The following is a 72,089-nucleotide window of genomic DNA, read 5'->3' as shown; positions in this document are numbered from 1 at the left end:
TTTATGTATTGAAATAAGGAAACATGGATAATCTGTTTTGATGATTAGAACAGACTTGTTCCAACAAATCACGATGCTTTTAAATCAAGATGTTTTTACTGGATCCTGTTCTTTTTTGTTGTTGCTGTTTGTAAGGGAGTGTCTGGAAATCAGATATGGTTGCTGTTTGCAGCTATGAGGATTGGGTTTGTAGCCGCTACTGACATTATAGGAAACAGAATAAGGAGTTTTGTTAGGAAGAATGAATCCAGCTAGCTAGCACTGTAGCTAGCAATAATTATATACATGTAGTGATAGTACACACATAACTGAAATGGATGTTTTTTAATGATGTGCTAGCAAATCAACTAAACCTTTTAACGGATTTTGTTGTGGATGAGTTGATATAAATGGGGATATCTTGAAGTAAAAGAAAGTAGAATCAGCTCATAGAAAGGGGTATGAAGTATTTTCCCGTAGAGGGACATCTTTTTAGTCTTTTTCTCTTTACCTTCTCTACCCCCTGCCCACACACACACACAAAAAAGTATTTCTAGAGGAAAGAAATAATATTTAGATGAGTGTAAAAATACTCCAAATATCACAGGTGAAGAGGAAAAATAACTGAGTAAATGACACAGAAACTAACCATCAGAAAGCCATTGCAAGCAGCACAAAGAGAAAAACAATGAGTTTAGTTGCACAGAAAGAAAGAATTCTGAGAGGAAAAAAGCAAGCCAAAGAGGCATGATAGTATAATGAGTAATAGAAAGTAAGGACACTGGAGGAAAAAAACAGGTGACAATTAATGCTAGAGAGAGGAGACTGAGTTGAAAAAAGCAGCAGAACACCCAGATGGAAGCCAATCCATGAGCTCATTTTAGAGCATCTCACTCCTTTGGTCACAGTAACTCTCCTCCTTTGTGCAACTTCTCTGCAAATACCTGAAATACAAGGTAGCTATGACCTGCCAGGCCCTCTTGTTAAGAGGTTATCAAAATAGATATTTATGAGACAAGCAAATTTCACCTAGATGCTAAAGTTCCTAATATCAAAATCCCATTATTTTTGGACATAGTTAAAAAGCAGAGAGGGAGCCCACCTGTTCCTATAAGGGTCAGTGAAGCTATTCACATCACTTATGCCACGTCACAGAAATATATAGCTAGACAAACATTTTTAGTTAAAAATATTTTAAATATTTTCATAAAAGCATCATAGAAAGGTAGTAAGGAAGAGCCAAGCCAAAAGTGAAAACAAGAACCCAGACTGAGAGGCAAACATTAAAGCCACTTTTGCCCTGAGAGCATTTGCTGATAATCTAAAATTAAACTCCTAGTTTTCTCCATTTTGTGAGGTGAGAGCAACATAACTTAGAATTCAGAACCAACATAAGATATATTTTAGCAGATTGAGATTTGAGCATCTCTACTCCAAGCTGGGATTCCCTAAAGGTTGTGCCATCAAGGTTAAGGAGAACAGAAAGTAAGGCAGTTATTACATGGGGAATTTGATCCCAGGCTTAACTTTCTTGGATCAGGGAATTTCAAAACTTAAACTTGGTTTAAGTAGTTACTGACTAGTAATGCGCTCCGGTGCTTGACAGAACCAAATGATATCTCCTTTGGAGGAAGCTGTCTACATAATACGTCACAAGTCAATCTTGCAATTTTTCACATGCAATATTGAACATATATTCAACAATAGGAAAAACAGGAAACTGGATTCTGTAAGTTCAAACGAGAACAAAAATGAAAGAGAATTAGAACCAAAGAGACTTGAAAAACTAGAATTATCAAATGCAGATGATAAAGCAACAATGCATATAAAGAAATGAATGTATTTGTTTGGAAGTCTTCAAATTTTAATTAATACATAACTATTATGAGAGCTCTTTTAACAAATTTAAGTTGCAAGGAAAAAAATAAATCAAAAAGAAATTAATTATTCCTAAAATATATAAAGTAGTATGTGTTAATATATGTGCATTACAATGATTTAAAATGCAATCCTATTCCTGGACAAATACTGACACAATATCTTTAGACAAATTAATTAGGAAAAAAAAGCTTTAAAATCAACAGGTTTTACTTGTGATATGGGAGGGTTGTTGACAAGATGTCTATACAATTGAGTATATATAGCAGTGAGAATGAAAGAATGATCTAAATTTCTATTAATAAAGATTGATAATTGGTCAGACATTTATTGCTTAAAGTCAAAATTCTAGCAATCATTTTCTAAGGCTACCTTGTTGAATTTTCTAAGGCTCACCTTCAAAAAGTGCTTAAGTGGGAACTATGGATAGATATAGGGATAATTTTGGAATAAATATAACACAACCTTAATTAAGCATGTAGAGACCCTCTAATTAGACAATGGATCTGTCTACATGTAATGATAATTCTGTCTAGAGTCATGATTCTTAAACTTTGAGACAGGATCCCACTCTGACACTCAGGATGGAGTACAGTGGCATGATCATGGCTCACTGCAACCTTAGCCTCCAAAGCTCAATTGACCCTCCTGTCTTAGCCTCCTGAGTACCTGGGACCACAGTGTGCACCACCACGCTTGGCCAAATTTTTTTATTATTTGTAGAGATGGAGGTCTCACCATGTTTCCCAGGCTGGTCTTGAATTCTTCCTTATGCAATCCCCCAACATTGGCCTCTCAAAGTGCTGAGATTACAGGTGTGAACCACTGCGCCCAGTCTTTCTTATACTTTAATGTGTATATGAATCACCTGTGTATCTTGTTAAACTACAGATTCTAATTCATTAGGTCTGGGGTAAGCCTGAGAGTCTACATTTTCTAACAAGCTTCAGGTGACGCTGATACTGGTGATTTTGACTAACAAGCAATGGTTCTTCACCTTTAGTCTTCATTAGAATCACCTGGAGGCTTATGAATTACATTTCTGGTCCCCACCCACAGAGTTTTTCATTCAGTGGCTCTAAGTTGGAGCCTGAGTTTTCTCATTTCTAAAAATAAATAAATAAATAAATAAATAAATAAATAAATAAATAAATAAATCCCTGGTAATGCTAATACTGCTGGTCCAGGTGCTGGATTTTGAGATCCACCAATTTGTTGTATAGGATTTGAATTAGGCAATAGAAAATGCCAATAACACAGAACGAAATAGCTTTGTTCATCATCCAAGGCTCAGGCCAATCAAGCTTCACTGGCGAAAGTACCACAAGGAGCCTGGGCTAATAAGTTCTGCCAGATATCTCGACTACTAATTAGCTCTAGGGATAGCAAACATTCCATTGATATGCTGGGAACATTAGCTTCCTGAGCCTAGTCAGAAAAAAGGTTTGAAGTTCAGGAATTAAACATAACTCTATTGGTATTATTTCATATGTACAAAAAACTTATAACCAACTGGTAGTCATTTTTACAGAAAAGGAGGGCCAGAGATGTTGCTTGAGATCACACAGCCCGTGGCACAATTAAAATCAGCAAGTCCTCTACTACGATTGTGTAAAATGAAATATTCCACAGTACATGGTGATTCCACCCAAATCTTTTCTCCTTAAAGCAGATGTTCCTTGAAGTGTCAGGTTACACTATACGTTTGGGGAGGAGAATTCACTCAATTCTTTTCTGAAAGTAATTAGGCAGAAGATCAGGAATTATTTACTGCCAAGGTATTTAATACACCTCTAATAACAGAAAAAAAAATGAGGGGCAGGAAACTGGCTTTTATTGAGCAGCTATAATTTTCAGACCCTGTGCTACATACTCTCTCCAACATATTTATGTTTGATCCTCATAACACAGTTTCAGGATGAAGACCTTGGACCTCAAAATTAAAGTCACTATTCCAAAGTCAAACACCTAAGAAAAAGAAGTGTTATTTATTCCGTCTCTAAGGAATAGGACCCAATGTGCCATGCTCTTGGCAAGCAGAACATTGGAGGAGGTAATGAAATGGCCCCTGGGTAGAGAAGTAGTCCAGTGATTTAGAAGAAAGACTAAAGATTGATTGAGTCCATTTCCTCTACAGGACATATGCAAAATCAGCCCCACCCCTATATTGCACCTAGACACATATATTCCATCACTAAATTGTTTTATAAGGATGTACCCTAGAAATGCTGTACCAGAAATGGACAAAGCTGAAATTATCTTTCCTCGAAAACTGATTTCTTCACTTGTAGGCCTTATTTTAGAAAATGGCAACATCATTTTAAGCAATGCTGAACCCTGGGAGTCATCTTGACTCTTCCTTTTCCAAAACCACTACATCCACATCTGTCACTAATACCTTTCAACTCTACCTTCTCACGATATCTTAAAACATCTATTCCTCTCCATCTTACTTCCCTTACCAGAATTTAAAAGTAATTAACTACCTTTTATCTTCACTATGAGAATATTTTCCTAACTGACCTTCTGTGGTATCAAAATATTTTCCTAAAAGTCACATGATCTGCCCACCCCCCAGCCCTTCCACCCAGGATCCTCCAAACAAACACCCTACATAATATATTCACCCTACCATGGTCCCGTTCCTTTTCTTCAGCCTTGATTCTCTACTGTCCACCAAGTTCACTGAATTATATTAGTTTCCTGAACACAAAATGCTATTTCACACATTTTTGTCATGGCCAACCTGTCTGAAGGAGCACAAAATGTAGTTTATAGGTCCTAGATAAACAGCCTGTTATCCTCTGGAATAAAAAAAAAAAAATTAATCAGATGCAATGTCAAACTTACTTGACAGATTTCTTAAGAAAACTTTTAGACTCCTGAATGCCACAAACTACAGTCACGAATCCAAGCAGACGTTCTCTGAGTGTTCCTTTTAATTTTTCTTTCACCTAATCAGAATACCTAATCAGAAAGGTTATCTACAGCGTGCCATCAGTGCTGGAAGGGGTAGCAGGGTTTCAATAGCTCAAAAGGTCCTCCAAACCTGTCAGGGTAAAAAATAAACACAAACCAAGTGCCTACTTTGGGCCAGACACTCTTAATGCCTAAAATCTAAAGGAGTACTTACCAAAGTTTCATGTGCATAGGAATCGCCTTCAGTCTTTCTAGGGTAGGGCTGAAGTTCTGAATTTTACTGCACTTAAAAGTGATATTATTGGTGTCTGTCCACAGAGCACAATTTCAGTAGCAAGGCTCTAGTCTGTTACAACACATCCTGCTGACATGGCATTGGACTTGAAATCCCCACAATTATTATTTCTTTGTAATACCCTGAGCAAAAGTTGGTCTGCAGCTGGTGGCATATTACGCGTGTTTAGACATATACTACCTATTCAGGCACCCCATAGGGACTACAGCAGCCATGAATGGGATACAAACACTTAGATTGAAGGAAATGAGGTGATAGGATGGCAAATTTTGCCCATAGAGAAAGTAAGGAGGCTACAGATGCCTCTTGGTGGCAGTCTGAAGAATGCAAGGAAAAAAGGATGAGAAACACCAGTGACAAACATCTTCATGGTCATCATAACTATCATTTTGTGAGTATCTGTTATATGCCCAGGCATGCACTTTTAAGATAGGCTTTGACTAAAACATATATGAATCATTTTCCTTTTCTTCTTCTATTTTGGCACAGAAAATATTTAGTATGTTGTAGTATATGTAATGAACAAAAATTTTTCTTTGTCTTTTGAAGCTGAGACATAGGCCTAAATATTGTTTTGTTTCAGAAATGACCTTCATCCACTGACCTGAGTCTAAGCATGAAATGCTGCTTCTCCAACTTGCTGGTTCATGTCTTCCTGGAGCAGATGGGTTGGCTATTTTTGCCCAAGGGTTAGGAGACTTTGATCCCAAGAAAACATGCACTTAAGGCATTTTATTTGTGCTCTGACTGGCCTGAAGCTGAGTCCCCTAGGGATGCTGTGCTGCATTCCTCATTTCCAGTGAAACAGATTAACTGAGATGTTTGTGCCCCAATCTAACAAAGATTGTCTTAGAGATGAATACAATCCTGTCCATGCTAATATATATATATATATAAAATATATATAAAAATATAGTATATAATATATATAATATATAGTATGTTATATATATAATATATAGTATGTTTCATATATATATATATATGTGTGACATGCCCAATATCTTTGTTAACAGTTTCCAGAAAACTTCTTAGAAATTCAAAGTCAGTGGCAGTTATAGAGCCCTAGGAGAAGGCAATAAACTAACCTAGTGGCCAGAGTATCTTCCAAATGTGTTTCCTGTCCCTTCAGCTACTAAACAAATATTTAACAGGATCTGAGGCTGAACAAGACACTGAATCTATATCTGCATACTCATTTACACATGTATAATCACGAAGGCTACATATGCAACAATATATGACATATCAAATTTTCTACATAGTACATTTTGTATTAAAAGGCATAAAAATAGTCATTAAAATTGGATTCTCCAAAAACTACAAGATAAAAACTAGCCTTTGAAGTCTGTGTTACAAGGCTCTTCACCATTTTATTCTGGCTTCCCTGTCACAACTCATCTCCTGACATGCATACTGGCCCCTCTTATAATGCTAAACTCCTGTAATATTGAACTATCTGTTGTTTTATGAGTGTTTCAGGCAATTTTATACCTTTGTCATTTTTGCGTGACCTATTCCTTCTGCCTTTCTCCATATATATATATATATATATATATATATATATATATACTTTTTTTTTTTTTTGTAGTAAACTCCTATTCATCCTTCTAAGCCCAGGTTAAATATCACTTCCTCCTGGCCATCTGCTTCTTTTCCTGAATCAATCCATATTTGATCATGGTGCTATACTTTGTATGTTCATTTCTTATTATACTTATTACACAACGTATTATAGCTATTTGTTTATATGTCTGTCTCCTCTACAACTATGGGTAATTTATTTCTTTTCATCTTTATAACTTTAGTACCTAATACAGTATGAAAAAATGCTTGTGAAATTTAAATTAAATTGAAGAACCTAGAAGAAACTGCAGTAGAATCTAGTTTAGAATGGAACTAGAATCTAGTTTGGAATGGAATCTAGTTTAGAATGGAACGTTTTAGAATGGAAAGATATTTTAACAATCATGTAGTTCAGGGGTCAAATTATACAGATATGAAAACGAAAGCCTGGGGAGGTTTGTTGACTCTGCTAAAACTCATAACTGGTTAATGGCATAGCCTAAATTATAATTTGGTTCTAGGCCATCCCAGTGTTGCCACAAGTTGTTTTTCTTTCTTTTTGTTTCTTTGTTTGTTTGTTTGTTTCAGAGATGAGATCTCATTCTATTTCCCAAGCTGGAGTACAGCAGCATGATCATAGTTCACTGCATTCTCTAACTCCTGGGCTGAAGTGATCTGCCTGCCTCAGCCTCCCAAGTAACCAGATCTACAGGCACACACTGCCACATCTGGCTAATATGTTTATTTCTTACAGAGATCGGGTTTCACTATGTTGACCAGGCTGGTCTCAAGCTCCTGGCCTCAAATGTCTCTCTCCTCAGCCTCTCAAAGTGTTGCGATTGCAGGCGTGAACCACTGTGCCCAGTTCACAAGTACTTTTTGAACATGTAAAACAAATGCTGGACTATCTTGTATGAACCTGTCTAATATCATGCCACACATTTTCATGGATTTGGTGCTATTATAGTATCTTTCCTTATGTAAGCAATAAGCATAATTCCATTATGTCTGTGTTTTCGCCATGTGACAAGAAGGTGGTAACAATAATTTTAGTTTTATCTTGAATAAATTATGCCATGGAACATTCTATTGTACACTATGCCTCCGTTTCACTTAAAGTGGTCAAATTCATAAACCCAAGGATATATTCATTATGGAAAAGACTTCTCCTCTCTTATTCAATGCTGTATGATTTTTCTATTCTATCAATTATAGGATGACAGAGAAATTGGCCACATACTAATTCCTCAATTGTAGGAGTCCATAGTAATATCCCACTCACAGTCATTAACTCAGCATAGGCAGGGTGGGAGACATGGGTTATACTGAAGGGCCAGAGTCAGTAAGGTTTTCTCTTTCCCTAAAGAATTAGGTGCACAGAAGTAAAAGGAAAGGAAAGACTTTGACAATACACTTCCACCTGTTCTTCACCCACCTTAAGTTGAAGCAACTTGGAACAATGATAAGGCACAACGGGCTGAAATCTATGGAACTAGAAAACTAGTTCCGAGTCCTACAGTCTCTAGTCATGTACATGAGGTGACTCCCTGATTTTCCAATTTTTTCACTTATCAAATAGAAAGTTTGAACACTAATAATTCAAACACAAGGCAGCATATGGAAGAGGTATTATGCTAAGCACTTGGTGGGCATTACTTTATTTAAAAGTAATAAACACTTGTTTATTGACTATTATTTGCTTGTTCATATTATTTTCTTCATTTTACATAGGTATGCTGAAGATGTGTTAGAGATATGGTTCAAGTCCAGGCTTGTCTAAGTCCAAAACCCACCTTCTTAACTACCTTTTGATACGTTCTCTAAAAGTGTATGATCTAATAAAACTTGAAAATCAGCCTGAATGTATATGGAGTGACATAACAAATAAACTCATTGGTATTCTGTGTTCTGGGGAGGTAGTCACCCCTTCCACTCAGTACACTAGTTTCATACAAATTAGATCAAACATGCTAAATACCATACAGGAATATGCATAGCCCAAAACTCTGCTCAACAGCATCTGGCTACCTCTGAGAGAAAGAAGTGAGCTTTCGGTCTCTAGCAGTAAGTCTTGTACTGTGCAAGTGTAATCTTAAATTATACATTTTACCTTCTGTAAATCCCAATTTTGTTTCAAAAATCAAGACAATCTACATCATTCCACTCTGTTACAAAGAGGAAAGGATAAACACATATATGTGTAATCAAAGCCCATCCCCATACATTGATGTGGCATTTAAATGAATAAGCACAGAGACAGAAGGGACAGTAGCAGTCATTGAGCCTAAGCTTTAGAAGAAAAATGGACAACCCAAGGTTGGCTTAAGTTTTAAATATTTATACAACAATCAGTTGCTGCTTCTTTTCTAGATGTCTCCTTTGATCAAATTATAGATGTTGCTTGGTTACATTTTAGATACAAAAGGAAGGGAGGAGGAGGACAAAACCTGAATTGGTAGCTGATAATCCTTTTCTCTGTTTTTGCCTAGATTTCCAGCTTCTGTGTAACCTTGGTTAAACCGTGTCTTTTCTTAGGACCTCATTTTCATTTGCAAAATGAGGAGGTTAGACCAAATTGTTTCTGAAGTCTTTTCCATTTGTACTAAAAGTAGATGCTACCTTTATGTGTCAAATAAGTGCACTGCTAAGTGTGTGATTACTGAAGACTGCTTACATGCAGTGATCTATTGAGTCATTGATTGATTCATTCATTCATTCAGCAAATACTTATTGAGAGCCTACTGTGTGCCAGAAACTGATATATATGTTAGAATACATGAAAGAACAAAACAGACAAGTTATACTTCACTTCATGTGACTGCTGCCTTTACTTTCAAGCAATTCACAGGAAAAAAATCCATGTGCACTACTTTAGAGGAGTCAAAATGAGATGCAACCCAAAGAGTCTGGAACATTCTTTTTTGGCACAGTGCTTTTAAGTATACTGCTCCTCAACCTTCTTTAATGCTATAATAAGAGTGTTAGGCTGTAATGTGTACCTTTGTCAGTAACAAAACTTTGTTTTCCAACTCCAAATACTATGTCAGTAGTATTTGTCAGCATAACTGGCACCCATTGCCTTGTTTGTAATGGCTTCCTTGTTCACTGGCTGGCCCTGGGGTTATCTCTACCAGAGTCACCATATGTCCTTCATTTGCCCACTGTTGCAAAGGTTTTCCTGAAACTTTAGCAGTGCTCCCTTAAAATGTTCTGTTATTACCAATTTGTATCACAGGAAAAAACATCATTCACGTTAGGGGATAGGGCACAGGATGGCCAACTAGATGCAGTCAGGAAGCACCACTCCCACTAAGAGAGACCAAATTATTGAGTAAAACTTCATAATTTGGGCAGATATTTGGAGAGAAACACTAAGAGTGGATGGAGAGGCAACGCTGAAGACTAGGTTGAAGAGGGAGGAAGGTGAGAACCCTGTATGGGGTGTCCACATGTCAGGGTTAGTTCCTGGCCCCAAATGGCTCCTGGGAAAGGGGTGAGTGAGGGAACTGAGGGATGCATTATGCTTGCAGCAGACCTCTAAGATCCTAGTTACAGAGGACCCTGCATCTCCCATGGATGTGTGAGCTGGCAGGGGATCTCCCTGGGGAACAGGCCCAGACAGCCCTTTGGACAGCAAGGGACCTGGGAGCTTTTGTGTGCCAGGCAAGTCCAGCAGACAATGGCCATAGATCCCAATTCCTCAGAGATCCCCATTTTCCTCCAGGAGGCAGAGCTGCAGCTGATCTCCAAGCCAGGAGACAGTGGGGCTAGCTTCCCTATGAGACTGAGGCATATCTGCTCTACAAGGCTTCATGCCTGCTGGTCCCTCCCAGGGTCCATGCCTAGTCATCCTGCAGGAGCGGTGCAGGAGTGGGTGCACAGTGCAGCCCCCGCAGTGCAGCCTGAGTATGTTGCTGCACCTGAGTGCCTTTCTAGTGACCCAGGAGCATATAAGATCCCCCAGGAGAGTCAGAACTGGAACCTGAACCCCAAGATGTCCCACTGCCCCCAGGCTGCAGTGCACAACTCAGGAGTACAGAACCAAGATCTGTGACTGATACTTAAGCAGGGGAGAAGACCTATCCCTCAGAGCAATGAGAGAAACAAGATGCATGGGCTTCCGGGTAGGGTGGGCGCAGTGCATGCCTCCCTCCATAAGGCTGATCCAAAGAGAGTGTGGCTTATCTCCGTGCCACAGTCTCTGCCCAAGTTGCCACCATAGCTCAGAACATCTGACAAAAGAATGCAGGAGCAGCACCAGCTATCTGGAGGGGGCTCCCCCAGGCCCAGAAGCAAACCTGGTGAGGGGGCTCTCTCTCTCCCCTACCATCCCACTGTCAAGGATGCTTGCTAATATGAGGAAGTACAAAAGAACCCACAGGCTGGGCATTGATCTAGCTATGGATAATTACTCCTAAGTGTCATCTATTGGCTTACAGTTCAAACTACAACACCAAAAATTCATTCTGATTATATAGACACCGGTGAAACCAAGCACACTAATTCACTCACACATAAAAATCTTATACAGAGCACTGACCCTCTGAAAGCATCGAGAAGCAAAGCCAACGGACTATACTTAACTTAAACGACAGTTAAAAGAATACCAACTCTCCCCAATGAGAAAGAATTAACACAAGAATTCTGATAGTCCAAAAAGCCAGAGCCCCTGTATTAGTCTGTACTCATGCTGCTGATAAAGACATACCCAAGACTGGGTACTTTATAAAGAAAAGGAGGTTTAATGGACTCACAGTTCCACGTGGATGGAAAGGCCTCACAATAATGGCAGAAGGTGAGGGAAGAACAAAGGCATGTCTTTCACTGCAGCAGGCAAAGAGAGAAATGAGAATCAAGCAAAAGGGGTTTTTCCCTTATAAAACCATCAGATCTTCTGAGACTTATTCACTACCACAAGAACAGTATGGAGAAAACTGCCCCCATGATCCAGTTATCTCCCACCAAGTCCCTCCCACAACACATGGGAATTATGGGAGCTACAATTCAGGATGAGATTTGGGTGGGGACACAGCCAAACCATATCATACTGCCTCTGGCCCCTCTCAAATATCATGTCCTTACATTTCAAAACCAATCATGCCTTTCCAATGGTCCCCCAAAGTCTTAACTCATTTCAGCATTAACTCAAAAGTTCACAGTCCAAAGTCTCTTCTGAGACAAGTCCCTTTCACCTATGAGACTGTAAAATAAAAACCAAGTTAGTTACTTCCTAAATACAATGGGGGTATAGGCATTGAGTAATTAGAGCTGTTTCAAATGGGATAAATTGACCAAAACAAAGGGGCTACCAGCCCCAGGGAAGTCTGAAATCCAGCAGGGCAGTCAAATCTTAAAGCTCCAAAATGATCTCCTTTACTCCATGTCTCACATCCAAGTCATGCTGATGCAAAAGGTGGGTTCCCATGGTCTGGGCAGCTCTGCCCTGTGGCTTTGCAGGGTACAGCCTACCTCCTGACTGCTTTCACAGCCTGGCGTTGAGTGTCTGTGTCTTTTCCAGGTACATGATACAAGTAGTCGGTGGATCTACCACTCTGGGGTCCGGAGAACAGTGGCCCACTTCCCACAGCTCCACTAGGTGGTGTCCCAGTAGGGACTCCGTGTTGGGGCTCTGACCCCACTCTTCCACACTGCCCTAGCAGAGGTTCTTCATGAGGGCCCTGTCCGTGCAGCAAACTTCTGTCTGCACATCCAGGCATTTCCATACATCCTCTGAAATTCAGGCAGAAGTTCCCAAACCTCAATTCCTGACTTCCATGCACCTGCAGGCTCAGCACCATGTGGAAGCTGCCAAGGCTTGGGGCTTGCACCCTCTGAAGCAGCAGCCCAAACTGTACCTTGGCCCCTTTAAGCAATGGCTGGAGCAACTGGAATCCAGGGCACTAACTCCCTAGACTTCAGAGAACAGGGTGACTCTGGGCCTGGCCCATGAAACCAGTTTTTCCTCCTAGACCTCTGGAACTGTGATGGGCAGGGCTTCCCTGAAGACCTCTGATGTGCCCTGGAGACATTTTTGGGGATTAATATTTGGCTTCTCATTACTTATGCAAATTTCTGCAGCTAGCTTGAATTTCTCCTCAGAAAATGGGTTTTTCTTTTCTATCCTATCATCAAGCTGCAAATTTTCTGAACTTTTAGGCTCTGGTTTCCTTTTAAAACTGAATGTTTTTAATAGCATCCAAGTTACCTCTTGAATGTTTTGTTGCTTAGAAATTTCTTCCACCAGATACCCTAAATCATCTCCCTCAAGTTTAAATTTTCAAAGATCTCTAGGGCAGGGGCATAATGCCACCAATCTCTTTGCTAAATCATAGCAAGAGTCACCTTTACTCCAGTTCCCTACAAGTTCCTCATCTCCATCTGAGATCATCTTAGCCTGGATTTCATTGTCCATATCATTATCAACATTTTGGTGAAAGTCATTCAACAAGTTTCTAGGAAGTTCCAAACTTTCCCAAATTTTCCCATCATTTGAGCCCTCCAACTCTCTAGGAAGTTCCAAACTTTCTCACATTTTTCTATCTTCTTCTGAGCCTCTAAGTGTTCCAATCTCTGCCTGTTACCCAGTTCCAAAGTCACTTCCATATCTGTGGAAGTGCACCCTACTCCTGGTACCAATTTAATGTATTAGTCTGTTCTCATGCTGCTGATAAAGACATACCCAAGACTGGGTACTTTATAAAGAAAAGGAGGTTTAATGGACTCATAGTTCCATGTTGCTGGAGAGGTCTCACATTCATGGTGGAAGGCAAGGGAAGAACAAAGGCACATTTTACATGGAAGCAAGCAAAGAGAGAAATGAGAACCAGGCAAAAGGGGTTCCCCCTTATAAAAACATCAGATCTCATGATACTTATTCACTATCATGATAATAGTGTGGAGGAAACTGCCCCCACAATTCAATTATCTCCCACTAGGTCCCTCCCACAATACCTGGGAATTATAAGAGCTACAATTCAAGATGAGAATCGGGTGGGGACACAGTCAAAGCCTATCAGTCACCTTATCTCCAAACACGTATAGTAGCTCCCCAGCAATAGTTCATAACCATTCTGAAACAACTGAAATGACAGATATAGAATTCAGAATCTGGATGGTAAGGAAGCTCATTGATTTAGGAGAAAGCAGAAACCTGATCCAAGAAAACCAAAGAATCCAGTAAAATGATCTAAGAGTTGAAAGATGAAATAGCGATTTTAAGAAAGAATCTAACTGAACTTCTAGAGCTGAAAAACTCACTACAAAAACTTCATAATACACTAGGAAGTATTAATAGAAAAACTGCTTTCAGTATGGTGTTAAAGTTCCCCACTATTATTGTGTGGTTGTCTAAGTCTTTTTGTAGACTAGGAAGAACTTATTTTATAACTCTAGGTTCTCCAATGTTGGAGAGTCAATGAAAAAGAAAACAATCTTAAAGGCAGCTAGAGAGAAGGGTCAATTTATACAGAGACACAACAAAGAAAGAAAACTTCAGGCTAATATCCCTGGTGAATATAAATGCAAAAATCTCAATAAAATACTAGCAAATTGAATATAGCAGCACATCAAAAAGTTAATTCACCATGATCAAGTAGGCTTCCTTCCTGCAGTGTAAGGTGGGTTCGAGATAGGAAAATCAATAAAGGTGATTCCCCACATAAACAGGATGAAAAGCAAAAGCCATATGATCACCCCAATAGATGCAGTAAAATTTAACATCATTTCATGATAAAAACCCTCAACAGATCAGGCGTCAAAGAAACATACCACAACATAGTAAGAGCGATCTATGACAAACCCATAACTAATATACTGAATGGGTAAAGGCTGGAACCATTCCCTTGAGAACTGCAACAAGGCAAAGATGCTCACTCTCTTTTAAAGAAATCATTCACATGTAACTAACTATCACTTAGGAAGGGCAACTTTTATGGAAAAGAAATGATACATGCCCACTCCAAAGAATCTTTTTTTTTTTTTTTTACTTGATTTGCAGGAATCTGTCATGGAGAAAGACAGTTAGTAACTGCCTTCAAACTTAGTAGCAGGGAATAGCATGATGGAAAGAATGATTATGAGATTGCCACTCTCTAGTTATATAACTTCAGGAAGGGCATTCAACCTGTGAGTCTCATATTTTAGTGGTAAAATAACATATACCTCAGTGTTGCTATGAGGATTCAATCAGATAATATAGAAGTGCCTAGCACCTATCACCAAACATTACCTAGACAATATACCCATCACCATAATATAAAATTGAATACCCAATTACAAGTTACATAAGAGTGCTCAAATATAAAGAAGATTGTAATTATGGAGATAAAGTCTAGGTAATGAATTGATTGTTTCACTCACGTTTAAAATTTTACACTATGGCCTCTATGTTCCAGCACAATAAATGGTGGCTTCCTTTCTTAACTTTTCCTAATATCCTATCCAAGTTTCTATAATAAAATCAGCTGTTAATCCTAATGGACAATTCTAACTTCCTAGGCGTTAGGAGCACCTATCTCATTTACCAACTCACTCACCAATGAATCAAAAAAGCAACACAAAACCAAAAGAAAATGCCAAGTATTGGGTTCAAGCCCTAGATTCAACTACTTTACCATCTGTATGACTTTAGGCATGTTGATCTTTCTAGACTCAAAATTTTTCAGCTGTAAAGTGGTAATCTATAGTTGCTTTACAAATGTTTGTGGGTTTTATGTAAAGATGAAAAAACTTATACTCTTTGGCTTTGTAAATTTGGGTCTTTCATAAATACAATTAATAGTATCATTTATCTTATTGGTATATATGACTACATTCAACTTAAGTAAAACTAGTTTATGATTCTATATGTTTACAATGTGTAACAGATTTATTTTCTATTCTTACAAACTATACCCTAGAGAGAAATTAAAACCTGGAATCTGTGAAAAGGCAGCCAATATTTTTCTCTCCTTATGCTGGAAAACCAGAAAATAGCAGCATAATGAGACAAGCATAGTAATTAAACTATTTGCAGAACTAATTCTATGTGATATGATGAAGATGCCCTCCTGGCCCTCAATAAAACATAAATAAGCAAATTTGTCTTACAAAGCATTATTTTTAAAAGACAGAAATTCACCTCTTACCTTTATCTTCTTTCACTTTCCAGTCTAGGATTTTGTATTATTTTGCAAGGTAGAGATGATTCATTTCTGAAAAATGGCAACCATTTTCAGTGCTGGCATAGGAGGGTGGCAGTATTGGTGAATAATTCTGAAAGCGTGTCTCTATACAAACATCCTAGATTCTGCAGCTTCTTTTCAGGACCAAACATGTCTATTTCATTTTTTTCTTCTGTTTTCTAGTAAAAACCTAAGTTATTTTTGAGCCAGATTATGGAGTCAATAAACTAAACACTTTAAAGTGTATATATTCAATCTGTAATTAATTGCCCATAAAACTTCACTGGAAATTAAATGAGGGAGAAGAATGTATTTATCAGAAATCCTCTTGGAGAGTATTCTACATGTTATTGAATCGAGTGCTCCTTTATTGCGGTGTATGCTGGAAGAAAGGGGTTTTTCATGAAGCACAACATCCCTCCCTATACCCTCCCAAAAATCTCTCCTCACAAAGGGGTATGAAATGGACCCTAAACTACCCTGTAAGGATGTCATCAAGGTGTCAGCGGGATTGTATTCCTTCTGGAGGCTTTAGAGCAGAATCCATTTCCTTAACCTTCCCAGTTCCTAGAGGCCTCCTGCCTTCCTTGGCCTATGGTCCCTTTCTCAAATCACTCTGACCTCTGCTTCCATCATCATGTCTCCTTCTCTCATTCTGACCTTCCTTCCTCCATTTTCTAAGATTCCTTGTGATTATGTTGGACCTACTGAACAGGCCAGGATAATATTCTCATCTCATGATGCTTAACCTAACCATATCTGCAAAGTATCTTTTGCCACTTAAGGTAACACATTCACCAGTTGTAGGGAGTAGGAGGTAGACACCCTTGGGGAGCCATTATTCTTCTTAGTATACTGCATATGCTATTCTGGAATAAAAAGGATGTGAATTTAAACCCTGAATCATTATTTGTTCTATAGGACTTCAAGCAGATTGCTGAAGTACTAAAATCTTTCCAAAGCTATACATTGGTGATCTTAGTTATATCTGCCCCATAGAGTGGTTTTGAGAGTCAAATAGGCCACAAAGCTAGTTGAACAATGCCAACACAGTGACTACATCTTATTTGCTATACTAATATTTCTCAAATTTCAGTGACTAATGATACTTTTCAAGAAAAAAAGTTATCTTCAGCATGGATAAAATATTTAAATTATTTTGTTACTTAAATAACTACAGCTGAGTTAAAACTGTAAGTACAACTGAGATAAAACTGAGTTAGCTTTTGTTTACAACTCTTAAACAAATATATGAAGCAAATTTACAAGGCAAATTAATAGACTTAAGCAATGCTTGTAATGTAAATTGCATACTTGCTACTATGCCATTGTACTTTTCCAGTTTGACATTCTTATCTACTCTGTGTGTGTGTGTGTGTGTGTGTGTGTGTGTGTGTGTAAGTGTGTTTTGAGATGAGATGGGGTCTCACTCTGTCACCCAGGCTGGACTGCAGTGGCGCAATCTTGGCTCACTGAAACTTCCACCTCCCGGGCTCAAGTCATCCTCCCACATCAGCCTCCCGAGTAGATAGGCGCACCACCATGTCTGGGTAATTTTTTTGTATTTTTGGTAAATATGGGGTTTTGCCATGTTGTCCAAACTGGTCTCAAAATCCTCAGCTCAAGCGATCTGCCCACCTCGGCATCCCAGAGTGCTGGGTTTACAGCCATGAGCCACTGTACCAGGCCAGCGTTCATATTTGCTATAGTTTTATGATACCCAAAAGCTCTCATCATCTTTCAATGTTCAAATTATGCATTGGGAAACCTTTAGGAGCAGGATGGTCAGCCATGTTATTATTGGGCCCCCACACATCACCAGCCTGGGTATAAACATAAAATCAAACACAAGTGCTTAGGTCACATTGCAATATCAACTCTAAGAACATCTAGCACTGCATTTTCTAGCACAATAGCAACTAGCCACTAAAGAGAAGTTAATATAAAAATATTAAATTAATATTTAAGTTAATATTTAATTAAATTACCAGCCTGGCCAATATGGTAAAATCCTTCTCTACTAAAAATACAAAAATTAGCCAGGCATGGTGGCACGGGCCTGTAGTGCCAGCTACTTAGGAGGCCGAGACAACAATTACTTGATCCTGGAAGGTAGAGGTTGCAGTGAGCCGAGATGGAGCCACTGCACTCCAGCCTGGGCAACAGAGCAAGACTTTCATCTCAAAATAAATAAGTAAATTAATTAATTAAATTAAAGTCTCTGTTCAACTACCCTAGTTGCGTGTGACTGTGGTTATCATATTAGACAGTATAAAATACATTATAATTATTGTGGAAAGTTGTGTTTTAAAATTTTTATGGAGAATTATGTACCTTTAGACAACATCTAAAAAAACTGCTGCTTAGGAAACACTATAGTAGAAGATGGCCAAATAGGAACAGCTCCAGTCTCCAGCTCCCAGCGCGAGTGACACAGAAGACAGGTGATTTCTGCATTATCAACTGAGATACTGGGTTCATCTCACTGGGGAGTGCCAGACAATCAGTGCTGGTCAGCTGTTGCAGCCCGACCAGCAAGAACTGAAGCAGGGGGAGGCATCACCTCACCTGGGAAGTGCAAGGGGGAAGGGAATCCCTTTTCCTAGCCAGGGGAACAGAGAGACACAACACCAGGAAAATTGGGTAACTCCTACCCCAATACTGCACTTTAAGCAAATGGGCACACCAGGAGATTATATCCCACACCTGGCCGGGAGGATCCCACACCCACAGAGCCTTCCTCATTGCTAGCACAGCAGTCTGTGATCTAACCACAAGGCAGCAGTGAGGCTGGTGGAGGGGCGCCCGCCATTGCTGAGGCTTAAGTAGGTAAACAAAGCCCTGGGAAGATCGAACTGGGTGGAGCTCACACCAGCTCAAGGAGGCCTGCCAGTCTCTGTAGACTCCACCTCTGGGAACAGGGCACAGCTAAACAACAACAACAACAACAACAACAGCAGCAGAAACCTCTGCAGACATAAGCAACTCTGTCTGACAGCTTTGAAGAGAGCGGCAGATCTCCCAACACGGAGGTTGAGATCTGAGAAGGGACAGACTGTCTGCTCAAGTGGGACCCTGACCCCTGAGTAGCCTAACTGGAGACATCCTCCACTAGGGGCAGACCAACACCCCACACCTCACACGGTGGAGTACACCCCTGAGAGGAAGATTCTAAAGGAAGAATCAGACACGTACACTCGCTGTTCAGCAGTGTTCTATCTTCTGCAGCCTCTGCTGCTGACACCCAGGCAAACAGGGTCTGGAGTAGACCTCAGGCAATCTCCAACAGACCTACAGCTGAGGGTCCTGACTGTTAGAAGGAAAACTAACAATCAGAAAGGACACCCACACCAAAACCCCATCAAAACGTCACCATCATCAAAGAACAGAGGCAGATAAAACCACAAAGATGAGGAAAAAGCAGGGCAGAAAAGCTGGAAATTCAAAAAATCAGAGCACACCTCCCCCTCCAAAGGAACACAGCTCATCACCAGAAACGGATCAAAGCTGGACAGAGAATGACTTTGACGAGATGAGAGAAGAAGTCTTCAGTCCATCAACTTCTCAGAGCTAAAGGAGGAATTACGTACCCAGGGCAGGGAAACTAAAAAGCTTGAAAAAAGAGTGGAAGAATTGATAACCAGAATAATTAATGCAGAGAAGGTCATAAACGAAATGAAAGAGATGAAAACCATGACACGAGCAATAAGTGACAAATGCACAGGCTTCAGTAACCGACTCCATCAACTGGAAGAAAGAGTATCAGCGATTGAGGATCAAATGAATGAAATGAAGTGAGAAGAGAAATCTAAAAAAAAAGAAGAAAAAGAAATGAACAAAGCCTGCAAGAAGTATGGGATTATGTAAAAAGACCAAATCTACATCTGATTGGGGTGCCTGAAAGTGAGGGGGAAAATGGAATCAAGTTGGAAAACACTCTTCAGGATATCATCCAGGAGAACTTCCCCAACCTAGTAGGGCAGGCCAACATTCAAATCCAGGAAATACAGAGAACGCCACAAAGATACTCCTCGAGAAGAGCAACTCCAAGACACATAATTGCCAGATTCACCAAAGTTGAAATGAAGGAAAAAATCTTAAGGGCAGCCAGAGAGAAAAGTCGGGTTACCCACAAAGGGAAGCCCATCAGACTAACAGCAGATCTCTCAGCAGAAACTCTCCAAGCCAGAAGAGAGTGGGGGCCAATATTCAGCATTCTTAAAGAAAAGAATTTTCAACCCAGAATTTCATATCCAGACAAATTAAGTTTTATAAGTGAAGGAGAAATAAAATCCTTTACAGATAAGCAAATGCTTAGAGATTTTGTCACCACTAGGCCTGCCTTACAAGAGACGCTGAAGGAAGCACTAAACATGGAAAGGAACAACCTGTACCAGCCATTGCAAAAACATGCCAAAATGTAAAGACCATCGAGGCTAGGAAGACAGCATCAACTAACGAGCAAAATAACCAGTTAATATCATAATGGCAGGATCAAGTTCACACATAACAATCTTAACCTTTAATGTAAATGGACTAAATGCTCCAATTAAAAGACACAGACTGGCAAACTGGATAAAGAGTCAAGACCTATCAGTCTGCTGTATTCAGGAGACCCATCTCACACGCAGAGACATATATAGGCTCAAAATAAAGGGATGGAGGAAGATTTACCAAGCAAATGGAGAACAAAAAAAAGCAGGGGTTGCAATACTAGTCTCTGATAAAACAGACTTTAAACCATCAAAGATCAAAAGAGACAAAGAAGGCCATTACATAATGGTAAAGGGATCAATTCAACAGGAAGAGCTAACTCTCCTAAATATATATGCACCCAATACAGGAGCACCCAGATTCATAAAGCAAGTCCTTAGAGACTTACAAAGAGACTTAGACTCCCATACAATAATAATGGGAGACTTCAATACCCCACTGTCAACATTAGACAGATCAACGAGACAGAAAGTTAACAAGGATATCCAGGAATTGAACTCATCTCTGCAGCAAGCAGACTTAATAGACATCTACAGAACTCTCCACCCCAAATCAACAGAATATACATTCTTCTCAGCACCACATCACACTTATTCCAAAATTGACCACATAATTGGAAGTAAAGCACTCCTCAGGAAATGTACAAGAACAGAAATTATAACAAACTGTCTCTCAGACCACAGTGCAAACAAACTAGAACTCAGGACTAAGAAAATCAATCAAAACAGCTCAAATACATGAAAACTGAATAACCTGCTCCTGAATGACTACTGAGTACACAACGAAATGAAGTCAGAAATAAAGATGTTCTTTGAAACCAATGAGAACAAAGATATAACATACCAGAATCTTGTAGGCACTAAATGCCTACAAGAGAAAGCTGGAAAGATCTAAAATTGACACTCTTAACATCACAATTAAAGAACTAGAGATGCAAGAGCAAACACATTCAAAAGCTAGTAGAAGGCAAGAAATAACTAAGATCAGAGCAGAACTGAAGGAGATAGAGACACAAAAATCCCTCCAAAAAATCAACAAATCCAGGAGCTGGTTTTTTGAAAAGATTAACAAACTTGATAGACCGCTAACAAGACTAATAAAGAAGAAAAGAGAGAAGAATCAAATAGATGCAATAAAAAATTATAAAGTGGATATCACCACCGACCCCACAGAAATACAAACTACCATCAGAGAATACTATAAATACCGCTACGCAAATAAACTAGAAAATCTAGAAGAAATGGATAATTTCCTGGACACTTACACTCTCCCAAAACTAAACCAGGAAGAAGGTGAATCCCTGAATAGACCAATAACACCCTCTGAAATTGAGGCAATAATTAATAGCCTACCAACCAAAAAAAAGTCCAGGACCAGATGGATTCACAGCTGAATTCTACCAGAGGTACAAGGAGGAGCTGGTACCATTCCTTCTGAAACTCTTCCAATCAATAGAAAAAGAGGGAATCCTCCCTAACTCATTTTATGAGGCCAACATCATCCTGATACCAAAGCCTGGCAGAGACACAACAAAAAAAGAGAATTTTAGACCAATATCCCTGATGAACATCGATGCAAAAATCCTCAATAAAATACTAGCAAACTGGATCCAGCAGCACATCAAAAAGTTTATCCACAATGATCAAGTGGGCTTCATCCCTGGGATGCAAGGCTGGTTCAACATACGCAAATCAATAAACGTAATCCAGCATATAAATAGAACCAAAGACAAAAACCACATGATTATCGCAATATATGCAGAAAAGGCCTTTGACAAAATTCAACAGCACTTCATGCTAAATCTCTCAATAAATTCGGTATTGATGGAACGTATCTCAAAATCATAAGAGCTATTTACGACAAACCCACAGCCAATATCATACTGAATGGGCAAAAACTGGAAAAATTCCCTTTGAAAACTGGCACAAGACAGGGATGCCCTCTCTCACCACTCCTATTCAACATAGTGTTGGAAGTTCTGGCTAGGGCAATTAGGCAAGAGAAAGAAATCAAGGGTATTCAGTTAGGAAAAGAACAAGTCAAATTGTCCCTGTTTGCAGATGACATGATTGTATATTTAGAAAACCCCATTGTCTCAGCCCAAAATCTCCTTCAGCTGATAAGCAACTTCAGCAAAGTCTCAGGATACAAAATTAATGCAAAAATCACAAGTATTCTTATACACCAGTAACAGACAAACAGAGAGACAAATCATGAATGAACTTCCATTCACAATAGCTTCGAAGAGAACAAAATACCTAGGAATCCAACTTACAAGGGATGTAAAGGACCTCTTCAAGAAGAACTACAAACCACTGCTCAGTGAAATCAAAGAGGACACAAACAAATGGAAGAACATACCATGCTCATGCATAGGAAGAATCAATGTTGTGAAAATGGCCATACTGCCCAAGGTAATTTATAGATTCAATGCCATCCCATCAAGCTGCCAATGACTTTCTTCACAGAATTGGAAAAAAACTGCTTTAAAGTTCATATGGAACCAAAAAAGAGCCCGCATCTCCAAGACAATCCTAAGTCAAAAGAACAAAGCTGGAGGCATCATGCTACCTGACTTCAAACTATATTACAAGGCTACAGTAACCAAAACAGCATGGTACTGGTAACAAAACAGAGATATAGACCAATGGAACAGAACAGAGTCCTCAGAAATAATACCACACATCTACAGTCATCTGATCTTTGATAAACCTCAGAAAACAAGAAATGGGGAAAGGATTCCCTATTTAATAAATGGTGCTGGGATAATTGGCTAGCCATAAGTAGAAAGCTGAAACTGGATCCTTTCCTTACTCCTTATACGAAAATTAATTCAAGATGGATTAGAGACTTAAATGTTAGACCTAATACCATAAAAACCCTAGAAGAAAACCTAGGTAATACCATTCAGGACATAGGCATGGGCAAGGACTTCATGTCTAAAACACCAAAAGCAACGGCAACAAAGGCCAAAATTGACAAATGAGGGGTCTAATTAAACTAAAGACCTTCTGCACAGCAAAAGAAAGTACCATCAGAGTGAACAGGCAACCTACAGAATGGGAGAAAATTTTTGCAATCTACTCATCTGACAAAGGGCTAATATCCAGAACCTACAAAGAACTCAAACAAATTTACAAGAAAAAAACAAACAACCCCATCAAAAAGTGGGCAAAGGATATGAATAGACATTTCTCAAAAGAGGACATTCATACAGCCAACAGACACATGAAAAAATGCTCATCATCACTGGCCATCAGAGAAATGCAAATCAAAACCACAATGAGATACCATCTCACACCAGTTAGAATGGCGATCATTAAAAATCAGGAAACAACAGGTGCTGGAGAGGATATGGAGAAATAGGAACACTTTTACACTGTTGGTGGGATTGTAAACTAGTTCGACCATTATGAAAAACAGTATGGCAATTCCTCAAGTATCTAGAACTCGATGTACCATATGACCCAGCCATCCCATTACTGGATATATACCCAAAGGATTATAAATCATGCTGCTATAAAGACACATGCACACGTATGTTTATTGCGGCACTATTCACAATATCAAAGACTTGGAATCAACCCAAATGTCCATCAGTGACAGACTGGATTAAGAAAATGTGGCACATATACACCATGGAATACTATGCAGCCATCAAAAAGGATGAGTTTGTGTCCTTTGTAGGGACATGGATGCAGCTGGAAACCATCATTCTCAGCATACTATCGCAAGAACAGAAAACCAAACACCGCATGTTCTCATTCATAGGTGGGAACTGAACAATGACATCACTTGGATTTGGGAAGGGGAACATCACACACCGGGGCCTATCACGGGGAGGGGGGAGGGGGGCGGATTGCATTGGGAGTTATACCTGATGTAAATGACGAGTTGATGGGTGCTGACGAGTTGATGGGTGCAGCACACCAACATGGCACAAGTATACATATGTAACAAACCTGCACATTATGCACATGTACCCTAGAACTTAAAGTATAATTAAAAAAAAGAACTTGGACCTTTAAAAAAAAAAAAAAAAAAGAAGGAAACACTATAGTAGATGGTTGGCCATGAGAAAAGGAGTTATTTCTACTGTATTAACTGCTTTTATCCCTAGTTCTTAGGGCTTAATACACACTTGTTGAAAGATTGAATTTCCAGTTTAAAAGGCAAACTGTCTATATAAATTATGTTTTCAAACTAAGAAGTTCTGTGATGGAATAAACGTACTAGCAATAGAGATAAAATGTGTAGATCTTTTGTTTATCAAAAGATACATGAATTTAATTCATGTATCGTTTAAATAGTTTAAATAATTTAAAATAAATTAAAATAATTTAAAATAAATGCTTTTCACGTAGCTAATTATTTCACCATGTTTATCATAAGTAAACAAATCAAATTTTAATTATTGTTGTTCTATGAAAAATGACCATCAATTATTAGGTTAAAGTATTTTGATTTATTAATCATGCTAAATGAACACTGTCAAAATAACAGATTTTATGGAAACTAAGACAACATCAAAGGTACAATATACATGTCATTATTGGTACTAATTAATGTCTTTACATATCTACTAACTTCACTGTAGAGAATATATATGTTTCTACAAATTTATATACAAATTCTAATTTTAACAATGAAATCTTTCCTTTACTAAACTAGGGCATTTGCTCTGGAAAGGAACCCTTACTCTTTTTGGTGTTGTAGTTCTTGTTTTGTTTTCAAACAATGATATCATTATGTAATTTGAAAAATTATCCCCATGCTGTTTGTGTTGTAAATCCATGTTTGTTTATTAAACCTTTCACTCTTAAGACTATATTGATAACAATCTAAATATTTTACCTTCATCTTATATAAGCTTCACATGTTGGTATTTAAAAATCCTCTTATAATGAACACAACTCTAAGAGATTAATGATTTACATGCTAGAGAAATGAAATAAGCTTATCAAAGATGAAATAGATGTATGTATCCTACTTTCTGGAAAATAACATATTTCATTACTTGGCTGTTTGATTTACAAAAATTATAGATTGTATTGGAAGTCCCATTAATGTGCCTGGTAAAATATAATGGAATACTTATATTTCTCTTGAGAATATTCTAATATAATATATTTGTATTTCTCTGAATTTGAAGGGAACAGCCTAAAACTGTATGCTATCAAAATGCAAATGTAACATAATTTTGCCAGGAACCTACTCTCTCCATCAGGAAATATAGACCACAATAACTTAATTCATGCCGGAAAACAATGCTTTCCATTAGCATAGTTTTATGTTCAAAACCAGAATAAAGTGTTGATTTAGAAGTAGTTTCAGTCCTCATCTTTGGAATGATTCAGTTTTTCTTATTCAGGCTACAAGTACTTGTAAAAGAGTGTATAAAAATATTTCACCTAACCACATTCATTTTGGCTACCTAGTTTAATGTGAATTACCTTGAAAGAAGGGATTAACGGGCATGACTATGGATCATAAAATATGTAATAGATAAATATTCTTGAAAAACAGTGACTCTTAAAGAGCTAGTATGCTTTTCACTTATCTTGGAACCTGGAGTAATATTGATGTCCTTGAACAAAGTGATATATTTAGAGCAGATGACTGGCTGCTATGGGGATTTAAAAATTGTCTATTTCCCCACTTTTTAATTTTCTTCTGAAAATAAATTTGAATGCACTTCTTCAAATCTTTCACATTTTCATACCTTTTTACTCTTTATTGTGCTGATATCTCTAAGTGGAATGCTCTCCCCTCCTACCCACATCTCTTTTTTTCTGACACCTAACTAAGTTATATTATCTTAAATTTTAAACCTGAGCATCTTTGTGAAGCTTTCTCTAACACTAGGGATAAAGCATCTGGTTTATGAGTATTTTTTCAGTTATATCAATTTTCTTAGAAATTTGTCAGACAAAGTTTTAAATTTTAAATGTTTAAATCTTCTATAGTTAATATATCAATCACCTATTTTATTGAATGACTATGTGTCAATAACAAAGATTCACATGGAGTTTTTTTCTTTAATGAAATGCTATAAATTGATTTCTGACAGCAATAAAGTAAACAAAGTTTGGTCTCTCTTTTATATTTGTAGTAATCTCTTAGTAAGTCAATATTGCAATGTATCAGAATATTCTTCACTAGCAGGTCAATATAAAATTCAGGAGATCATATAAAGGACCAAAATGTAGTCACAGAGCCTTCTTACACTAATAGTAATTGGTACAGTTTGTACTGACAAGTTCTTTGGCCTTCAAACAATTGTAGAATCCAGAAAAATTTTCTAAGACCCACATAAAAGATGTGCTACGGTTTACTATTCTTCCAAATTCCATGTGTCAAATAATTGAAATGGTACCTGCCTGCAATCTTGAAAAACATAAATGATAGCAGTTCCAAAGAGACTGATTTCATAACCACTTTAACTCTTCTGGATGTAAACTTCTGGATTCATTCAAATACATGGTGAATTGAAGTTGCTAAAAGAGAAAAGCAGGTATTAATACTTATGCTATTAATGTTGTCATTTTCATGAGTCTGTTTCAGATTTATCCTTATACATTAAGGCAATACATTTGTGAGCATACTTAGAAACATCATAAATAAAACTAAAACATATTCTTTAAATAAATGAACCAAGTAAATTTGTGTTGTTGTGACCTTGATTTAATAACATGGAATTTTCACATTACTCACTCACTAATCAAAGAAATGTTATAATCTTTGATGAAGTATCCCTAGGTTCTGATTTATTTCTTTATTTTTATAAGCCAGGATATATTTTTATGATATGTTATTTTAAATGGCATTATGATCAACAGATATTTATTAAATATTTACTAGGAGCATGTCAAGCAAAAGACTCATTACTCAAGCTCCACCAAACTGTTTTCTAGGCTAAATTAATTACAGATTCTTAGGCAAACGACAATGCACAGAGTTGGGCTAATGGCTTCACGATGTTCCTAGTTTCCTAGGACCCAATCTATTCCCATCTCCCCAAGTAGTCCTCAATGAAGTTAACTACTTTTCTTCTTCCCAAACTTAGGTGACATTATATCCTAGGATAGCTTTCAGTTCTTTCATTTATTCAAGTGTTATCAATGAGTAATGAATAGTTCAGTAGTTATTAAGGACTACTGAATGTTTGATACTGTGTTAAGAACCGAGTATGTTACTTGCTATCAAGTATCTACAAGACGAATAATGTTAGCAACATAATAAATGCACTATATTAAGTGGCTTTACAGTAGCAATAACATCAAACATATATTTCTCATTCATAGTACCGTAGGCACCTGTGGGTTGGCTGCTATGACTCCATGAATTTTCATCTCAGAACAAAGGCTAGAGATACAGTCCCTATTTAGTACCTGACATTCTTATGGCAGAGGAAATAGTGCAGGAGTTAATTGTTCGGTGACTTTTAACATTTCTGCTTGAATGTAATACACAGTTGATTTCTACTGTTTGAGGTAGTAATGTTCTGCAAAGAATATTACTTATTAATTGTATATTAAAATATATTATTTGAAATATATTAATATAATTATATATTAATATTATACAGTGAAAGATAATTAATAGCAGTGTTATGAATAATCAAGTTAAAAAATAAATAGCCTTCCACAGAAATTCTTATATATGCAGCTTTTTGCCTAGGTCGGTGGCATTGAACATAAGGTGATTACAAACTGCACAAGCATTTGACCCAAATGCATTTGTGATAATTACTTATTTTTCATTAATGAAAGTATGTAATATTTTCAGTAAAGCTGTTATATTTTTTATCAGATTGAGAAATAAGAGGTTTATGAACAGGTAAGTTGAATAAAAATCTGTATAGACATCTTAAGTTCTAGTAATTAATATAAGTTTTATGAAACAAGTTTTTGATTGCCAGTATTACTGCTGTTTAAGTTAAGGAAATAGTTGGGAATGGCATAATAGGATTCATGGCAGTAGAAAGCCAAAAGTATTGATTTAATTTCTCTCAACTTCAAAAAAAAAAAAAGAGAGAGAGAGAGATAGAGAAATAAAAAATCTCAGTTCAAGAGCTGACTACAAGGTTTGCCATGTGTAGTGTAAGACAATCATCACATCTGCTTAGAAATGAGACATACATAAAAGTGTTGGCCAGGATACCAGAGAGCAGACAGAAGGAACTCCAACCTGCAAACTGATGTATTGGCTGCTTCTGCCTCATTATAACTAATACATGTCAATTTTTCTGAGGCATTTGGCTAAGATTTGCTTTCACTGCAATGAGCTATCTGATAATGTGTTTGCAGAGGTGGAAAAGTAGAGTGCTCTACCAATGGAGAATACCCATAATCATGAAAAAAATTAAAAGTTCTGGCACATAGCAAAAAGCCAAATTAGTTTATGCTAGCTTCATAAATAACCCTCTTGGCAATCACAGAGCACTGAATTCTCAGAAATGAAAGAAAGGGCTAAATTTAGGTTGAGTGTTGAGCATTATACTAAATGATGTGGGCCAAATAAAAACACTATGCTAAATATCTATTTCATTAAATTTTAAGTTACCAGGTCAAAAACACCACCTTACACACCTTCTGGACATAGTATAAAGTGGTTTATTTTATTTTATTTTGTAAGTTAAATTTTCATTTGTCATAAGGTAATGGAACATTTCTCAAACTACACAGGGTAAATAACTAGTTTTATTCTAAATTTTCAACCTATCATGGACTAATAATTCTAAGAAATATAACAAAAATGAATTGTTAGAAAAGTGAAAGAAAAAACAGACATAAAATATGAGCTCATTTTTAGTATTAATTCTACAAAAATAAAATTACTCTGCCATACTGCTATAAAAATTTCTAAAAGCGTATTCTTAATTTCTGTATTTATGTTCAAAAATAGTAAAACAGGGATCTGAACAGGCACCAGTCCACAAAACACACCTTTAAATGAACATCTGTGTTTCTTCCAAAGGTAAAATAAGTGCAATAAGCTTATAATTGTTCTAAATAAGGGTCACTGTCTTTGCCAAACTTTGATTTGTTTTCCCAATATTTAACTATTTTCAATAATTTGACAGTTACCCTCGTAAATTGAAATAACAAGCATATGTTGCCATTTCTTGACTTTTTCTTATTTTTATTTATCATTATTTTAACTTTTATTTTACATTTGGGAGTACATGTGAAGGTTTGTTACATAGGTAAGCACATGTCACGGGGATTGGTTGTCACAGGGATTTCTTAATGAAAAAGTGGACAATTGACTTGAATTAAAGTTTTATAAATGAGAATATTAAAATGACCAATAAACATGGGAAAACATGCTTATTTTCATTCATCATTAGATAAATACAAATTAAAACTACAATGAGATGTCACTGTAGTTATTATTCATCACTCAGGTATTAAGCCCAGTACCCAATAGTCATCTTTTCTGCTCCTATCCCTCCTCAAATCCTCCACCATCGAGTAGACACAAGTGTCTGTTGTTTTTTCCTTTGTGTTCATAAGTTCTTATAATTTGGTTCCCCCTTATAAGTGAGAACATGCAGTATTTGGTTTTCTCTTCTTGCATTAGTTTGCTAAAGATAACAGCCTCAAGCTTCATCCATGTTCCCATGATATTGTTCTTTTTGTGGCTGCATAGTATTCCATGGTGTATAGGTACCATATTTTCTTTATCCACTATGTCATTGATGAGCCTTCAGGTTGATTCCACGTCTTTTGATATTACTGCAGTGAATATATGTGTGCACGTGTCTTTATGGTAGAATAATTTGTGTTCCTCTGATATATACCCAGTAATGGGATTGCTGGGTCAAATGGTAGCTCTGCTGTTAGATCTTTGAGGAATCACCATACTGCTTTCCACAATAGTTGAACTAATTTACAGTCTCACCAACAGCATGTAAGTGTTCAATTTTCTCCACAACCTCACCAGCAACTGTTATTTTTTTACTTTTTAATAATAGTCATTCTTACTAGTGTGAGATGGATGTGGTTTTGATTTATATTTCTCTAATGACCAGGGATGTTGAGATTATTTTATATAATTCTTGGCCACATGTATGTCTTCTTTTGAAAAGTGTCTGTTCATGTCCTTCGTTCACTTTTTAATGGGGTTGTTTTTGTCTTGTAAATTTGTTTAAGTTCCTCACAGATGTTCAATAGTAGACCTTTGTCAGATGCATAGTTTGTAAATATTTTCTCACATTCTGTAGGCTGTGTGTTTAATCTCTTGATAGTTTCTTTGGCTGTGAAGAAGCTCTTAAGTTTAATTTGATTCCACTTGTCAATTTTTGCGTTAGTTGCAATTGCTTTTGGTGTCCTTGTCATGGAGTCTTTGTCCATTCCCATGTCCAGGATTTTACTGCCTAGGTTGTCTTTCAGGGGTTTCACAGTTTTGGATTCAAATGACTTCATAGTATGAAGTACGAGGATATAATGTAATTGCATCCCCACTCATATACAATATTCTGCCATGTCCTCCCAGTGTATCAGACTTTTAAAAATGTATACTGATCATTTAAATACAAGACCCTGACTGATATTCTGAACTAAGAAAAGATGACTGACAAATAATCAATAGCCAAAACACAAAGAGGAACTGTAATACATTTTATGGTAAAAATTTCAATTCTCCTTCCAAATTTTTCTATGGATTCACTACAGTACTAACGTAGCAACTAGCATTTTTGTGGGAATTAATAAAATATAAATGGATATGCAATAGGCCAAGAATATCCAGGATACACTTAAAGAAGAAGAAAATAGTGAAAAGACATGCTTTACCAGTTTTCATGCTCTATTTTAAATATTCAGTAAAACAGTTCAATATCATAACTATGACAGGCAAATATAGCAAAGAAATTGAAGGTTTAGGACAGACTCATACAAATATTAACTCTTGATTCCTTGATTTGCTGTAAGTGGCACTCTAGAGCAGTGGTGATAAATCAATTTTTTTTAATTTATTTATTATTATTATACTTTAAGTTGTAGGTACCTGTGCATAACGTGCAGGTTTGTTACATATGTATACTTGTGTCATGTTGGTGTGCTGCACCCATCAACTCGTCATTTACATCAGGTATAACTCCCAATGCAATCCCTCCCCACTTCCCCCTCCCCATGATAGGCCCCTGTGTGTGATGTTCCCCTTCCTGAGTCCAAGTGATCTCATTGTTCAGTTCCCACTTATGAGTGAGAACATGCGGTGTTTGGTTTTCTGTTCTTGTGATAGTTTGCTAAGAATGATGGTTTCCAGCTGCATCCATGTCCCTACAAAGGACACAAACTCATCCTTTTTTATGGCTGCATAGTATTCCATGGTGTATATGTGCCACATTTTCTTAATCCAATCTGTCACTGATGGATATTTGGGTTGATTCCAAGTCTTTGCTATTGTGAATAGTGCCACAATAAACATATGTGTGCATGTGTCTTTATAGCAGCATAATTTATAATCCTTTGGGTATATACCCAGTAATGGGATGGCTGGGTCATATGGTACTTCTAGTTCTAGATCCTTGAGGAATCGCCATACTGTTTTCCATAATGGTTGAACTAGTTTACAATCCCACCAACAGTGTAAAAGTGTTCCTATTTCTCCACATCCTCTCCAGCACCTGTTGTTTCCTGACTTTTTAATGATCGCCATTCTAACTGGTGTGAGATGGTATCTCATTGTGGTTTTGATTTGCATTTCTCTGATGGCCAGTGATGATGAGCATTTTTTCATGTGTCTGTTGGCTGTATGAATGTCTTCTTTTGAGAAATGTCTGTTCATATCCTTTGCCCACTTTTGGATGGGGTTGTTTGTTTTTTTCTTGTAAATTTGTTTGAGTTCTTTGTAGGTTCTGGATATTAGCCCTTTGTCAGATGAGTAGATTGCAAAAATGTTCTCCCATTCTGTAGGTTGCCTGTTCACTCTGATGGTAGTTTCTTTTGCTGTGCAGAAGCTCTTTAGTTTAATGAGATCCCATTTGTCAATTTTGGCTTTTGCTGCCGTTGCTTTTGGTGTTTTAGACATGAAGTCTTTGCCCATGCCTATGTCCTGAATGGTACTACCTAGGTTTTCCTCTAGGATTTTTATGATATTAGGTCTAACATTTAAGTCTCTAATCCATCTTGAATTAATTTTCGTATAAGGAGTAAGGAAAGGATCCAATTTCAGCTTTCTATTTATGGCTAGCCAATCTTCCCAGCACCATTTATTAAATAGGGAATCCTTTCCCCATTTCTTGTTTCTCTCAGGTTTTCAAAGATCAGATGGCTGTAGATATGTGGTATTATTTCTGAGGGCTCTGTTCTGTTCCATTGGTCTATATCTCTGTTTTGGTACCAGTACCATGCTGTTTTGGTTACTGTAGCCTTGTAGTATAGCTTGAAGTCAGGTAGCGTGACGCCTCCAGCTTTGTTCTTTTGACTTAGGATTGTCTTGGAGATGCGGGCTCTTTTTTGGTTCCATATGAACTTTAAAGCAGTTTTTTCCAATTCTGTGAAGAAACACATTGGTAGCTTGATGGGGATGGCATTGAATCTATAAATTACCTTGGGCAGTATGGCCATTTTCACGATATTGATTCTTCCTATGCATGAGCATGGTATGTTCTTCCATTTGTTTGTGTCCTCTTTGATTTCACTGAGCAGTGGTTTGTAGTTCTCCTTGAAGAGGTCCTTTACATCCCTTGTAAGTTGGATTCCTAGGTATTTTATTCTCTTTGCAGCATTTGTGAACGGAAGTTCATTCCTGATTTGGCTATCTGTTTGTCTGTTACTGGTGTATTAGAATGCTTGTGATTTTTGCACATTAATTTTGTATCCTGAGACTTTGCTGAAGTTGCTTATAAGCTTAAGGAGATTTTGGGGTGAGACAATGGGGTGTTCTAAATATACAATCATGTCATCTGCAAACAGGGACAGTTTGACTTGTTCTTTTCCTAACTGAATACCCTTGATTTCTTTCTCTTGCCTAATTGCCCTAGCCAGAACTTCCAACACTATGTTGAATAGGAGTGGTGAGAGAGGGCATCCCTGTCTTGTGCCAGTTTTCAAAGGGAATTTTTCCAGTTTTTGCCCATTCAGTATGATATTGGCTGTGGGTTTGTCATAAATAGCTCTTATTATTTTGAGGTACGTTCCATGAATACCGAATTTATTGAGCATTTTTAGCATGAAGTGCTGTTGAATTTTGTCAAAAGCCTTTTCTGCATCTATTGAGATAATCATGTGGTTCTTGTCTTTGGTTCTGTTTATATGCTGGATTATGTTTATTGATTTGCGAATGTTGAACCAGCCTTGCATCCCAGGGATGAAGCCCACTTGATCATGGTGGATAAGCTTTTTGATGTGTTGCTGAATCCGGTTTGCCAGTATTTTATTGAGGATTTTTGCATCGATGTTCATCAGGGATATTGGTCTAAAATTCTCTTTTTTTGTTGTGTCTCTGCCAGGCTTTGGTATCAGGATGATGTTGGCCTCATAAAATGAGTTAGGGAGGATTCCCTCTTTTTCTATTGATTGGAATAGTTTCAGAAGGAATGGTACCAACTCCTCCTTGTACCTCTGGTAGAATTCAGCTGTGAATCCATCTGGTCCTGGACTTTTTTTGGTTGGTAGGCTATTAATTATTGCCTCAATTTCAGAGGGTGTTATTGGTCTATTCAGGGATTCAACTTCTTCCTGGTTTAGTCTTGGAAGAGTGTAAGTGTCCAGGAAATTATCCATTTCTTCTAGATTTTCCAGTTTATTTGCGTAGAGGTGTTTATAGTATTCTCTGATGGTAGTTTGTATTTCTGTGGGGTTGGTGGTGATACCCCTTTATCATTTTTAATTGCATCGATTTGATTCTTCTCTCTTTTCTTCTTTATTAGTCTTGCTAGTGGTCTGTCAATTGTGTTGATCTTTTCAAAAAACCAACTCCTGGATTCATTGATTTTTTGGAGAATTTTTGTGTCTCTATCTCCTTCAGTTCTGCTCTGATCTTAGTTATTTCTTGCCTTCTGCTAGCTTTCGAATGTGTTTGCTCTTGCTTCTCTAGTTCTTTTAATTGAAATGTTAGAGTGTCAATTTTAGATCTTTCCTGCTTTCTCTTGTGGGCATTTAGTGCTATTAATTTCCCTCTACACACTGCTTTAAATGTGTCCCAGAGATTCTGTTATGTTGTATCTTTGTTCTCATTGGTTTCAAAGAACATCTTTATTTCTGCCTTCGTTTCGTTATGTACCCAGTAGTCATTCAGGAGCAGGTTGTTCAGTTTCCATGTAGTTGAGCGGTTTTGATTGATTTTCTTAGTCCTGAGTTCTAGTTTGTTTGCACTGTGGTCTGAGAGACAGTTTGTTATAATTTCTGTTCTTGTACATTTGCTGAGGAGTGCTTTACTTCCAATGACATGGTCAATTTTGGAGTAAGTACGATGTGGTGCTGAGAAGAATGTATATTCTGTTGATTTGGGGTGCAAAGTTCTATAGATGTCTATTAGGTCTGCTTGCTGCAGAGATGAGTTCAATTCCTGGATATCCTTGTTAACTTTCTGTCTCGTTGATCTGTCTAATGTTGACAGTGGAGTGTTGAAGTCTCCCATTATTATTGTATGGGAGTCTAAGTCTCTTTGTAAGTCTCTAAGGACTTGCTTTATGAATCTGGGTGCTCCTCTATTGGGTGCATATATATTTAGGATAGTTAGCTCTTCCTGTTGAATTGATCCCTTTACCATTATGTAATGGCCTTCTTTGTCTCTTTTGATCTTTGATGGTTTAAAGTCTGTTTTATCAGAGACTAGGATTGCAACCCCCCCTTTTTTTTGTTCTCTATTTGCTTGGTAAATCTTCCTCCATCCCTTTATTTTGAGCCTATGTATGTCTCTGCATGTGAGATGGGTCTCCTGAATACAGCAGACTGATGGGTCTTGACTCTTTATCCAGTTTGCTAGTCTGTGTCTTTTAATTGGAGCATTTAGTCCATTTACATTTAAGGTTAAGATTGTTATGTGTGAACTTGATCCTGCCATTATGATATTAACTGGTTATTTTGCTCGTTAGTTGATGCAGTTTCTTCCTAGCCTCGATGGTCTTTACATTTTGGCATGTTTTTGCAATGGCTGGTACCGGTTGTTCCTTTCCATGTTTAGTGCTTCCTTCAGGGTCTCTTGTAAGGCAGGCCTAGTGTTGACAAAATCTCTAAGCATTTGCTTATCTGTAAAGGATTTTATTTCTCCTTCGCTTATGAAACTTAGTTTTGCTGGATATGAAATTCTGGGTTGATAATTCTTTTCTTTAAGAATGTTGAATATTGGCCCCCACTCTCTTCTGGCTTGGAGAGTTTCTGCCGAGAGATCTGCTGTTAGTCTGATGGGCTTCCCTTTGTGGGTAACCTGACCTTTCTCTCTGGCTGCCCTTAAGATTTTTTCCTTCATTTCAACTTTGGTGAATCTGGCAATTATGTGTCTTGGAGTTGCTCTTCTCGAGGAGTATCTTTGTGGCGTTCTCTGTATTTCCTGGATTTGAATGTTGGCCTGCCCTACTAGGTTGGGGAAGTTCTCCTGGATGATATCCTGAAGAGTGTTTTCCAACTTGGTTCCATTTTCCCCCTCACTTTCAGGCACCCCAATCAGTTGTAGATTTGGTCTTTTTACATAATCCCATACTTCTTGCAGGCTTTGTTCATTTCTTTTTCTTCTTTTTTCTTTTGGTTTCTCTTCTCGCTTCATTTCATTCATTTGATCCTCAATCGCAGATACTCTTTCTTCCAGTTGATGGAGTCGGTTACTGAAGCTTGTGCATGTGTCACGTATTTCTCGTGTCATGATTTTCATCTCTTTCATTTCGTTTATGACCTTCTCTGCATTCATTACTCTAGCCATCAATTCTTCCATTTTTTTTTCAAGATTTTTAGTTTCTTTGCGCTGCGTACATAATTCCTCCTTTAGCTCTGAGAAATTTGATGGACTGAAGCCTTCTTCTCTCATCTCGTCAAAGTCATTCTCCGTCCAGCTTTGATCCATTGCTGGCGATGAGCTGTGCTCCTTTGCCGGGGGAGATGCGCTCTTATTTTTTGAATTTCCAGCTTTTCTGCCCTGCTTTTTCCCCATCTTTGTGGTTTTATCTGCCTCTGGTCTTTGATGATGGTGATGTACTGATGGGGTTTTGGTGTAGGTGTCCTTCCTGTTTGATAGTTTTCCTTCTAACAGTCAGGACCCTCAGCTGTAGGTCTGTTGGAGATTGCTTGAGGTACACTCCAGACCCTGTTTGCCTGGGTATCAGCAGCAGAGGCTGCAGAAGATAGAATATTTCTGAACAGCGAGTGTACGTGTCTGATTCTTCCTTTGGAAGCTTCCTCTCAGGGGTGTACTCCACCCTGTGAGGTGTGGGGTGTCAGACAGCCCCTAGTGGGGATGTCTCCCAGTTAGGCTACTCAGGGGTCAGGGACCCACTTGAGCAGGGAGTCTGTCCCTTCTCAGATCTCAACCTCCGTGTTGGGAGATCCACTGCTCTCTTCAAAGCTGTCAGACAGAGTCGTTTGCATCTGCAGAGGTTTCGGCTGCCTTTGTTATTGCCCTGTCCCCAGAGGTGGAGTCTACAGAGACAGGCAGGTTTCCTTGAGCTGCTGTGAGCTCCACCCACTTCGAGCTTCCCAGCAGCTTTGTTTACCTACTTAAGCCTCAGCAATGGCGGGCGCCCCTCCCCCAGCCTCGCTGCTGCCTTGCCGGTAGATCACAGACTGCTTTGCTAGCAATGAGGGTGGCTCCGTGGGTGTGGGACCCTCCCGGCCAGGTGTGGGATATGATCTCCTGGTGTGCCTGTTTGCTTAAAGCGCAGTATTGGGGTGGGAGTTACCCGATTTTCCAGGTGTTGTGTGTCTCAGTTCCCCTGGCTAGGAAAAGGGATTCCCTTCCCCCTTGTGCTTCCCAGGTGAGGCAATGCCTCGCCCTGCTTCAGCTCTTGCTGGTGGGGCTGCAGCAGTTGACCAGCACCGATCGTCCGGCACTCCCCAGTGAGATGAACCCAGTACCTCAGTTGAAAATGCAGAAATCACTGGTCTTCTGTGTGGCTAGCGCTGGGAGTTGGAGACTGGAGCTTGACCTATCGGCCATCTTGCTCCCGCCCCTCCGAAATATGATAAATCGATTTTTTAAATTTTTTTTGAGATGGAGTTTTGTTCTGTAGCCCAGGCTGGAGTGCAGTGGTGCAATCTCGGCTCACTGCAAGCTCCACCTCCCAGGTTTGCCATTCTCCTGCTTCAAGCTCCCAAGTAGCTGGGACTACAGGTGCCTGCCACCACGCCCAGCTAATTTTTTGTATTTTTAGTAGAGACAGGGTTTCACCGTGGTAGCCAGGATGGTCTCGATCTCCCAACCTCATGATCTGCTCACCTCGGCCTCTCAAAGTGCTGGGATTACAGGTGTGAGCCACCGCGCCCGGCCATAAATTGGTCTTTAATAGATATTGCTAAGATGATTGTTTATGAAAAAAATAACTAAACCATACTTCACCCAATACACTAGAATCTCATGGCAGTGAATTATAGATCTACACATGAAAAGCAAGCAATAGAAATTATATAAAATACTATAGGATAGTATTTTCCTGACTTCAGAAAAGTTCTATGAAGTATAGAAACTTCATAAGTAGAACATAAAGGAAAGGGCTGATGAATCTGAATGGCTAAGTTTAGTCGTTTTTAATAAACAAAAAAAAAAGTCACAGAGAGTAGTAAGAGAAGACATTTTCGAAACATCCAAACAACAAAATGCTTATATCAAGAATATAATAACTTCTATAAATCAAAAAATAAAGCACAAACAACTTGACAGAAAACTGGACAATTGATTTGAATAAAAACTTTATAAATGAGAATATTCAAATGACCAATAAGCATATGAAGACATGCTTATCTCCATTAGTCATTAAATACGAATTAAAACTACAATGAGATGCCATAACATATGCACCAGAATGGGTAACATAAAAAACTAACAATACTAGGTGCTGACAAAGATAAGAAAGAAGAAAAATGCTCATATACTGCTTGAAGTATAAATTGGTACAATCACTTTGGAAGACCTATTGTTAATATTTAAACTAGAAAATGCACAGATTTATGAGACACTCATTACAATCCTAAGTATATACTGTACAAAATGTGTGCTTAGGTAATATAATCAAGACACACACACACACACACACACACACACACATACACACAGACTTCAAATTCTAGTGGAGATCTGTTTTTATCTTGTGTTAAGTGCTGAGCCCTGAATGACAAAAGTCTACCTCTCAGTATTCCTGCTCCATCCTCAACTTTCAACACTCTTTGCAAGTCTGCACCTCAGAGGGATTTTCTCCCCATGCTTTGTCCCATTCCCCAACACAGCAGTTGACTTCTTGTCACTCAGTGCCAGCCAGCTTCATAGCGGGAGGTGAGTAGGTAGGTTCAGTGCTCCTGGCCCATCTTCAGTGGTAGATACATCCTGCTTGAGGCCCTACCTGAGTGGGGGAATGGAGGGCTTTCAAGTTGTTCCAGTTCTTCCCCACTATAGTAGTCAAACTGTGCCTTGCATGTGGGACAGTTTTAGAGCCAGAGAATGTTCACTGCCTCTCCACTAGGAGCACCATACCTCTGCTTTCAATTACTGAGGGATGGAGGCCTGAAGACCTTCCTGCCACTCCATTGAGGGCAAAAGATTTTTACTTCTCTCTGTCCTCCAGGATCTTTGGCTGCTTCCTGGGGTGGAAGGATCTCACCTTCCTCAGAGAACTAAGACTTTTTCTTCACACGACTGAAGGGCCCAGAAAACTGTGCAGTGTGTTGTTCATTCCACAGAGGCAGCCAATCACCCCATGTGTGCCGGTGTCTCCATCAGAGTCTGTTTTCTCACCTGCTCCCTATATTTTTTTGCATGATGACATGACTATTGTAAGACATTTCGTCAAAAATAGCAGTAATGAATTATTAATATTGTAAATAATGAACTTTAAAATATTACAAACATAGCCATCTTGAGTGGCAGTCTCATTGGGCAGATATTTGAGTGCTGATCAGTAAGCATGACTACAATCAGTAAACATAAACTAAAACACAACTGGAATCAGTAAACAAACTAAAACCTAACTGGTAGCAAAAGTAACAAATTGGTCCTGATTCTGTTGAAGTTGTCAGCACCCTCTAGTGGAAACAGGTTTTTATAAAAAGCACATTTATAAATGCAGAGACCTTTCTCACACATTTTTGCAGTCATTGAAATTTGGCAGTTATGGAAACTAACATTTGGAGGCAGTAAAAAACAGTGTAATGTTTCATTTTATTATAGTAAATAAATGTAAATCATTTAATATAGTTTGTTTCCTCATTCAGAAAACCAACCCAAAACGAAGCAAAAACGAAAGTAAATTTAGAAAGAACAGGAACCACAGGACATCAGAAACTACCGATTCAATGTTTCTGCTTTGTCTGGTGAAAAGAAAATCTCTATGAGGGTTTTTGTATTTAAATTTAATTAATGAAAAGTCAGATGATCTCCATTCTCACTAAATTGAGATCATGCACATATTGAAAGAGTAGTATTTTGAATGTAGCCAAACGTTTCACCAGTGCAGGGTACCTAATGCCCAGCCTAAGGATGCCCACTTGTTTTACTCTGCTTCTAAAGCCAAAAGGGAATTAACCAGAAACCCTCCTTGATATTTCACATACACTCTCTTTTCAGTAATAACAATTGTATCATAAATCTCACTCTAATGTATGAAATTTTAAAATTAGTAAGATCATAGTACTGTGTCAAACTGTAAAATTATTTAAGAAGTAAAATTAATTCAATGTCTTCTCTTGTAACTTTTTACTTTGGTTGATTTAATAGTACTGTAATTTCATTGGTATTGTAGCCCAATTCATTTAATAATCAATTTATGATTCTCTTAAATTTTATGTAGTTTAAAGGAAAAGGAATTCATGAAGTTTCTTTCCCTGGAATGTTTCTTACCGAACTGGCAGTAATGGCTGTAGGACTATGGTGTTTCAGCTACTTATTTTAGCAAAAAGCACAGTTCCCCTTCACACAGTTTTTTGAAAGAGAAGACATCCATCTGAATATAAATATATGTAACTAAAAATCATTAAATTGTAAGTATTTAAGCTCCTCTTCAGCTGCTGTGGAGGAACATATGTTCATTGGCAATGAACTTTGTTTCTTGGTAGGGTGAAGCCTGGAGATGAAGAATCGGAGAAGCCAGGGGACAAAGCAGCATGAGTGATCAGAAAAGCAAGGGAAATGTAGAGGACAGCAGTATTCTCAAACTTTCATGTCCATCAGGTCCACCTGGGAATCTAAGGGAATCATAACTGATTACAAAATAAATGTTAAAACACATATTACTTGGCTCCCTCTGCTATCAGAATTTTTTTTTCAGTAGGTCTAAGGCAAGACTTAATTATGTGCACTTCTAACAGGTTCCCAGGTGATGCTAATGCTGTGGTACAGGGGCCACACTTTAAGAACTACTGTTATAAAAAATATTTAGGAAATTTTGCTTTGGGTTGTATGGTATATCTTTCTAAATGACCAAGTGTATTAGTCTTCTTCCACACTGCTATAAAGAACTGCTGGAGACTAGGTAATTAATAAAGGAAAGAGGTTTAACTGACTCACAGTTCAGCATGGCTGGGGAGGCCTAGGAAACTTACAATCATGGCTGAAGGTGAAGAGAAGCAAGGCACCTTCTTTACAAGATGGCAGGAAAGAGAATGAATGCAGGAGGAACTATTAAACACTTGTAATATCATCAGATAAGAACTCACTCACTATCATGAGAACAGCATGGGGGAAACTGCCCCAAGGATTCAATTACCTCCATCTGGTCTCTCCGTTGATACGTGGGGATCATGGAGATTATGGGGATTATAATTCAAGGTGAGATTTTGGGTTGGGGCACAGCCAAACCATATCACCAACCATCTCTCTTTGTCTGAGACTACAGAATTTACCTGGCCTGAGGCTTTCAAGGGTAAAACTGGAAAGTCTTTCACAAATCAGAAAGATTTGTTCTATGAAAGCTATCAGAATCAAAATGGGGCCACTTGCATAAAAACCCTGAAAAATGGAGCTAAGGAAGATCAGAAAGGGAGGGTTTATATTCATGTATGCCTGATAACAAGAACTACAACAAAAGACTGCACAAATCACAACTTTGCACAAAGGCTGCCACAATCTCACAAAAAATTACTTCTGCGAGGACATTTGCCCAGCAACTGCCTGTGAAACCTCCAACTGGTGCCGCCCTTGTTACCAGTCCTTATAACCAAAGATAATTGTCTTGTAACCCTCTTCATTTTTCTTTTAAAAACCCTTGTCTTCTTTTACCTCCCTATGTTCATTGTATTCTTACTCTAATGCTCAATTCCAAATAAATATTATTGTCTTTTAGAAGAGTCTCTGTGTGTGTGTGTTACTTACGTTTAACCAGCCCCTTACACAATGTCTTCAAGACATTTTCAGTAGAGCTAAAATACTTGCTAATGCTTTTGTACTAAACTGTGTGTATTTTTTTAATTGATTCATTAATTTTAAAAATTTAGATTTTAGATTGATATGTTAAGATTGACCTCAAGGGTAGAGTTGCATTTTAGAGGTTATCATCTGTGATTTTGGCCCAGGGTGCAGTACTCTGCTGTAGCTAAAACAAACGAATTGTCACCTAGAAATGAGTAAACCATCACTATGATTAGCAAGTGGCCAATGTTTTCATTCAGCAACAAGTGAAAAGGGGTGCAATAAGAGGCAGCATGTTTTGTGGACTAATACTTCAAAGTTATTACAGTTACGGTCTTTGGGGAAATTCACTGTTCAGATACGGCTGTTTCAAACAGTTAAGTATATGCAATGTTATGTGAGTTCATCAAATTAAGAATGTCTTAATTGATCAAAGTAAGTTAAGTTATACAGGAGAAATAAAGTCAAAATCTTAATGGCTTATAAACCAAAAAAGATTTATTTCTTGCTAAAACCACCTATCCTTAGAACCCCAACAGAAATTGCCCATTTTTCTGCCATAATTTATCATAATTCAAGTAGCACAAATAAATAGTTGATGTTCAATGATAATGGGATTGCTCATCCTAATGACTCTTTTTCACAAAATAAATATCTACGGAAAATGGGATTTGGAATTCTGAATGGAAAATATAAGTTGAAATTAATGCTGAGCTAGTTTTAAATGATAAGTCTAATAAAATGTAATCTATTTCATTAAAACCGCAGAGGTAGCTATTTTAATAGGTCTTGATTTAGGAGCAGAGCTTTGGAAAGCATTTCAAAATTATCAAAGATGTGATAATCTAAGAGTAGAAAAGCGACAACAACTTCATTGATTTGCAGATAGTAAAAGTAATTCACTAACAAATGAGTGAAGTACGCTACGAAGAACTCTACTGGGCCCATGGAGCTTCTTAGCATTCTTAGGTAATATGTTTTACATCAATGGTTTCCAAATATGAAGATTATTATTCAGTGATTTGAGATGGCACTCTAGAATCTAGTTTTTCACAATGATCCCCCAGCAAATTTTCATGTAATTAGTCTGTAAGATCAACTTTTTTTTAAAAGATGAAACTCATATTTCAACTTGGTGTATGGAAACAGAGGAGAGTGGAACGTAAATGTAAAGTTATTGCGACCAGTGAAACATTCAGTACAGTATGCATTGTAGATTATTTTAAACTATAAGGCTATGAAGTTATTGTACTACTCTTGGTCTGATGTTCTAATTCCTACACTTGATTCTGACACTAATTTTTTATGTAATTTTAAGTAAATCCTTCATTTTTTAAAAAAACAGCTTCTTTTACAAAATGAATTCAAGTAGATTATTAACAAAGATTCCTAGCAATTCTAAAACCCCATATTTCCTTGAAACTTTCCGTTTTATATAAAGGGATGTGTGCAGCATGTATAGGAGTCAAATGTTTAACATAAACTATTGGTGGCAACTGTTATGAAGAAAAATGGATAGCATAAATGTCTAGTCTTGTTATACTCCCTTTAAAAACTACCCACTTTTCTAGGGTGGGTCAGTAAGCTGCAGAGTGTATATATAACACGATTTAGCAGGTCAACAGGTCAGGGGCTAATTACTTGTAGATCACATCAACCTCTTGAAGACCGAATCATCTGGAGATGTGTTACAAGTGACTTCAACAGTAAGTACAGCATGGACTCAATAATAAAATGGGAGATAATGGTTAAAACAAAGCTAAGCATCACATCAGAGTAGGATCCTGACATGATTTTATTCCAGTAATGTAAATATTCCCATCCTAGCCCTCATTCACCACTACCTCCTCTTATCATTGAGGAAACAGGCAGAGACAGAATGGAAAGGCAGTCAGCTTAATTTAAGAAACTTTCTTAAGTTCAGAAAGACTGAATTAGTTTTGACCCAGAAAAAGAGCTCAATTGAGAACTCTGAGGTTAGCAACCTTAAATCCTGACTCAATTCTGATATATTCCTGCCAAAGGCAACGTGACTGAGGTTACCTGAGAGACAGTTTTTCTGCAAAACATGGCCAACCATGCTCAAGACAAAATTACAACACATAATTTATCTTTGGCATTCTTCAAATTATTTACCTCATCTCCTGTTCCCAACACTTAATCCCAGAATACAGGAATTTGATGATGTCTATATAGCCTATAAAAGTCCACAAATTGAAGTGCCTACTGTGTGAAAGCCACTGGGGGACTACAAACGTAAAGGATATATAATCCCACTAAGATGTTCACGCTTATGATTTAGTAGGAAAAACAGAACACTGCCTTACAGATATTACAGGCACAGAGAATTCTAAAACATCCCAAATTCTAAATATATATATATATATATATATATATATATATATATATATTTTTTTTTTTTTTTTTTTTCCCAAATCCCACAGGGTACTGAGATATGGCTATGAGAGTGCCTTAGGAATGTCAGTTTAACTAAATCCTGTGAGGGCATCCACATTTTGAAAGAGTTCTCTTTTAACTTAAACAAACAAACGAACAAACACTCCTCTCACTTAAGTTCATTCGGCATTGACGGGTCTCTGGTTCTTCAAGTTTTCATCTGAAAGTCTCAGTCTTTGCTATCACAACCAACGCCCCCTTCCTACACTCCAAAGTTGATGCAATGAAAAGTCGTGGAATTGAGGGTTTAATAAAAAGAACAGAAGTAACGGGGGAAAAATGTGTAAATTTTAGGGCTTGGAATTGGAGACGTGGGGAAACGTCGCCACCTTCTGGTAAGTGATGGAAATGAGCAGGAAAAAAGATCCAAGCTGAGAATCGGCTTTTTTTTTTTTTTTTTTTTTTTTTTTTTTTTTTTCCCAAAGCAGCAAGTCACGCACCCCCCGCTTAGGCAAATTCCGAGACCCGCCCTTTCCGGAAGTTTTAACACTCTGTGCGCCCGGGCAATGTGATTGACAGGGTAATCATCCGGTCCGTTACCTAAACCCGTCACTCCGGGAAACAGCGACCCGATCTTTCCGGATCCGCGCTTTCCCAGCATCCTTTGCCTTCCGGTATGTGGCCCCGTCTGGCTAGTCACGTCTAGCGCGCCCATTTCGAGCCCAAGTTTCCAGCTCGGGTTTCCGGGCTCAGAAGTTTCCAGGAGTGGGTTCTTCGGCAGCGGCTGTGGGAGCGGGAATGGCGCAGCTAGAGGGTTACTATTTCTCGGCTGCCTTGAGCTGTACCTTTTTAGTGTCTTGCCTCCTCTTCTCCGCCTTCAGCCGGGCGCTGCGAGAGCCCTACATGGATGAGATCTTCCACCTGCCTCAGGCGCAACGCTACTGTGAGGGCCATTTCTCCCTTTCCCAGGTGGGGTCTCCAACCTGTCCCCACCCCAGGAGAGGCCTGAGAGGTCCCAGCGTCCCCAGCTCCTTCTCCCATCCTTAGACTTAACTCGTCCCGTTCCACCCCACTAGCCCCAGAACATGAAAGAAACTGGGTATAGAATTTTGTTCCTGTCTCTGAGATCTGTGAAATATTTATTAAATGAATGAATAAACAGTAGATCTGTCTCCCAGGAAGGAATGATCTGGGAGAATACTTAATGGGGAACTGAGCGCTCCTGTTGGCAGCTGACGATGTCTATCCCACTTTGTCTTTCCTTGTCTCGGGAGTAAAGGTATTGCGGTGCTCCTTGGAAATACCAGAAAACTTACCTTTAGCTCACCTGTCAAGCACCTCACTATGCATTTTAGGGGTGGGATAGTATGGACTGGAGGGATCTTCAGCTACCAAAAAGTGACCATTTATAATCAGAAATTCCTTCCCTGAGTATTTTTAGTGAACTATCTGTTAACTGGATAAACTGGCAACCAGTCCAGTCACATCATTTTTGAATATATATTTGACTGTGCAAGTATGTACATATAAATATCAAAATAAACATCGCCTGCTTTTCTGGTGACACAATATAGGGTACTGGCTAGAAATATAAAGTCTGTTTTAGAGAAAGATCTGATCTTAAATCATGGTGCTGTGATTTACTACTTTTGTGATCTTGGAGATGTTCTGAGTTTCAGAAATTCAGGTTACCTATCTGCAAAATGACAGTAATCTTTACTATAAGGCATATTGTAACGTTAATACAGAGGGTTTGGCACAATTTCTGTCTCCGTTTATGTTAGCTGTCATCATGGAGCCTGTGGACCAAATGTTTTCCTAAACTTAGAGTCCCAACCAGTGTTTCCATGCTTTTAAAAACTGGAGCATTTGCAGCTTATTTACCAAAATAAAGACTTTTTAAAGAACATTTCTTGGAAAATAGAAATAGATTTTAAGTTGTTGTTTTCTGTTGGTTGCTGCTATCTGAACAATCACTAAGCTGGTCCGGGGGCAAAATATAAGAAAAACGAATCCTGTTTTGCCAAGGACTTACTTAATCTTGTCAGAATAACTTCTCAAAATTTCTGATTGTTGCTAGAGATGAGACGTGGGCTTGACATGTTTGTGTCTGTCTTGTTCGTATTACCTCTTGCTTTTACTTCATTTCCTTTCATTTTAAAGTGGGATCCCATGATTACTACATTACCTGGCTTGTACCTGGTGTCAGTTGGAGTGGTCAAACCTGCCATTTGGATCTTTGGATGGTCCGAACATGTTGTCTGCTCCATTGGGATGCTCAGATTTGTTAATCTTCTCTTCAGTGTTGGCAACTTCTATTTACTGTATTTGCTTTTCCGCAAGGTACAACCCAGAAACAAGGTATGTTTCAAAATACTTAATTACAAGTTTATGTGTAGTCAGGTCCACAATTACAATGAATTAGTTTAATGAGATTTGGTGAAAAATGTCTTTAACACTTTGTAACTTTGTATTTTTGTATATTATGTAAAGGTAAACATAAATCCTCCGTCTCCATTTTAGAATAAATTTGCATTTAAACACTTGAATAGCTTATTTGTAAAATCTAAAGTAAATATTTGTTAAGTGAGTCAAACCAGTTCAATAAGTACTTACTAAGCTTATTCCATATGCTAGGCACTGGGACAACAGAGATAAATGAGGCAGTCTTTTTCTTGTAAAACGTATATATTCATTAGGGAAAACACACTTTACCTGAGGACTTTTGATGTGATAACAGTGCAGGCCCTGGAGGTAGATTGCCTGGGTTAGAATTCTCTCCCTGCCACTTAGCAGTTTTGTTACCACCATGGGCAGGTTAACGCTTAGTGGCTCCATATCTTCATCTATTAAATAAGAATAATAATAGAATAATAACTTATAGAACTGTTATAAAGGAACAAAGAAACTTAATAAATGGAAGATGCTTCAAATAGTGCCAGATACATAGTAAGGGCTCAGTAATTATTAACTCTAATGATTATTTTTAACCATAAGAGATGATGTTAGTAGTGCCAATTATGATAGAGTGGTACAAATAAGATGCTATGAGGATACAGAGAAGGAGCAGGGGAACACTTATTGCTTTTCTGGGAGGGAGGGGACTAGGTGGCATTCAGTAAGTCCACACAAAGAAGATGGTACCAGAGCTGAGTCTTGATGAACGGATAGGGCTGTAGGGTGGGGAATTAATCCTGAGGAGACAGCATAAGCAAAGGAAGAAAGGCATTGAACAATGAGGTGCAGGGAATTGGTCTTGGAATTACAGGATTAGAAAGTTAGAGGGATGTAAAACTAGAGAAAAAGGTCATGAATGCCTTTATATGTCACCAAGAGGACTTTGAACTTAAGCATGTAATGGAGAGACCTTAATTTTAGTCAAGGAAATGGCATGATCTGATTTGGTGATTTTGATTAAGTAGAGTATACAATTCAAGAACATAAGAACACTTTCAAATTCTGAAATAGCATGTCAGAAAGGCCAAAAGAGGATATAAAACTTCAGACTGGCTCACTTTTCAGAAAAATACCTGTTATTTCATCATGAAAATTTCATCTTGAAAAAGTAAGTCTGGGTATAGTAGTAAAAATACCATATGCATGTTTACATTCTACCTTGTGTAGAGTTATGAAGGATTTCCTTAAAGGAAAGTGGTGATTATGGCTAAGTGAATCCTTATTGAAGGCACTAAAACATAAGCTCAGGGAAATGGAGCCAGCACTGTGTCCTATTTATCTCCATAGTCCCCATAGAACTTAGTCGGTATCTTGCACTCAGTAACTCCTTAATTAATCATTGCCTGATTCAAAATGTGTTAAGCTACAGAAGCTTTGGCACACAGATGTTCTCCAAACTGATAGGTATAAATAAAAAGTACCAGAAAGTATTCTTATAAATGTATATTGTGCTTTTGCAACGCCAGAGATAAGATTAATATTAATTTTATTTAAATAAGGTTTGAGTAGTTGAGTAGTTTTTAAATAAATCTCTTCATTCGGTAAACAGAAATAGCATTTTTTATCATGAAAATAATTTTATCTGTGTTTTTTCTTCCTCCAAGGCTGCCTCAAGTATCCAGAGAGTCTTGTCAACATTAACACTAGCAGTATTTCCAACACTTTATTTTTTTAACTTCCTTTATTATACAGAAGCAGGATCTATGTTTTTTACTCTTTTTGCGTATTTGATGTGTCTTTATGGAAATCATAAAACTTCAGCCTTCCTTGGATTTTGTGGCTTCATGTTTCGGCAAACGAATATCATCTGGGCTGTCTTCTGTGCAGGAAATGTCATTGCACAAAAGTTAACTGAGGCTTGGAAAACTGAGCTACAAAAGAAGGAAGACAGACTTCCACCTATTAAAGGACCATTTGCAACATTCAGAAAAATTCTTCAGTTTCTTTTGGCTTATTCCATGTCCTTTAAAAACTTGAGTGTGCTTTTCCGTCTGACTTGGCCCTACATCCTTCTGGGATTTCTGTTTTGTGCTTTTGTAGTAGTTAATGGTGGAATTGTTATTGGCGATCGGAGTAGTCATGAAGCCTGTCTTCATTTTCCTCAACTATTCTACTTTTTTTCATTTACTCTCTTCTTTTCCTTTCCTCATCTCCTGTCTCCTGGCAAAATTAAGACATTTCTTTCCTTAGTTTGGAAACGTAGAATTCTGTTTTTTGTGGTTACCTTAGTCTCTGTGTTTTTAGTTTGGAAATTCACTTATGCTCATAAATACTTGCTAGCAGACAATAGACATTATACTTTCTATGTGTGGAAAAGAGTTTTTCAAAGATACGAAATTGTGAAATATTTGTTAGTTCCAGCCTATATATTTGCTGGTTGGAGTATAGCTGACTCATTGAAATCAAAGTCAGTTTTTTGGAATTTAATGTTTTTCATATGCTTGTTCATTGTTATAGTTCCTCAGAAACTGCTGGAATTTCGTTACTTCATTTTACCTTATGTCATTTATAGGCTTAACATACCTCTGCCTCCCACATCCAGACTCGTTTGTGAACTGAGTTGCTATGCAATTGTTAATTTCATAACTTTTTACCTCTTTCTGAACAAGACTTTTCAGTGGCCAAACAGTCAGGACATTCAAAGGTTTATGTGGTAATATCAGTGATATTTTGAACTGTAAAAATGGACTTAATAATTAGACCATTTCTACAAAGAACAACTGAATAGGTAGAAATCATGGAATTTCTTTTAGGAGCAGTGGTGGTCCTCAAATTACATTAGTGTGTATATATATATACACACTAATATATATATAACATATATTTTATATATATATAACATATGTAAGAAATCAAGTGGCAAAGAACTGAGAAAGCTTAAGACCTGCTTCAAAAGCCTCAATAATGGGAAAATTGTTTTCAGATATCTCATATTGCTCTCATAATGTTGACCCCTCAAGAAGCTTGGGAATGTTTTGTATGTACAAGTTTATTAAAACTGGGTATGCTTCATATTACTGGAACTAATTTATTCTCTTCAGAGAGAAATATTAGGTTAGTACAAAAGTAATTGTAGTTTTGCCATTACTTTCAGTGGCAAAAATCACAATTACTTTTGCACCAACCTAATAACAATGTATTAGCAAATATTTACAAATGGTCAGGTGATATTCTTGATTGAAAAGTTGCTTAACATTTCAGTAAATATAATTTTAATTCTAAGTCAAAATAGAAATGCATAAATAGTAAATGATAAAGTAGAGACTCATATATGTCTGTCTAGGCATCAAATTGTTGGTTATTGTTTACAATCTAGAAATGATGAAGCTCTTTCACTAATTCCTAATATGAAATGTATGATGGCCAAAGACAAATTTTGATGATTATAATCCTTTAAAAGAGGGATTTCCTTTCTGAAATACATATTGTATTAGCTTCCCAGGGCTGCCATAACAAACGACCACAAACTTGATTGCTTACAACAATTTTCCTCACAGTCTGGAGGCCAGAAATCTAAAATCAAAGTGTCAGCAGAGTTGGTTCCTTATGGAGGCTCTAAGGAAGACTCCGTTCCATGTCTGTTTCCTAATATCTTGTGGCTGTCTGAAATTCTTGGAGTTCTTTGGCTTATAGACAAATCTTATCCAAGTATTGCAGACAGCAGTCTTCACTCCAGTCTGCCTCTGTGCTCACACAGCCTTTCCCTCTGTTTTCTCTTCATTACCTTTTGAGGACAGTGTCTTTGAATGTAGGGCCCACTCTGATCTACAATGATTATGTCTGGAGCCCCTTAATTATGTTTACAAAGACCCATGTTCCAAGTAAGTTCTTATTCACATGTTCTGAGTGGACATGTCTCTTCCTGGGATACTTTTCAGTCCATGACAGTTACCAAAGGACATTTTAGGATAATCCTCATAATGATTGTTAGGAGACTACCTTTTTAAATTTTTTTTTTTGTTATATATCAAATTATGGTTGTATACATTTATGAGGCACAAAGTGGCGTTATGATTTTTGAATATAATGTGGGATGAGTAAATAAAGCTAATATTTGACATGTGATGAAAACATTTGAAATTTACTCTCAACAGTATTGAAATGTACAGTGCTTAATTATTAGCTGTATTCACCGTGTTGTATAATAGATCTTTAAAAAGTCAAACATATTCCTTCTGTCTAATTGAGGCTTTGTATCTTTTGATTATAATCTCCCTATTCCCACATCCCTGGCCTCTAGTACCCATCATTCTTCTCTCTACTTCTTTGAGTTTAGTTGTTTTAGATTACACAAATAAGTGAAATCATGTGGTATTTGTGTTTCTGTGCTTGGCTTACTTCACTTACCATAATGTCCTCCAGGTTCATCCATATTGTTGCAAATGACACAATTTCTACCTTTTTAAAGGCTGAATAGTATTTTATTGTGTATATATGCCATATTTTCTTTATCCATTCATGCACTGATGAACACTTAAGGTTGATTGAATAACTTGGTTATTGTGACTTGTCTGCAATGAACGTGGAGTGCAGACTTCTCTTTGACATACGGATTTCAAATCTTCTGGATAAATGCCCAGAAGTGGGATTGTTGGATCAAGAGATAATATCTTACCTTTTAAATAACTCCCAGTATCTTTACTGAGAGGTTAAAAAATAAGTGACTTCTGAGGTAATATACAGCTAAAGGTGACTAGTGTTTGATTCCATTATCTATTTAAAAAAAAAGTCAGCATTGAAAGAAAGTTGAGAAATCATTTGGTCTGACCTTATTTTGTAGATTAGGGAACAACTGCCGGGGTAGGATTATTTTGTGTTACTTTTTGAATTTTGTGTTTATTATTTTGAGTGTATTTTTTGGGTTGTCATTCCATTACAGGAAAGTATTATTTGGGCATGTTAACTTTGACATGTAAACTTAGAACTATGAATAGAACTCATCTTTTAACATAATTTTATGTTTCTAAACTTTGAAAGTAGCTATAAGTGAACAAATTACTTTCTCCTCAATGTCAAATTTTGCTTCTCTGAGTTTTAAGTAATGATTCTACATTTACAAATATAAAATTGTGTGCAGGTGAAAATTACAAATATAATTTGAATGATAAATACAGACCATTTTGGGGTTATACTCTAGCACCCAGAAAATAGATTGGCATTAGTTATAACAGTGATTATAGAAAAACGTTTTTAATCCAGACTTTTTAAAAATTAGATGAGAGAGGACACTCAAAGAAATTATACTTTTGTCATTAATTTACTATAATGGAGAACTAAATCCAGGAAGTGAAAATTGAAAAGGAATGTGTAATTTAGGGAAAATAACCTTTTGTCTGATAATATTAATGCAAGGATTTTGTATATAGGAATACTTCTGAGAGGAGAAGCTTCCACTCTGATCTAGTCTGGCAAAATTGAAGAAAATATTCTACCCTATAATTAAAGAAGACTGCTCTTTGAAGGGATCACTGTTCTAGATCTTTTTTTTTTTTTTTTGAGGGGAAGTCTTGCTCTTGTCCCCCAGGCTGGAGTGCAATGGCGTGATCTTGGCTCACTGAAACCTCCGCTTCCCAGGTTCAAACGATTCTCCTGCCTCAGCCTCCCGAGTAGCTGGGATTACAGGAGCCCGCCACCACACCTGGCTAATTTTTTCTATTTTTAGTCGAGACGGGGTTTCACCATGTTGGCCAGGCTGGTCTCAAACTCCTGACCTCAGGTGATCCACCCGCCTCAGCCTCCCAAAGTGCTGGGATTACAGGCGTGAGCCACTGTGCCCTGCTGTTCTAGTTCATTTTTAAGTGTTGAGTCCCTGCTGTTTTAAGAGATGTTTTGTTGAAAATCTACATTCAGAGAGAAACAATCTTCCACATTTGTTATAAAATACATGAAATATAGTACTTGGCATTTTAAGAAAAGATTGCCATGTATTAAAAGGTGCTATTTTCAACTATTTATTATTTTAAAATAAGAATGCTTATCAATACTTTTGAATTTAAGATAAATGTCTTGGTTAAATTTTCTAGGTAGTTCAAAGATGGCCATTTGCTGGTGAATTTTCCAAAGCAGGTAACAGATAAAATGATTATATAAGAACTTGGCACAACAGACCATTTTGCCTTTAGTTGTTCAAGAAATGATACCAAACTCAAAGTCATTCACTTGAAACAATTCACAAGACCATTCTTAAGTGTTTAGATCCTTGCTTTTAGAAACATTCTTAGTTATATTTGTGTTTTCAAGAGTTATTGAGTAGATTTTTTTTCATGAATTTTTAAACATTAGACTTAGCTGAATTGATTAAAATAAGGTGATTATGAAAAAAAGTACTGCCCTGCTCAAGGGTATGTGGAGCCCTACAGTTAACCATTACGAAAATCTGTGAGTATGTCTATTTTGAAAAGTGTCGTAAAAAGATCTAGTCCATAAATCATTATAGGTTCAGTAATACGTCATTTTGAACTGATTCTATCGTCTGTGAAATTCTAGAGATATGTTATCTTTAGGTAGCATTAGTAAGATTCAGGTATGCTGTGAATTTTGTTACGTTTATGTTTTCCATTAATGGATAGTCAGAAATCTTTTGAACTGTGTCTGACTGTATGTAAATGTTTGGAAAGATAGTATCTCTCAGTTTAAACATAGCATCTCATTTTGGCAAGATAAATTATTTTAGCTGTGTTGCCTTTTCTTTGTCTTCTTAGAGTTATTTCTGAAATGTGCATAGCCAGTCATAAAATACCTTTTATAAATAGCCTAATGTAATTTATTTATAATAAATACATGGCTTAATGAAATGCATTTCTAGTTTGAACTTAATTGCCGCTTGGCTTGATATTATTTTCCTTAGAATTGTTGGAAGAGAGGAGAGAGGAAGGGATCTACCATTTTTATTTATACCGCCTAAATAGTGGACTGTTATTTCAGACTCACTTTTAAATAAAATATTTATTCATATGAAGAAATACATTTTGTGTTTATTAATTAGCAAGCATTTATTATCTTTGAAGTAATTGGAATTTCATTAAAAAGTGAGACAAGTAAGAATTGTGATATAAATTTGAAAAATTTTAAATGGAAATTTAAATATGACTTAGGATCCAATGGGCTTGTAGAAAAAAACATTTAACATGGGGGTTAAGATTTTTATATTTGGTTGTGGCTCTGGTATCAATAAGGCAAGTGGTTTAGTCTTTAGTCCTCATTTCAGATGACAATAGTATTTGTCCTAACTCTAGTCAGTGTCTGATTGGTATGTATATAACCTTATATTAAAAAGGATTCATCCTGCCATATACTCATAATATGTCATATGATAAATATTGAGTAAATATATACTGAGTGAAGTTTTTAGTATAGAGTGAATAGAAAAAATATCATATATAACCATGGCTAATTTTAGGAAGTAAATAGTGTTTCATAATAAGAGTCATCCTAAACATTTTTCTGCCTAATTTTCTGACCCAGTGTTAAAAATTTTTATTTGCTTTAGTGCAAGCTTGTTCAACCCACAGGCCACATGCAGCCCAGGATGTTTTTGAAGGCGGCCCCAACACAAATTTGTAAACTTTCTTAAAACATGAGATTTTATGTGATTTTTTTTTTTTTAATTTTTATTTTAGCTCATCAGCTATCATTAGTGTTGGTGTATTTTATGTGTGGCCCAAGACAGTTCTTCCAGTGTGGCCCAGGGAAGCCACAAGATTGGAGACCCCTGCTAGTGTTAATGCTTATATATGTATTTACTTGTAAATATGTTGTTTCTTTGATAGGATATGATTTCAACATAATTACTGTTTATTTAAACTAAGAAAAATAAATAACTTTCAACCATTAAGAGGTTATAAGACCTTAAAGGGAAAGTTTCTTTAATAGGGTATAATTTCAAAATAATTGCTTTTTATTTAAGAAAAATCAGTAACCTTCAACCAGTAACAGGTTAAAGAATTTAAAGGTAAAAGACATTTCAACTAATTACAAATACTTTGTTTTTTTTAGTTGGGCAACATTCTACCACTCTAGGAATAGCTGTTAATTATTTTTTATATAGGGTATTTTTGTGTATTTAATGTTGACAACTGACGTTTCCAATATATAAAAACTTGTGTAACTGAGAAAATTATAATGAAAATAGAGATTGAGGATATATTTTTAACATATATCCATGAGTCAACACTAATATTTAATATTTGAGATTTGAAAAATTATTTCTAGGGTGAGAAATTTTGTCACAATATAATATCTGTATATTGTGCTTTTTTAAGAGAGAAATTTTTGACGAATTTAATGTTAATTAAATTTTATCTCAGCCTATCACCATCAGACCAAAAGAAGATACAGTATTTTTCTAACAAGGAAAAGAAAATACATACATATGTATTTATATATACAAATGTATATGTGTGTATATACATATAATTTCTTTTTTTTTATATAAGAATCGAGACAGGGTGTCACTATGATGTGTGGGCTGGTCTCGAACACCTGCCTCAAGTGATCCTCCCACCTTGGCCTCCCAAAGTGCTAGAATTCACCATGAGCCACTGTGCCAGTTTCCAACAAGAAAAATATTAAATGTATTGGTTTTTCACAATGAAACTTAATTCAGCTTAGGTGAACCATATATGTGTGTATATGGCATATACAAGATGAAAAAGGGAGGAAAAGTAATAACGATGGTTGCCATCAATCATTGAACACCTGTAATGTTTTAGTCATTATACTAGCTGACTTACAAATATTGTCTCATTTGATGCTACGTTTATATTTCTATGAGGTAGATACTGATTTCTATTTGACTGCTCAAGAAACTGAAGGGCAGGCAGGTCAGGTGATTTGCCCAAAGTCCACACTGTCACTAAATGAACATAGATTGGTATGACTCCCAAGCCTGTGAGTTTTTGACCATCATATTCTGCCTCACCATGAGAAGTTTTTTTTAACTAATTTTTTTAATTAAACGAAGCAGTATTTGGAAAGAGAGGTGATAATCCATGTTTGCTCTCTGCAGTTTCCAGACCATTCATGGCTTATTTTTATGCTGGATATAGTCATTTTTTAAAATGCTACAAACTGTTCAAAAGAGCATGAACAACATGATAACTCCTTATAATTTTGTTGTAAGAAAAATGGCTAAAAGGATGTGGGATGTTTAATTTGGATAAGTGGAGATTCTATCACTTGATAAGCTCTCTTGAAGAATAATTATTTGAAAGATTGAACTTAATTCTGTATTGCCTGAACTGTAAATCAGAGGTCAACAATTAGATTGCAAATCATGAAAAGCATACCTTTTCTAATTGTTTAGTGTTTTTAGGAAAACAAGCCCAGAAAAAAAGTAAAATTCTCATTCATTGGAGATAAGATTTTTATTTATTAAAGATGCTTCAGGAGAGTTAGATAGCAAGTAGGTAAAATGTCTTTTGAAGATATCTGACATCTTTAAAGCTCTGTGATTTTTAAATTCTTAATTTTGTTACAGCTAATTTTTAAAAATTAATTGCTGTGTCATGGTCAAGTATTTCTGATGACTTACTGCTGTCTTTGGTATATTTTAAGTTTCTAAACCAAAACTACTATTTATATTAACCTGTTTTAGAAAAACATTTGAGTTACACAACTTAGTAAAAGGTATTTTAGTGATGATGTTTTGGAGCACTGGTAATATAGTATTTAACTTATTTTCTATTTTTTATCCCTCTACATTAGTGAAAGTAATGTACTTCTATTTGAAAAGCTTTCCCCCAGTGATTAAAAAAAAAAAAAAAAAAAAAAAAAAAAAGGCTGCGCACTATCTGTAAAAATTTTTAAGGTGGTGTCCACTAGGTGGAGATATTGTGCTACATTTCCAAATGTAATTAAATTTTTATTTGTCTGAATTAAACTCTTTTATAGTGTTTTGTTGTATTTAGCCACAAAGATTTATAATCATTTATATCTATTTATCATAATGTTATTCAGATGTTTCCTGAGTTGTATGAAGCTAAGGTAAATGTAAAAAAAAAAAAAACCCTCACTTTTGTGTTTTGTAATCACATATTAGATGATTTAACCTAATATATCTTCCCATATGATATGATCTTTTCATGTGGCATACTTCATTCATATGACATAGTCAGAATCTTTTCCCACAAACAATGAGTGATGATGTCTCATTTGAAAACTCGTGTAACATTGTATGAGCCACTGTTTTAAAGTGATTTACCCATGCTAGTCTCATAACAACTCTATGAGATCAGTAGTGTACACATGGGGAAACTTAGTAGAGAGAGGTGAAGTATTTTTTCCAAGATTACAAAATAACTGTCTGAGCTGGGATTCATAACCAGGCAGCCTGACTCCAAAATCAATATTCTTAACTCTATTGATATGAAGGAGAAAGGCATGAAGTCTACCTTCAAATTCATGGCATTTTAGAAAGAAAAATTGTCACAAATAATGTGATTATACTTCCTAGTTTTATAGGTCAGGAAAATGAAGTCCACAGTAATTTTGCCTCTTCCACAGGGAGACAGACTCTCCTCTACCATTTTGTCTTCTGTTTCTGTTTTTGTCATCATCCCTCAAACTGATATATGTTGTAAATACGAATTTAAGGAAGTAAAAAACAAAATAACTCAGGGCTGGAGCCTTCAGCCATATTAATATACATTGACATAAAGACCTTTGTTTTAATAAGAATGATTCCAGTTACCAAACGGAGAAATAGTTGTTTGAAAATTAATATTTAGCTTCTCAAAAGAGACTCCTATTTAGAAGCAAATTGTTGGTTAAACATGACATACTTTAGATTTTTGACAAATTCTCGGTGGAATAACAATTTCATTTTTAAGAATGTATGAATATGTGTTCCATATGCTTTTAAGTTATATATTTTATTAGATACTGTTCCCTAAAATGGAAATGTTTATTTGACTTCTAAAAGTCATTTGTGAGTTCATGTTGTGTAAAACTGCTTTTCTGTCAACTTATTCTTTATAAAAAAGTTTGTTCAAATAGCATGTTTTTATTTTGTTTGTAAATAAATTCATGTTTGATAATGTTTTAAAATGTATTGTATCTATTTAACACATTTTCTTATCCTAAACCAAGTGTTAAAAGCTTTGTATTTCCCTCACACTGTCCTGTTAGCCATTTTCCCCTGTCTACCACATCCCCAATCCTAAGCTTTATTAGTCATTTTAAAATAGAACCATATCTTTTTAAATGCCTGTGCTATGTGCTCATAACTAGCCTGGGTGTCTGTATAATCTTCCTTTTATTCTCATAATAATAGAAAGCAGTTAAATTACTGGCTGATCACCTTGAACTTGTCGGGGTTGGGTTTCTTTGTTAGGCTACGTCTGTAGGAAGCTAAGAGTATTTACCAAACACATCTAACTTGGCAGGGTTCAAGCCCCAGACTTTGGGTCTTGTGGTGAAAAAAAGAAAGTGGTCTCTGTGTTCGCAGACTTCCAGCTCTTACCTTCCATTGGGTGTCTTAGAGTTTCTCCCATCATATGCAGCTCGGAGGTCAACCCAGGACTTATACACAGATTTTAGAATTCCCTTCTTCTGCGACTCCCTCTTTTCTGAGATTTCTCCTAATTTACAGCTACTCTAGCAGTCCTGAATTCCGTCCTCTCACACCTCAAACCAATCATATTGCACCTTTCTAACTAGGGAGTGCCCTCTGGGGGAAAAACCATATAAACATGGTTCTCACCCAGTGAGATCTTTCAACTGAGTCCATCCAGTTCCTGCCTTCTTTTCTTTCCTCTTCAGTGTTTCCAAAAAGATTTTTTTCCCTTTTTAAATGAGTCAGTCTACTGGAAAGCTAATATAATAAAAGCTCCTCTGCCATGACCTGCCTAGGAACCTTGTCTTGATTGTAGTTAACATGTGTTATGTGTAGTCTTTCTGTTTATTAGATAAGGAAGCTGTGGGTGTTACTTTTGGTTTTGAGAAACTAAAAGGGAGGGTTCCTGAAAATAGTTTAGGTGGGAAGAGTAAGTTTTTGGAATATGGACTTCTGTATTAGCCCATTCTCATGCTTCGAGCAAAGACACACCCGAGACTGGGTAATTTATAAAGGAAAGAGGTTTAATCGACGCATAGTTCCACATGGCTGGGGAGGCCTCACAATCATGGCAGAAGGTGAAGGAGGAGCAAAGTCACATTTTACATGGTGGCAGGCAAAGAGAATGCTTATGCAGGACAGCTCCCATTTATAAAACAATTGGCTCTCCTGAGACTTATTCACTACCAGGAGAACAGTATGGGAAGACCCGCCCATATGATTCAGTTACCTCCCACTGAGTCCCTCCCATGACACCTGGGAATTATGGGAGCTAAAATTCAAGATGAGATTTGGTTGGGGACACAGCCAAACCGTATCAACTTCTAATATGGTCCTTTAACAAAGTCTGTCATAGTATTTGTTATTAAATGCAAAGACAACTTGAGGGTACCTTGTGTGAAAAAAATGGTCTCAAGAAACACAAAAGTGATCTACTCCAGACAAGATGAACTCACCTAATGGGGGCTAACTAATGCAAAGTACAATATGATTATCACTGAGGAGAAATATAAGAGCTAGGGTGTTTACATGAGAATAGAAATCACATCTGGCTGAAGGGACAAAGACATACTTCATGGAGAAATTCACATTGGAAATTATTCGTATGGAAACCTGTGGAGACACTGCAGAAAGCATTTCAGGCAGAATAATGTGATGCAAACAAATTACACAGTAAACTACCATATAGTTGAGAAGCAGGTGGTGACGGTGGCCAACACTTTTGAAGTGCTGTGTGACAGGCACCAGTCTAAATATTGAACATGAATTTATTTAAGCCTCATAGAGATGCCCTAAGGCAAATGCTATTATGATCCCCATTTTTGCTGACAAGGAAAATAAGTCATAGGGAATTGAAACAGTTTACAAACAAGAAGTGTGGCTCCAGAACATGCCCTCTTAACCAGGGTGCTATACTGATTCCTGCTAAACTTGCATCATCTGATGACCTGTGCATCCAAAGAACTGAGGTTATTTTTAGGAAGAAAGTAAGAGCAGTGCTCTGCGTTATACAGTGAGGAGCAAGGAAATCACATGCCCCACACACAGACCCACAGATAAATGGGTGTGGAGAGAAAAATAGTTATTTAGAGATGAGAGCCAGGTTTCAGTTAAAACCAGAAGAATGGCTCTGTGAGACAGGCCCTCCACTCTTCTGTAGATCCTGTTGTAAGTGATGCAGAAGCCAGAGAGAAGGTTGCTCTCCATGAGAAACATGAGGAGTTTGGGAGACCTCCCTTAAATATTTGGCCTGAAAGGGTTTGAAGCCAGGAGGAGAGATGCAGTGTTAGGAGAAACGTTTCATGAGCTGTAACAGGTACACTATCAGTCTTTCTCAGTAAGGACTGTTCTATGTAATTTTTATATTTTCCTTGCAACCCTATCACTCTCCAAAGGTCTAGTGAAGAAATCAAATTTAGATGAAGAAACCTAGCTTGACCTAGAATCTTCACTCTCTCTCTCTGTGTGTGTGTGTGTGTGTGTGTGTGTGTGTGTGTGTGTGTGTGTGTGTGTGTGTGTAATGTATACATTGGGTCTTTGGGCCAGATACATTGTAAGGTTTCAGAGGTATAAACAGGCCCTGGGCTGTGGAGAGCCATAGGAGGGGATGATCTTGATCTAAGTCAGTAGTTTTTAGCCACATCTAGAAATCTGTGTCTTGGTCATAAATTTTGTTCTTTGAAATGCAGGGAAATGTATCATAAAATGCAGTAATGCAAGGAAAAGTAACACATTAAAGCTAATTGGTCATTAATATTTTAAGAGCATATGAGAATGTTATATTCTGTTCCCTCAGCTCTCCAACCATATCCCCCACACATACCCCACACACTGCCTGTGTGCACATAAGCACAAGTATTTCTGGGGATTGTAAGCATGAGAACTTTAGGGGTATTGCTAGGAAAAGAAGGAAGAGAGTAAGTAGGAAGACTGAAGACAGAGAAAGGAACCACCAGAAAACGTAGAAAAAAGAGAGGAATCCTTTCTTCACATACCAATGACTCTAAGAATACCTTTCTCCATTAAAATATCTCATCCAGGAGGCACATTGGAATGAAATACATGTGGAATACTGTATTTGAAAAGACAGAAGAATATAATAGGATCTGAGTTGAAAGACCACGCTTATCTCTTCACATAAAAATTTATAAATTTTTATAAATTTACAGTGATGCTCTTTAGTTGGGGTAACTGTGATGGGCAACATTGAAACCCTTTATGCCAATTTTGTTTTCAAAATGCATTGTCCTAAATTATCCCTCAAGGTGGCACTCTTGGACATCTTTTCCAGTTATTAGTCTGACAGGAACTTTGTACCATTCTACTTACCTTCATAATGTCACAGATGCTAGTGATTTTTTTCATTGTTTTACAAAAAATGCATTCTTTGAACATTTTTAGCTTTAAGCAAATATATTTACTTGTTTTTGTCATTGAGCATTTTGAAAACATGTAGTTAGTAGAAGCTTGAAGCAGATAATCATAGCTGCATTCCATTCCCCATAATTAAGAATATGTAGGGCCAGGCGCGGTGGCTCACACCTGTAATCCCAGCACTTTGGGAGGCCGAGACGGGCGGATCACGAGGTGAGGAGATCGAGACCATCCTGGCTAACACGGTGAAACCCCGTCTCTACTAAAAATACAAAAAACTAGCCGGGCGAAGTGGCGGGCGCCTGTAGTCCCAGCTACCTGGGAGGCTGAGGCAGGAGAATGGCGTGAACCCGGAAGGCGGAGCTTGCAGTGCCGAGATAGCGCCACTGCACTCCAGCCAGGGCGACAGAGCGAGACTCCGTCTCAAAAAAAAAAAAAAACAAACAAAAAAAAGGAATATGTAGAAACCTTGATATTTTCTCTTTCTTTCCAACTGGAATACCAGTCAAACCTGGAATTTATAGTTTTAATAAATGTAGAATTTGTTTTATATATATATAGTAATAAAAATATAGTAATATATAGAGAGAGTAATAAAAGGCTTCCACAAGCTTCCGTATGGGAAATTCTTGTTTCCCTTAATCAGGCCATTAGAAAAGCAGCCTGCCAATCTCTGACAGCTGTGCTATAGAGCAGGTTACTTGATAAGGAATGAAAGCAAAGTGATTCTATTTGTTATATAACGTGAGTGACACAGAAGGTAAATTGTGTTAAATAGTCATGGATTTTAGCTTTCTGAAAGCAATGCAATTTGGAAGTTTCTCCAAATCTCCAAATGGTTTTGAGTTTACATATAATACAACTTGACACCTAGTTTTTGATGTTTGAATTACGTGTAGCTAGAAAGTTGATAGATGATGGATCTTTTCTGTTTTATAATGTTTGGTATTATACTGGATCTTTCCTTGTGTTAATTTTTTCCTTCATTAATATATGAAAAATTCTGTGAACTACTGAATATCCAATGAGATTTTCTCAGTCTCAAAAGACAAATAATACAATTTGGAAGACTGTAAATTTGTTTGCATGTAATCTGAGTCCCTAGATATACTCTGCTATTTTTTTTTTCAGAAAATTCTGAGTTAAATGTTTATCATTACAATGTCAGAGGATTGATTAACTTAATTTTTCTATCTTCTGAATCCAGTTTTCCTCCATCAGGAACAAATTTTCATCAAATCGAAATAATAGTGTAGTTTTTGAAAGAAAACTAGCTTATTATGAGAAATAATTAGCAGGCATCTAAGAAAAAACTTCTAATCAAATTTGGCCTTCATATTTTTTAACGGTTTTGTAATTTGGGCTTAATATTTGATAAGGGTAAGTTAACCAAGATCAAAACCTTTAAAATATTCAAATTGATAACTATTTTGTAATTATTGAAATAACTTTTCTCTAATAAATAAAGGAGAAATACATTGAACAAAATAAAAACCAACCAACTTTCTGCTACACACTAAATTTTGATAGACTGTCTTTGTCTAAAATAGCAAGGCAGCTATAAATACAGAACACTTGAGCTACAGTCAGAATACCTGGATTCAAGTCCTGGCTCTGCCATTAACATGCTGTGTGAACCTAGGAAGGTGAACCTATTAGATCAAATGAGAAAGGAAAATACATACAAAAATTGTTAAATAGCTGTTAATTGCACAGAGTGTAAGGGTTATGCATGATTTATTTAATATGACTGAGGCAATATACCAAATGGTTTTATTAACTTTTATCATAATTTTTGTATGATGTTAAATAGTGTTTGATAATTGAATCATCCATTGTTGCTATCTGCAGGAATGTTTTAAAGTGGCTTTTTACATCCTTTAAAATGTCAGTTCCTTCTTTAACTTGAAAAGACACAGATTTTGGTCACTTTTTTGTATACTTGCTAATTATTACAGTTAATGACCTTGTCTTCCCAAAACAGTGATGTTCTAAAATGTTCTAAATGTTCCATTTGATGTTCTAAAATAAATGTTACATTTGGTACATTATTTAGAATTTCATTAGTTGGGCATTTTACCAATGCAAGGAAGAAATAAGGAAAGTTGTTGAGAGTAGAGAAACATGAGTTAGGAGAGGATATTTTGCTTCCATCTACATAGTCTCTCCCCGGTGGGTCCCAGAACTTTTAGCATTGGAATGTATAGCAAAGCCTCATGAAGAAATGAGACTTAGAATAAAACTTGAGTTCAAAATATCTACCTTCTTTTTCATCTTCTGTCTCCTTCCCCACACTCAAACCCACAGAGATTCTAATTGGCTTACTCTGGTTCCCACTCACAATACACACAATAGGCTTCCATCTGAGCCATGCTAGGACTCACTCAATGTAACCCATAAATATTTTCCTTTGACTCAGATGCCAGTTGAGGGTCCTTAGTTATGGCCAACATAGCAGAATAGGTTACATTAAAAATCTAATTCTTATGTTGCTTCAGCTTTATTTAGAAACAATTCTAGCTGCTCTCATGATAAGGAGGTATGAACAAGAACAGTAACCATTGATATAGCCGGTATAGCAATATGCCATTTTTATAAAAACCAGAAAGCTTTTAATGTAATAAATACAAGTATATATGTGTGGTTTTATTTCCCCTATTTTTTCTTAGGGCTCCCATAAAAATATAATAACTGGACAAACCAATGGTTATTTGCCAACTACCCAAAGCTCTTCATTTGCACTTTGCTGTAGCAGTATGCATAACTTAATATGAGATGAAAAGCTAAGATATAAAGGGATATATAATGTCAGGAAGCTTTTCATGACATTGCAGTCCTCCTCATAACTGAATTTTTTTGTGTGTACTTATAGCATCATCACACCATTCAAGTTGCTAACTTACTTATTTGTATTTCTTACTAAACTATAAGCTTCATGAATCCAAGGACTGTGTCTGTCACATTCACAAATAGCCAGCATATAAACATAGCAAATGTTCAAGAAAGAGCTTTTGACTGACTTAATGAATATGAATAACTAGATGCCCAAGGGGACCAAACTAGAATACTTTTATATTATTTAAATACAAAACTCTAGTCAGATTTAAGTCTACTAAATTTTAGTCTAGCGACACTCGATGGAGTACTTATTGTCTGTTCTTTTATCTGAGATGCAACTACTTTAATGCTCAAAGGCCAATATATTTTTCCACTAGAATGCCTTCCTAAAAGAAAAATAGTGGGGAGGCTATAGATTAGAAGAGAGTCAAGATTTAGATCAAACAATCAACGTGTAGACTTTCTTTTCTTTTTTCTTTTTTTTTTTTTTTGAGACGGAGTCTCTTTCTGTCTCCCAGGCTGGAGTGCTGTGGCGCAATCTCTGCTCACCAATGTGTAGACTTTCTATCATCACTAACATGACCAAACCATATCAATTTATTCAATTTTTGCAATATTTGTATTATTAAATCTTTGTATTGTTAATGCTTTTTTTGCGATTATTTGTATTAATTTACTTATATTTGTATTATTAATGATTTTAATATGTAATATATTATATATTCCTTTTACATAAATACGTCAGAATATTTATTTAGAAATGTATATATACTTCTTATTTAGAACCATTTAACATTTAAAAATAACTAATGTCCTAAATGAATAATGTAATGTTCTAAATAAACATTTCTTAGAAATATATTTACATGCACATGCCCAAATGTGTACGTGTGTGTGTGTATGCCATCTGTACAAAGAAAATTCTCTACTTTGTATTTTTGATAATTAGAATTATAGTGGTGGTGATTTGCTTTGATATAAAACATTTGACAAATATCACCAGTGAATGCCTGTCTGATGCTATTTAAAATTAAAATATTATCACATATTAATATGTACAGAAAAATTAAGACATGAAAAGAAATCAAAGCTAAAGATAAATAGGCATTTCTCTTTGCAACATGAGCAGTTGTAGTTGTGGCTCACTTCTCTTTTGCCATTTGCCCTGTTCAAAACAGTATCCTTTGTCTTGCAGTTATATCTATAAATTCTTCAGGCAGTGAGTTCCAAAGCGCTCTCTGAAGATGTTGGAGCTCTGAGTCACTGAGGTTTAGTTTGAATTTAATGTTTGATGTCATATTGATGCTTTTTAAATTGTGAACCATCATACCTAAATTTTTACCTAGATCTTTCCAAATCTAAGCATATCAAATAATCTTAAAAAGCTAGCATTTATTTTTTTCTCATTTGTTTTCATAATTACATTGCTTGGTGTAATTGTGATTTTTTGCTGGTTTTTTTTTTGTTTGTTTTTTGTGTGTTTTTTTTGGCTTATATCAAGGAAGGGATACTTTTTTATCCACATAAATAAGCAAGACCATTATTGGATGCCATCTACCCACAGTACTGTCTGACCCTGAAAACAAATATAGTCACTTATCTGTGGCTGACAGTGTTCATTTATGTTATCCACCTTGCCAATTAAAAATTGAGAAATCTTATACATAATGAAATAGTTCTTGTGTTTTCAAAAATATGATTTAATTTGCACTGATTTATTCATACATGATTTGGTATAGCAGTTTGTTATCCTTACTAAGCAAGTTATAGAATTTTACATTCAAAATCAGTATCTTGCTTTTGCTCTTATAGATCACAACATAAAGTGAATATCAACAAATTTATAATTACAAACTGAATAGCAATAATTATTATAGTTTAAGCAACTATTTACAAATAGTACAATATTTATAGAAATGTATCATACAAATAAAACAACAACTATTTAGTTCATAACTCTGTTCAGAAATTTGGACTTAACTGAACTGTGTGATTTTTTGCTGGTCTCAGTTACATCTACAAGTTCAGCTAAACCATTTTGCATGTCAAAACAAAGGAGTGTGACCACCTATTGACTGGGGTTGTTGGGATGCCTGGACTATATGGGTCCACCTTGCTAGCCTGGAAATTTTAACATGGTGGCCTTGTCAGTGGTCCCAAGAGGATCAAGAAAGGGCAAACCACAATATACAAGTAGCTTTCAAGTTGCCGCTTGTTTTATGTTTGCCATTGTTTCATTTGACAAAGTAAATCACATAGCCAAGTCCAGTCACCATGGAAGGGTACCACCAAAGGGCTTGGATGAATTTGGAAGAATTTGTAGTTGCTTTTTAAGTCAGCCACAGATGGATTTTGGGGAAACTGATTCATGGATTCCTACTTTCTGTCTTTTTTAAAGTATTCATTATTGTAATTAGAATTGATACTAGACAGCAGTTGGTAGCTTAAACAGCAGGCATTTCTGCTCTCTTATCCTGCCACAGTTTGAGAACTGGACATTTAGCTCACCTTCATGATGTTATGTACTTTATAATACATAAATTTACTCATTCTCAACGTTTTCTTATTAGTTCGTGTACTTTTTTTTGGTTCATCAGTTGAGAACTCTGATACTTTTAGGCATTGGCCTCAGATGGTGTTATGGATCATTAAATTATGTGATTCAAAGTCCTGCAAGAATAAAAGAATAATCTCAGCCATAAGTCTTGAACTTTGATACAAAAGAATAGATTGCAGCTGTCACCAGAATCTTAAATTTTCCTCGCAGGGCACTTTAAATGATTAACATACCGAACTTCTTAGTAAATAGTTGTTTTTATGACTAAGTAAGAATCCAAAATAGTCCCTGTGTGGGTCTGCCTTTATTTAAATGATTTTTCTGTGTTTTGAATATTGTGGAGTCTCCTCTTTGGAATTATTGTTAGAATTCTGAAGTCCCACTTTGGGGGAAAAAAATTATTCATCCCAGAGCCATAGACAACCTGTTCCTTTTTCTATGGTTTCATCCCTTCCTACTTCACTTTCCTGATTTCATCCTGTGCCGATTTCATCCTGTGCCGTCTTTCTGTCCCTCCCAATGTCAAAGGTCCTGAGGAAAGGACCGGGTGAAATGGACTCTGGAGTTAGACTGAGGCCCAAGAGCCTGATAAGCCTCAAGTAAGGGTGTGATCTTTCTGCCTGTTTCATCCACGTGTCACTAACTTAGTCCCATGTTCCAGTGATGACCTGTTACTTCTAAGTAACAGAAAAATAACCCCAACTTAAGTACAAACAAAATAAAATGAAAAGGAATTTATTGGGGAATCAGAGAAACAGCTATAAAGTTCTAAGCCCTTCCTAGAGCCTCAGGACTAGAACTGGCCCTCTGAATGTTTTTCCTTGTCTTTATTTCTCTTTGCTTGTTGGCTTCTCCTCTCCTACTACAGGCAGATTTTTCCATTCAGTCAGGAATAATGACCAACAGGATCCCTATGCTCATATCAGCTAGTAGTCATTAAGGAAAGAAGGATTAAAACTGAGTTTCTTTCTTTCATTACCTTTGATTACTCTGGTTCCAGAGCCAAAAAAGCCTTTGTTATCATTAAATACAAGTAAAATACTACATGACAGATACTGTTCTATGAAGTTTCCATGATTAAGTAATTTAATCCTCACAGGAACTATTACAGATAATCATATAAAGTAGGTATAATTCCATATTATACCCATTTTACAGATGAAGATATAGAAGAACTAAATAATGAAATAACTTTTCCAGTCACACAGCTAGTAAATGGCAGAACCAGGATTCAATATAAGGAAATCTACACCAGGGACAATGCACTTGTGAACCTGCCATGGTTTGGAGGTTCCCTAAATTTCTACATAGGCCCCTCCAAGGAAATGGCAATTCATGTTCTAAAACAGTTTTAAAAAACTAAAACCTAATCCTCTTTGAAAAGATAGTAAATTTGAAATGCATTTACAGGTACATTTTTTGACAGTTTGCAATTCAGGACTCATAGAGTTGGGAAACAATTAACCTAAGGTTTATTTGGATAGCTGGAAAAATTAAAGGACTAAATGTAATTTTGGCTGGAGAATAAATGAACATGTAAAGTAAAGACCTGTCCAAAAAATTTTATATTGGATTCATTCCACCTTCATTATGATTAGCCATGTTTGAGGTTTGCATTATTTCTCATTCTTTATGTGGGCATTAGTTATCTACTTTATAAAGAATATTTTACTGTAATTTTTAAAAGAAATACCACAAATACTTTATACTATTGGATGTTAATAAAACACTTATATGCAGTGAAATGACTTATAGTAATTTATAAATTAAAGTTTCTTACTGTGGGACAAATTGAATTGTGGAGTAACAGGATTCTGTATCTTTTGAAATCTGGTGTTGTGGAATAAGCTACATTTTCATAAATGAGAGTTTATTTTCCTGTCAACTCCCAATTATTTTTTACTCTTTGTCAACTGATATTCATATTCTTAATTTTATTTGAGCTGCACAGAATATGCAAGTTTCTTGTTCTGAAAGCTATTGTTATATGTGAAGAGGCTGGAAAGAGGCTATGCAGCTTAATGACTCTCTCACCTCTGGGGCTGTTTCTTTAAGTCCAGGATCAATTCCTTTTTTTTTTTCTGACTACTGCCCTTCACACAAAGTAAAATAAAAGTCTTTTTGAAACTAGTCATCACTCGTAAGACATGATAAACAAAGACAAAGAAGAAAACTAACCATTCTGAGCTGAGTTTTTGGCTGAAGATATTACTTATCTTAAACCTCCAGAGACTTTATCATCCAAATTTATATAGAGTTGGTGGTTGGAAGTGCCATGTGGGTTCACATTCAGATGAGAACATATTTTGCAAGCAAAATAGCCACACGTATAGGTTTGTGCAAATCAAAGTAAATGTACTAAAGGACATGTTTTCAGGACTGAATCTAGAAGTTCTTGCAGTACAGAATTTTTTCCTATGTTTTTCTGTATCAATAAGTATCAATAATCAATGATCAATATCAATAAATATTGATCACTTGTAATATGTTCTGAACTATTTTAAATATTGGCCATGCCCTAGGAAAATAGGGTAAATTGACATGTATTGAATAACACCTCTGAGCTAGAAATTGTTATTTATTCATACAGCATATTTACTTTTCAAGACTGGGGATGAAGCGGTAAACTAGGTAGACAAGGTTCCTGGTTTCAAAGAGGTTACATTCTAGTACAAGAGACAGATCATAATCAAGGAAACAGTATTCAGTCATGTGTCATTTAACAATGGGGATACATTTTGAGAAATGCATTGTTAGGTGATTTCATGTGTTTGTGAACATCATATTGTACTTACACAAACCTAGATGGTGTATCCTACTACACACCTAGACTATATGTTGTAGCCTATGGATCCTAGGCTACAAACCTTTACAGCATGTTACTGTACCAAACATTGTAGGCAACTGTAACACAATGGTAAGTATTTATATATTTAAACATAGAAAATGTACAGTAAATATACCGTATTATAATCTTATGGGACCACTGTCATACATGCAGCCCATTGATGAACCCGCCATCATTATGTGGCACCTGACTGTAATTTCAGATACTAGTAAGTGCTATGAAGAAAATGTTAAAAGGGTGATATAATAGAGATAAGTCAAGAGGGGGACCCTGAGAGATAGGTGAAGGTATTTCTTAGAAGGAAATTATTTATGTCAAAACCTGAAGGAAACAGCTGCTTGACCAAAGTTTGTCATGGCAGACAGGAGGCAGGACTAGATTGCAGCTCTGACTCAGAGAGATGGAGCAGCAGTGTGTGGAGGCTCTTATCATGGAATTTTAGCTCTGGAATGATGACAAGAACAAACCAGGAATCCCAAGAGGACCCACAGACCCTCTGAAGGAAGCAGACTGTTCCTGCAGAACCTGGGAGACACCCCAAATACTGTGAGTGCCCAAACTGCAGAAGTGGGAAAGGGAGATCCTCCACTCCCAAACATATGCCCCCATGGGGAAACTGAAGGTCTAGTTTGCAGGAGAAGTTTCTGACCTTACCTGGAGCTGAGTCAATTTAGAGAGCCGAGCAAAATACAGGGTTAGAGGAAGCAGCAGGAAAGGCTCTGGGAGCTCACTGGATCCCCAAGCAGGCCATTCCTGCCTGGAACTACAGGGATCCTTCAGGAGGATGGCCAGAGGTGCAGGGAAAATGCCACAGGGAAGTCTCCAGCAGAACTTCGTAACAATTTGAACCAGGTGAGAAGCCTCCTGGCCAGAATTTGGGGGACTTTGGTAGAAGGGCTGAAGCAGGGCTTGCTTGTCTGATATAATGTAAAAGAGTCTTGGAACACATCCTGGGTCCAGGGTCTAAAACCCCTCATGGCCTGTGGAACACCAAGCTCTGTGCCAAAGGGTGGAAGGCTGCCCTGCCACACCACAATCGAAGTCCAGGGCATAAAACCCCTCGTGGCCTCTGGAATGTGTCCAGACTTGCTGGCTGCTTGCTTCTTGCTCTCCCAGGGTCGATTGTATCTTGAGTTAAAAGAACCTGCTCTCCATTATGTCAAGCAGCAGAGCATATGCTAAACCATCACAACTACACTTGATGTACCACTACCTTTCTACCCCCACGTCCTTACATCCTCACTTGTCTACCCCTACATCTGCATATCCTCACCACCTGCTTCTTTGTTTGATTGCCAATAAACAGTGTGGGCTCCCAGAGCTCGAGGCCTTTGCAGCCTCCATACTAGCATTGGCCCCCTGGACCCACCCTATGTATTCTTAACTTATCTTGTCTCATTCCTTTGACTACCGGACTTTGTAACCCCCACAGCCTAGTGTTGGGTCTGATCACCCCAGCAGGGGAGGGCATGAATCTGGCATATAGACTTCACAGGCAGGGGGAAGAAGCAAAGCCTTTCTTTCACAGCTGGGAGGTGGGTAGCCTGGGGAAAGGTCTCAAGCCCTGCTTACTCACTGCCTGGAAACAGACTCAGTGCTGCTAGGTGGAGGCACAGTGGGAGTGAGACCAGCCCTTCGGATTGCATGGGAGCTGTGTGAGGCCTGTGACTGCCAGCTTCCCGCCACTTCCCTGACAACCTGCATGACTCAGCAGAGGCAGCCATAATCCTCCTAGGTACACAGCTGCATTGACCTGGGAACCTCTCCCCCATCCCCAACACCAGTCACAGGAAGACCCACCCACAGAGAGTCTGAGCTTAGATATACCTAGTCCTGCCCCCACCTCATGGGCCTTCCCTACCCTCCCTGGTAGCTGAAGACAAAAAGCATATACTCTTGGGAGTTCTAGGTCCCTGCCCAGCACTTGTTCATCTCCATACTACCACAGCTAATGCTTTCTGGAAAGGGCTACTTCCTGGCAGGAGGCCAACCAACACAAAAATAAATCATTAATCCACCAAAGCTAAGAACTCCTCACAAGTCCATTTCACCCCCCTGCCACCTCCACCGGAACAGGTGCTGGTATTAATGGCTGAGAGACCCATAGATGGTTCACGTCACAGGACTCTGTGCAGACAACCCCTAGTACCACCCTGGAGCCTGGTAGACTTGCTGGGTGGCTAGATCCAGAAGAGAGATAACAATCACTGTAGCTTGGCTCTCAGGAAGCCACATCCATTGGAAAAGGAGGAGAGTACTACATCAAGGAAAAAACCAGAACTTCCCTCTAGAACTTCCCTCTGACAGAAAATACCCAAATGAGAAGGAACCAGAAAACCAGCTCTGGTAATATGACAAAACAAGGTTCTTTAACATCACCAAAAAATCACACTAGCTCACCAGCAATGGATCAAACCAAGAAGAAATCCCTGAAAAAGAATTCAGGAGGTTAGTTATGAAGCTACTTAAGGAGGCACTAGAGAAAGGCGAAGCCCAATGCAAGGAAATCCAAAACCAATACAAGAATTGAAGGGAGACATAGTCAAGGAAATAGATAGCATAAGAAAAAAAAAACAATCAAAACTTCAGGAAACAGGCACACTTATAGAAATGCAAAATGCTCTCTGGAAAGTCTCAGCAATAGAAATGAAGAAGTAGAAGAAAGAAATTCATAGTTCAAACACAAGGTCTTAAAATCAACCCATCCAACAAAAACAAATAAAAAAGAATAAGAAAATATGAACAAAGCCTCCAAGAAGTCTGGGATTATGCTAAAT

At 37.1% G+C, this 72,089-nt stretch overlaps 1 protein-coding gene and 1 long non-coding RNA gene across 3 annotated transcripts; one reads left to right on the top strand and one right to left on the bottom strand.

Moving 5' to 3' along the window:
- Positions 1-26,326: 26,326 nt before the first annotated feature.
- Positions 26,327-70,222, bottom strand: LOC139356809 (uncharacterized). Its single transcript, XR_011609241.1, has 3 exons — positions 69,967-70,222; positions 46,900-47,030; positions 26,327-26,789 (listed from the first exon to the last, which is right to left on the bottom strand). It is a non-coding gene; the product is annotated as an uncharacterized lncRNA (long non-coding RNA).
- LOC105496897 (dol-P-Glc:Glc(2)Man(9)GlcNAc(2)-PP-Dol alpha-1,2-glucosyltransferase) lies at positions 44,791-60,103 on the top strand. Of its 2 annotated transcripts, none has more exons than XM_011767542.3 (3): positions 44,791-44,858; positions 46,348-46,545; positions 48,246-60,103. In XM_011767542.3, exons 2-3 carry the CDS (start codon positions 46,357-46,359, stop codon positions 49,296-49,298), a joined length of 1,242 nt encoding a protein of 413 aa, XP_011765844.1. In that variant the 5' UTR covers positions 44,791-44,858; positions 46,348-46,356; the 3' UTR covers positions 49,299-60,103. The 2 variants fall into 2 exon arrangements, with proteins under 2 accessions (XP_011765844.1, XP_011765843.1); XM_011767541.2 differs by lacking the exon at positions 44,791-44,858 and adding an exon at positions 44,868-45,153.
- Positions 70,223-72,089: the final 1,867 nt, after the last annotated feature.

The sequence above is a fragment of the Macaca nemestrina genome, chromosome 10 (assembly GCF_043159975.1).
Source record: "Macaca nemestrina isolate mMacNem1 chromosome 10, mMacNem.hap1, whole genome shotgun sequence".
In the NCBI taxonomy this organism is placed as follows: domain Eukaryota; kingdom Metazoa; phylum Chordata; class Mammalia; order Primates; family Cercopithecidae; genus Macaca; species Macaca nemestrina.
This window is presented reverse-complemented; position numbering and strand designations above follow the sequence as displayed.

Bases quoted from the DNA above. Each gene is read 5' to 3' on its own strand.
- LOC105496897 (XM_011767541.2), top strand. From the start codon at position 44,983: ATGGCGCAGCTAGAGGGTTACTATTTCTCGGCTGCCTTGAGCTGTACC. The intron at 45,154-46,347 runs GTGGGGTCTCCA...TTCATTTTAAAG, and splicing joins GCCATTTCTCCCTTTCCCAG to TGGGATCCCATGATTACTAC. The intron at 46,546-48,245 runs GTATGTTTCAAA...TCTTCCTCCAAG, and splicing joins AGGTACAACCCAGAAACAAG to GCTGCCTCAAGTATCCAGAG.